Here is a 72,089-nt window from a genome sequence, read left to right on the forward strand (position 1 = left end):
TTGAAGCTGACTCAATACATATCTGAGGCCCTATCACCTTCCACTCTATATTTATCATAGATGAATCAAGATTAAGATTTATCACACCAAAATATATGAGATAAAACAAGATACCATGGTCACATTAATTAACAAGATGCTAGGATGTGAGAAAGATCTCATTCAAATGATGTAATCAGGAAAGAACGGAGGAAGGAAACTTCATTTATTATTGATCCAAAGAGATGGTAGTTTTTAGTGGAAAGAGAGAGGTGCTGATTCTTGGAGAACTTCCTCCAGCATAATAAACAGAAGCAGAGACTCAAGGAAAGCAAGATTGCTTCACTAGGTTAAGATTATTTGGGGATACTTCTAAAGGACCAAAAACGATGAATTTTAGTGCAATCTATTTTTTAAATAATTTTCCATAAGTCACAGAAGATCTTTTCTGATCACACTATAACACATATAGGCATTAATGAGAATTTAAATAACTGGGTATTACTACTTTAAATATGACTTTAAAGAAAAAGAAGTCAAACATTGAAATTTAATGAAAGTGAGGGTGCGACTAATCCAAAATGATTATCTATGGCCAAAACTGGTCTATCAGGGAGTATCACATGTATGCGCTGTTCTCCTGAAAAATAAATAATAATAAAAAAAGACCTAACTATTTAAGTCAAGAAATTAGTATTAAAAACAACTAAACAACTAAGTAAATGAGACAACTATATAAAAGTAGAAAATAGTGAATTGAAATTTTTAAAAGCAAACAAACAAGCAAACAATATATATGTATGTGTCTATCAAAGAGAGACACTAAAATAGAAGAAAACAACACAATATGTAAAATTTGTGTTGTTAGGTATCTAATACCAGCTATTAGAAGAAAAAAAAATCACAAAAATCTCATGCATCCTTAGGTTACAAATTTTAACATCAAAGAAAATAATGTTTTTATAAAAATATAAAGTACCAGAATATGCTTAAGTAAAGTTAAAAAGTCTAAACAGACCAATAACCCTGGGAAAATGGTGGTAGGAATGTGGGTACAGTGGGAGGGTTAAAAGTTCATCTGGGATCATGGTGTTTTCCATTGGGTTACTGGAAATTTCAGGGAAATAAAATTCGCATGAGACAGTAGTTATATTCCATGAAATATGCAATGAATCTCAATTAAATTTAATCATGTAGAAGAAACAAAGATGAAAGAGATAGAAGACTTAAAAGACATGATTAAAAATTGAATTAAATGGGCATAGAGAGTACATTATACCCAGTAGTTCAAGAATACATTTCCTTTCATATACACTTGAACTATTTACAAAATTTGACTATGGGAATATGTTACAGAAGAAGCTTCAATGCACATTAATAGACGCCCAGTGCATGAAATTTGTGCATGAGGTATAGGGGTGTCCCTCAGCCCAGCCTCCACCCTCTCCAATCTGGGACACCTCAAGGGATATTAAACTGACCATTTAGACCTGATCCCGGTGGTCTAAACAGGCAGTCAGACATCCTTCTCACAATCCAGGAATGCTGATTCCCAACTGCTTGCCTGCCTGCCTTCCTGATTGCCCCTAACCGCTTACGCCTGCCAGCCTGATAACCCCCTAACTACTCCCATGCCAGTCTGATTGATGTCTAACTGCTCCCCTGCCAGTCTGTTTGCCCCCAACTTCCCTCCTCTGCCAGCCTGGCCACCCCTAACTGCCCTCCCCTGCAGGGTTATAAAAAATCATAATAAAATTATAAAGATAAGAAGTCTAAGAGAAAAATCTAATAAAAGATCTACAAAAAATTTTTTGAAAATGTATATGAACTTTTTTTAAAAAGACACTGGAGAAGACTAAGATAAGAGAGAAAATGAGTTGATGACTAAAAAAGCTCAATAGTAGAAATACATCACTTCTAGTTCATCTATATATTGAAAAAAAATGCATTAAGCATGTTTTTTTTAAGGAATTTTGCATTACATATAAGGAAATCTAATTATAACTTGGAAATTATACTTTCACATCTATTAACATAACCTATTATAATCATAGATGAACATGATATATTTACCTGTAAGTTCATCATTATATTATTCATACTAGTAAAAATCAGAAAACAGCTAAAAGTAAAAGTAAAAAAGTGGTCTACACCCATACCTTTCATTCTTTATCAAATCTTTAAGTTTTGTTGTCTTCACAGAACTTATCACTAGGTGAAATTTTTTATTTCACATGTATTTATTTTTCATTTATTTCTTCTCCTCTCCATAAATGAACACTTAAGAAATTACTCTGCCTAGAAAAATGCCTAGCACATAGTATAATTTTTGCTGAAATAATAAATGAAAGAATTTTATCTTTGTTTTGTAATAAATAAATAAATAAATAAATATAGAAATGGATACATGTTAAGACCTTACATTCCATTAAATCACACTCTTGAATATGTAATGACCTGTAAATATTTCTGATATGATTCAAATGAGAAAGTTAAATAAATAAGACACACACAATTGCAATTCTATAAAAATCAAGTTTATGTATATGCATAGGAAATATTTGAAGAAAATTATTAAAGTACTAGATGCCTGGTGCATGAAATTCATGCATGGAGGGAGGGTGGTTGTCCCTCAGCCCAGCCTGTACCCTCTTGTAATCTGGGACCCTTCTGAGGATGTTCACTGACAGTTGGACATGCCTCTGACAATCCAGGACCACTGGTTCCTACCTGCTCACTTGCTTGCCTGCCTGATTGCCACTCACCTGCCTGCCTGATCGCTTCTAACTACCTCTGCCTCAGCTCCTGCCACTGCAGCTTCTTCTGGAAGGACATCTGAAATGATGTCCGAAAGGTTGTTCGGCTATCTGGTCTAATTAACATATTTCGCTTTTATTATTATAGATGTTAAGAATTTGTCTCTAATGATTAAAATTAGTGTAGGAATAAAGTTTAACTTCTGTGTTTTCTAAATATGTTTATCCTGATAATATTTATTTTAAACAGATTCCTCACTCAAAAAAGAGTATTAGTTTTATTTATACTAATGTAAAAAAAAAAAAAAAAAAAAGACATCTTTAGGATGTCAACTTGCCTCAGTTTATATGTGAATCAGGATTTGCACTTATGTTTGTCTGACACGTCAGTATTTTCCTTACTATAGGCCAGCATCCTCTCCACCCACTCAACTCTGAGCCACACCAACTCAACCCTGGACTCCCTCCCCTCGTTAGCCTCAGCTTTCTTCTCAGTTGACGATGACATTGACAGTAAGATGGTTGTCATCATCTCTCCATTCACATTTATCCCCTCAGCTACCCCAGGGGAGAAGAATTCCCTTTTATTATCAGTTCCAACAGAAGTTCCAGAAAATAATTTCATTAATAAACAATGAAGAAATGTATGGTCAGTCGACAAAGACTACGAAGAAACTAGATGGGGAGGGTGGGTAGGTTTTGTATGTCACCAAGATCCATAATACCTGGATACCTAGAACGCTCCGGTATTAGACAGTCACAGCCTGGGCTCCTGGATTCTCTACTCAGGTCCTTAGCTTTCTCATCTGTAAATTGAAGGGGTTAAATTATGTTATGTGAGCACCCAAATCACCTTGAGTCTGTGATTCTGGTTCTTTCAGAAGCCTTTATTCCTGGTGGTTTTGTTTCTGGCTCATGTGCACTCCCCCAGCCAAAATCCTGAAAGCTGAAGCTCAAAGGTTGGAGGCTGTTCTCAGCTCCCTGGGAAACATGCAAGGAAAGCCAAAACTATATTGTTTTTATTTTTTTATTTTTATTTTCAGTTGGATAAACTCTTAACCTTTAAGAGTAGGGTATTGATTTTCCTGGCCTGGCTGCTGAACTCTGGTAACACTAGACTCCCTGTCCCTGGGGAACCGCATTGCACAGCATGTCTAAAATGTGGCTTGGAGCTGCGGAAACCTAAACAGGGTCTTCCATGTTCAGCACAGACCAGGAAATGTCTGATGTTCTCCTCTATTCCTCTGCTCAGTACCAATCCCTATACCCACTCCCTTCACCCCTCACCACCACCACCACCAAAGACCACGCAAATGACACATGTAAATGGCCTGGGTCTGGTTGCCAACACTCCAAATGCTTCAGAGGAAATGTGACCACTCTGGGTACCTAACTTTGCTTTGAAAGGTCATAGGCAAATGTGGGCTATAAATGTCCTGGCATTAGAACTGGTCTGTTACCCCTGCCCAGAATACCCAGTGCTCAGACAGATTTACTAAATTTGCATTGGTTTAACTTCCCCGGCTTTACAGTTTAAGCCTTGGGGTGTAAGAGGGGAAGGAAAGGGGTGGTTGGAAGTTATATGTAAGATAAACACATACTATGCTGTCAGGGGCAGTCATGCTTTTGTGCCCATTTTTCCTGATGCAATTATCAATAGAACCAATTTTTATTCTCAGATGTGTTCTGGTTTGAAAGATAAAGTATCTGGTCACCCTAGACATAAAGGGCTTGCCCAGTGTAGCGCAGCCAATCAAGTTCAAATTGAAAATTCAGATCACCCAATTGTAGTACAGTATTGTTTTCCCTGAGCCATAGGCCTCTCTCTCGATAAAGCACTACCTTTGTCCCTCAAACCACACCTTATAGGCTTAAAGGTCCCATCTTTGCTTTACAAATGTTTGGAACACAGCCTTATTTTTTCCTGTTTCTAGCTGGGTAGGCAAGGGCTTGCTCAAGGTTATATCATTTGCACCTTGGAGCCATTAGTCCTGCTGAAATGCAAACATACAAATTTTAGCACATGCTAACAATTTCCCTACTGTAATTGAACCTGATCTTTATCTTTCCCCAGGATCTGTTTTTGCTGTGATTGCTGTTTGACAAAGGAAGGTAACTTAATGCTTTTGTTGAGGATAAGGAGGAAAAAAAATCAGACCTTGATTTTAGGATATAACTTTTGTCAAAATGTAATCAGAATCCTGCACATATCCATGTGTGAACACACACACACATACTCCCACCTGTTTTATTTCGGTAGCTGTGTACATAGGAGTTGCCAGAGAGGAGTAATTCATTAATATCCCTTAAGAAAATTAGCCAATAAAGTCAAACTCATTTGCTAGATCTGGGTTGAGTCAAGAGGGCAATTCCTTGGATCTGGAGGAGGACGTGTAGAGGCAACGTAAGGAAGCCAGGCTTACAGATGGGAGACTCCGAATGAATCCATAAAATTGCCACACAGAACTCTTTTCAGAAATGCCACTGCTCCCTAAGTGAGCCAGAGTATCAGTTATCACCCTCTTTTGTGTTCTGAGATCATTTCCCACATGAGGGGTTGGAGGTTCCCCATACCAACAAGCAATTCTCTAGACACCCCTACAAGTCAACTCAATTCCAACACCATTTACCAGGAGATAGCATCAGATTCCACAGGTGAAGAGTTCAGTCCAACAAGACAGCTCCCCCATCTTCAGGTGTCAGTCACAAGCTCAGGTTATTGCCTTTGCCTCTGACCAGCTGGCTACAAATCATAGGGTCCCAGGAGTCCCTCCTCAGCTTGAATTAATTTGCAAGAGCAGCTCACAGAACTCAGAGAAACATTTTACTTACTAGAGCCCTGGTTTATTATAAAAAGATACAACTCAGGAGCAGCAAACAGAATTGATGCCTAGGGCAAGGTGAAAGTGGGGGAGGGCTGGGCTTCCCTCTCCAGGTGTGTCATCTCCTCCCTCCCCTTCTAAAGGAATCTCCATGCATACACCAATCCAGAAGCTCTCACAACCCTGTCCTTTGTTATGGATGTTTCATATATAGTTATGGCTAATTAATTCACTGGCCATTGGTGATTGATTCAACCTCCAACCCTATAAGGGCTTTCCAAACATCGCCTCGTTAACATAACGAAAGAAACTTTTAGTGCTCTTATCACAGAAAGTGTCAAGGGTTTCTTTGTGCCAGGAACAGGAATGGGTTGAAGACCAAATATATATTTCTTATCATAAATCACAATACTCAATATCATAACTCTAGAGGATGTTTGATTTGCAGGACACTATCAAATTTCTGATCCTGTCCTTGCCTTCTGCCATGAGGGCTCTGAGGAAGAGCAAAGAGCTGAAATGATTTCCTAACCATTCCCAGCTAGGAAAGAAGGAAGAAAATCAAGTTAAGGGACGGGCTTTGGAGTACTTAATGCATAGCATTTATTCTTATAAAATAAATAAGGTAACTAAGTTAAAGAAGACAAGCAACAACCCAATATCCCCTGAGTAGTTAGTATCAGAACCAGACAGCCCACCCTCATTGATAGGTCCTTCCTAGACTTTGTGGTGAGTCCAGCCTACTAGTGTATGGGGATGGATATCTTGATGTGGTGAAGAAGTGTAATGAAATGGTACTAAATTTAGAATCATCTCTTCTATACATTAATGGTATATAGCTTTGGGCAAGTCATGTCAGCACTTTGAGCCTCAGTTTCTTCATTTTTCAAATAGATAGAAATTACTCCTCCCTCATAAAGTCACTGTCAAGTTTAAATGAAATTATCGTGTTATCAAACCTTCCTGGTGCTTGACCATGTGCCAGGCATTGACACGTGTGTTTTATATGTGATCTTCACAATGTATCTACAAAGTAGCTACCAAACTATAAAGGAGGAAAGTAAGACATAGAGTACTAAGCAGGTATTTAGTAACAGAGAGGGGATTCCAGCCTAGATCATCAGATTCTGTACTCTTCTGCCTTTTTAGCATACTGGCATTCAAAAGGAATTAATAATGTTCCTTAGTCCACTGATTTTTTTTTCATTCAACATATAGAAACTCAGCACAGAAAATATGCAATATTGGACACTTAATATCTATTCCTAATTTGAGCCAGAGGTAAAGTAACTCATAAGCCATTCCGTTTCCTATCACTGATGTTAGCTGATTGGGCTGTCAGTCTTTCTCTGGGAAATAAAGCAAAGCTTTATTAGCAAAGCTTCTGTGAACCAAAGAAAATGAAAAATTATCAGGTCTCATTGAGTCCTTTTTGATGTATGTTTCAGACAATAAGAGACAGAAGCATGTGATAAGGCCTATCACAGGCTTGCAAACAATAGGTGCTCAAATCATATTTGTTTAGAAGAAATATAGTTTACATGGCCAACTCCAAGAGGATGTTGATTCAGGGATTATCTCCTAGATGCTCTCAGATTAGGGGATGGGGAAATATCTCCTATGGCAGAGTTCATGCTGCTATGACCCCATTTGCAAACATCACCATGAAAGTTTTGCAGATTGGTCCCAGCACTTACCAGTAATGACCAGAAGCAGTGAAAATGGCATGAACTCTTTCCCTTTTCTTTTTGTTCAGAGATGGGGGAGGGGTCTCTTTCCTCTGTTTTTCAATGTGCCACATGAGGTGATTTTTAGCCTCTCCTAGTAGACACATCAGTCTGCAAACTCAACCAATCTCCCAGTCAGACACAATCCACTTGCAACTTACTGCCAGCCATTCTGACTTTAAGCATAGCCCATCATGAGAATTTCCACCGTAAGGAGATAGATGTACTATATATATTATCTCATGAGATTCTCACAATGATCCTGTAATTTGGCCTGGATCATTATTTCCATTTTACAAAGGAAAAATTGAATTGCAGGAAGATTGAACAAACTGTTTAGGGGCCACAGTGTATTTTTGCAGCTGGGTTGTGAGTGTAGATCAAACCCAACCATGCCTTTTTCTTTCAATGAGCTATTTTCTTAAGTGAGGCACGGTCATTTCAATGCACTTTTTAAATATACATATATTTTTGTTGATTTCAGAGAGGAAGAGAGAGGGCTAGAGAAATAGAAACATCAGTGATAAGAGAGAATCACTGATTGGCTGCCCCCTGCACACCAACACTAGGGATTAAGCCTGAAACCTGGGCATATGCTCTAACCGGAATTGAACCATGACCTCCTGGTTCACAGGTCGATGCTCAACCACTGAGCCTCACCAACTGGGCTCAATACACTTTTATTTAAATGTGAAAGTCTTTGATGTAAGAAACAAATTGGGGGTCATTAACTTACCATATTTTCATCTCCCATGACATATTGGATTCAGAAGAACTTCAACAGGTGGAACTCCAACAGGTGGAAGGGATATAGGAATGGGAAAAGAGTTAAGAAACTTAGAATCATCACTGAATTTCTAATTCTGTCCCAACAGGCCCCAGTAAAGCCAATTCTCCTTGTTCAGGAATCAGGCACATGAAGGATATACGATCACTAAAGTGAAGGTGGAGATCCCAAGTGATTAGGTATGTCCTTACTAGTTAAGGTAACTACAAACCACATAGATTTTTGGCTTATTTTGTATTTGTTGTTCTGCATCCCATAAATGCAGACTACATATTTGTTTGAAGTGAAAATGGAACATTTACCAAAATGGACCAGATGCTAAGCCATAAAGAAAGTTTCCATAAATTTCAAAGAATTGAAGTCACATCAAGTATGTTCTTTGACTAGAGAAATTAAGCCAGAAATCAATTAAAGGAGATAAGAAATAAAAATATCCAAAATGCTTAGTGAGGAGGCATTTTAAAAATGTAGGTATAATTTACACACAATGAATTTTACCCATTTTACTGAGCATTTTGACAAATACATATAGACAGGGAACACCACCGGAATCTATATTATGGACTAGTTTCATCACTCAAAGTTCCCCCACCAAGTGCCTTTTCATAGATACCTCTCCTCCCCACCACCCTATCCCCGGGTAACCACTGACCTGATTTCTATCTCATTAATTTTATCCTTCAAATATGATTTCATTAAGTCTGGCCTAATGCATTTGAGTTTCATCCATGGTGTTCAAGGTATCAGTAGAATGTTCTTTTTAATAGCTGAATAGTATGTTAGTACATGGATGGGCCACAGTTTGTTTTATCCATTCACTAATTAAAGGGCATGTCCAGTATTTATTTCCAGTAGTTGGTAATTATGAATAAAGTCAAAATAAACATTTATATACAGAATTACTGGGACGTAGGGTAAGTGTATGTTTAATTTAATAAGAAGACGCCAGATTTTTCAGTGTTGCTGTGCTATTTTGCATTCCCATAGCAATGAATGAGAATTCCCTTTGCTCACATTCTCACCTGTATAGGCTATTATTTGTTTTTGTTTTTTTTAAGCCTTTCCAATAAGTATGTGGTTGTGTCTCACTGTGGCTTTAATGTGCATGTAACCAATTATTACTGACATGTTTGTGTTATTTTTTGGTCATCTTGTTACAGCTTTGGTGGAATGTTTGTTAAAATGTTTTAATTTGGGTAGTTTTTCTTATTTCTGAGTTTTGCGAGTCCTTTATACAGTCTGAATATCCTTTATTAAATATGTATTTTCTAATGTTTTCTTCCAGACTGTGGCTTATAACCTCATTTTGTTAACCAAACTGAGCAAAAGCTTTTAATTTTGATGAAGTCCACTCTATAAATTTTTTAAATTTTTATATTTTGTAATATCTGCGTCCTAAGAAATCATTGCCTACCATAAGGTTGCAAAGCATTTCTTTTACTTATCTATGTGATCTTATTAAATTACAAGTGCATGAATTCATGCATGAGTAGGGTCCAGCCCAGCCACCCCAACTGGGGTGGGGAGGGGCCAATTAGAGGTGGGGCTGGCCAGGAGGAGGGACCGCAGACAGTTGGCTGCCCAGCCCCGCCCACTGGTCAAACTCCCTATTGAATTCCTGGTCGAACTCCTGGTAGAGGGGACAATTTGCATATTAGCTTTTTATTATATAGGATTCTCCAAATTTCTTCTTTCCATCATATATCTTCTACAAATGACATAAGACACAATACACCACTACTCTTCTTTTTCTTTAGTCAATTATTCTTTTTTTTTGTGTGTAAATCCAAGTTTCTTATTAATGTTTCTTCTCCCTGAAGAGCTTTTTAGCATTTCTTTCAGTGCAGTTTTTCTGGCAATACAGTGGTAGTCAAAAGTAGATTTAGAGTTGTAATACAAATAAATAGTATAATAATTAACAAATAATACAGGAATAAACTGTGTTTTGCATACTAAAACTATAGCCTACTTTTGCTAACCCATGTAGATTCTCTTGATTTATTTTTTCTGAATGAGTATTTACCTTTCATTATTAAATCGGGGGGCAGGGCTGGGTGTAATAGTCTGAGTTGAGAGTGTTTTTTGCTTGCTTCTCTTTTGTTTCAACACTTTATGGGTGTCACTTGATTTTCCTTTTGCTTATGTAGTTTCTGACTTTAAGTTGCTTAATTCTTATAGCTGTTCTCTATATATAACAGATCCATTTTCTAGTGTTTTTCAAGATTTCTCTTTGTCCTTGAATTTCAACGTTTTGAATATAATGGTTTAAGTGTGTGTGTGTGTGTGTGTGTGTGTGTGTGTGTGTATGTGTGTGTGTGCATGAGTATGAATACTAAATATATGTTTCCTTATTTATCCTGCTTGGTGTTCTCCAAGCATCTTAAATTTCTGGATCAGTATCTTCTCCTTCTGTGATTCCAATTACATCAATATATATATATACACATACTAGACATTAAGGTGTTGTTTCACATGGATAATATTTTTATTTGGGGGGGGGGGTTTCTTGTTTTTCTTTGTGCTTTTATTTAGATAAACTGTTAAATAGCTGTTTCTTGCATCCATATTAATTTATATCCAATTTCATGCTTATAATTTATTCTGGCCTATATTTTAGTTCTTTGAATCTTTCATTGGCTATTCCAAGTGTATTAATGAACTGATTAAAGACATTCTTAATTTCTGCTCCATGTTTTGTTTTTTGTTTGTTTTGTTTTGTTTTTATTTCTGGCATAAAAGTGCCCTTCACTCTTGCTAAAATTCCTCACCTATTCAAGTACGGTTTCCATTTTTTGCACTAGAGACTTTACTCCATGACTAATGTTTATTTTATATTTCTAATTGTTCAGACATCTGAGTGACATTTGAATCTGGTTCTCCTGAGTGTACATTGAGAATACTGTAAGTCAAATATAAGAATTTCTAGATGCAGAAAAGAAACCTGACGAGTAGCTCAAAATCACACATCTGAGAACTGATACAGGTTTCATGTTCCACTCTCCTCTGTCCACTGTCATGTGCTGCTCCATCATATGGGCCCAACAAGCGCCTACTGAACAGATGATTAAATTACCTGGTGATCTCAAGCATGCACAATCTGTCCACAGTCTTCCGATAGAGATATCTCAGATGATGATAACTTTGGGACATAGCTGAGTGGAAGCCAATAGGATCATATGCCTAAGTTCTGATGGTGCTGAACCATTACATTTAGCAGAGGAGTGCCGCCTTGGCCAAGTGAGGAGTATGCCTGTGTCTTTATTCCCATGCCAGTCTTGCCCACCTGGTCTGAGCAGTATGGCATCAGGTGCAATCAGAGGACAGGACAACATTTGACATGTCATTTAGATCTCTATTTTACCCTGACTCTTTCCTGGGAAATGTTATTTGTTTTCTCACTTACAAAATAAGCCCTGTGATGTGTCCCTTTGCTTACTAAAACAAATAAAAATCGCAACCCCGTTCTTACTCACAGCTAGGGAATCGATGGCTATAAGTCAACATTGTGGCTCTGCAAATTCAGGCAGTAATGAGCTGGGATGGGACCTAGGGGTTTTCCCAGCTCCAAAGGCACAGCTGTCCAGATTCCTTGTGGATCAAATAGCTTAAGGAAGGGTCGATGTTCTTGCAGATACCTTCTTCCTATTTAAGCCAGTGGGAGGTACAACACACAACAAACCTTTCACACAAGGTTGCCAGGCCTGAATCATCCATTGAATCAGACACATTACCTGCAAGGCAGGTAGAATAGAGAAGGAAAGTGAGTCCGGCCAATGTTGCTCAGTGGTTAAGCATTGATCCATAGACCAGGAGGTCAGAGTTTGATTCCTAGTCAGGGCACATGCTTGGGTTTCAGATTTGATCTCCAGGATCGTTGATGTTTCTATCTCTTCCTCCCTCTCTAAAATCAATAAAAACACATTTTAAAAAAGAAAAAAGAGACATGAGCCTCACAGGTATCTGACATGATCTGCCTCTGCAGAATAGACACTGCAACTGTGTCTTTGTGACCTGAATTCCAACAAGAAACCATCATAGGCCTTGCACTTGCTTCTTCAATTTGGAAGACACTTCAAAGGGTTCTCATATAAGAGGTCTCAGGCAATCTAAAGAAAGGTTTTCTAGCCTTGGACCTAATAAATATTATCCCTGAGGAAATAATTCAAGAGAATAATATGCAAAGATGATACTTATAACAGTGTAAGTTTATAACATCCCAGCCCTGACATACCTATGTCCTTGACTGTCGTTTACCTGTTAATATAAATCTGCCCCATATTGAAAGTTCTAGAAAAAATGAAGCTAGGAGAGAAGTATCAAAATTATAATATATGAGAATTTCCCAGAGAAATAAAGGTTGTAAACATTCATATTGAAAGGATGGATATATTAAAAGTCTGATGTGATAGGAATGTCCAAACCTGGGCACATCACTGTAATCTTTTAAGCATTCAGAACAAAAAGGCCATCCAAAAACTTCCCAAGGTGTCCAACAGTCACTGGCAAAGTAATGGGTTAAGTTGACCTTAAACTCCTCATCAGCAATATTGGATGCTTACTGCTATTTATCTCTTCAACATTAGGACATAGTGTATATGGCCTATGAGTTTTTTAAGTTATATGATAATGTTTTATAGAAGCCAACTTTATTATAGAAATACTAGAGGCCCGGCGCATAAAATTCATGTGCGGGTAGTCCCTAGGCCTGGCCTATGATCAGGACCATCTTCCCCTGCTGCCCACAGCTGCCCACCTCCCACCTCCTGCTACCACCTACCCCCAGTTCCCTGTTCACCATCGAGTGATCAGTGTCTGAGGGCCTAGAGACGGGACCAAGAGGTAAGCTGTTCCCGCCCGCTGGCCGGCCCTGCCCCTGCTGCAGTTCACCCTTTGTGTGTGAGGCTACCGGCACTCCCCACCACCCACCCCAGGTTCCAGGTTCACTATCAGGTGATCAGAGCCTGCTGGCTGGGGAAAGGGACCAAGAAGTGGTCAGTGCATCTCATAGTGACTGGTCCAGCAGTCATTCTGGTTGTTCTGCCATTAAGGTTAATTTGCATATTACCTTTTTATTATATAGGATAGGATATCTATACATATAAAGTGCAAAAACATAAATTACTATATACGACATATATGTGTGATATAATATACATAGAAATATACCTATATATTGTATCTGCATGTATATGCTGAGACAGGGAAACTAAAAAATAAAAACAAAGATAAGATATTAAATACTTCCATATAAAATATAATATATGATGGTTTTTGTGTTGTTTCATATCATGAAAGGTGGGACTTTCAGCACTAAGATATCTAGTATCTACAAAAATTCTAAAAGTCTTGCAAATTCTTTAACTCTAGGCCTAATAACCTAACAATTATAAGATAATTCCCCTCCCATAGTATCTCCAGCCAAACTGTATATGATCATATGTAAGGACTTAATGAAGAAATTTTTACATGTGACAGAACTAAAATTTTTTAAGTTAATTTTCAGCTGCTATTGGGATTTGAAAGTAAAAATTAATTACACCTTTCACCTCTCACCAAGTTAGTATCCAATTAAGAAATAGACACTGGAAGCTAAGTGATATGTTTAAAAATTATCTTTATTGCTGATAGTACTGAACTGGATTTCTGTATGGCCACTGGGTCCTTTAATATACTCTAGTTGGATCTGAAATCTAGAGGTGAGGACCAATCACCTGAATGAAGGTTTGCTGAGTAGACAACCTTATTAGAATCCTTGTTGTGTTTCCTCTGAATATAGAAATGCCCCCCCATATATACTTTCAAAGTTGGGTTTGGTCGCTGACTCAGATGTGTGGAAGGGTCCAGAGTGCCAACAGCCAGTTTGGGCCAACTTGAAAGAGAAATCTTAGAAGGGGCTGAGCTACAGGTACTGATGAGTTCTTTTTGCATCATTCTCCATGAAGTCAGACCTTCTTCCCTGGCAACAAGGGAGTGAGTGAGAGAGAAGTGTTTCTCCCATTCAAATGCTTCATCTCCTAGTGCAGTGATGCTCCAACTTGGTCCTTGAACTAGTAGCATCAGCATCACCTGAGAATGTGGCGAAAATGCATATTCTCAGGCTTCAGCCCAGACTTAGCACGTCAGAAACTCCAAGGGCACACCCAGCCATCTGATTTTCCACAAGCCCTCCTATGAGGTTCTGATCACAATTACGTCTGTCTGAGAAGCACTGTCCTGAAGCATGTAATGGAAATTCAATGTGTGTGAATTTAACTGTAGTCAAAAACTTGTTTTTAATTTTTGAAAAGAAAAAAAAAAGTTAATAATAGGTATCATATAACCCGCTATTTGATTTCTAAATGTATACATACTATAAATGAAAACGATCGCCTGTAGCTGTTGTTTTCTGTAGTGGGGTGTGTGTGTGTGTGTGTGTGTGTGTGTGTGCGCATTCTAAGCACATTCCATTCCAAATTTCTGTTTGTGCCTTGAGAAACTGTGTCAAGATTACCGTCCAGCCACATACCCCATGAAGGTACTCTGAGAGTCATGAGACTGCCCTCATCATACCTGAGGCCATTCTCTCCATGTATTGTGGGAAGCTTAGCCTATTTTTGGAGCATCGGAGTGTCCACAGTGTGGTGGAGCCCATGGCCAAGAGGTCAAACACCTTCTTATTTCCTGTCCCTTATGAATTTTGATAGCTCTCTTCGAGGTTAAATTAGCAAAGCACCTTGCTGTCCATTCTTTTTTTTTTTTTAATATATTTTATTGATTTTTTTTTTTTTTACAGAGAAGAAGAGAGAGGGATAGAGAGTTAGAAACATCGATGAGAGAGAAACATCAATCAGCTGCCTCTTGCACACCCCCTACTGGGGATGTGCCCACAACCAAGGTAGATGCCTTTGACCAGAATCGAACCTGGGAACCTTCAGTCTGCAGGCCGACGCTCTATCCACTGAGCCAAACCGGTTTCGGCATTGCTGTCCATTCTTTAGCCATGCTGTATCCTGAAAAATTCTGAGTCCGGTAGACAGATGAGCTAAATGCTTACTGTTTTCCACAGAAAGTTCAGAAGGTATTTACGTTTGGCCCCCAGTCCTTTTGGCACCTGCAGTGACCGGTACTGGCTGGCATGTTTTTCCCTCGATCGTTTTTCCTGCGAGTGCTGCTGGAAGACTTTCCAGACCCTGCATGCAGATGGCTTTTGAAGGAAAAATGTCTCCCAGAGCACCTCCTCGTAGGAACCACATATATCAAAATCCAGCTCCCAGACCACCCCTCCAGCCAAACATTCATAAATGTCCAGGAGGGAAAGAAGTTATGCAGGAAGACTATATCTCTTAATAAAATCTTGAAAGAGTTTCCATTTCATTTCTCATAAATCCTCTGTAAGTGAGTGTCGTACAATACTTTCTTAAGAGGCAAAATCGCCTCCAAATCTTTTCCTGGACGGAGGCTACGGGCTCATTTGTACCTGTCCAACGCATCGTAATCCATCTCTGGCTTGACAGTAGAAGACACTATTTTTTATTTTATTTATCATAATGTTATTCAAGCTCATGTTTAATAAAAAGAACACAGCTTCTTTTTAATATGAAAGTCTAAGAAAGTTCAGCATCAATGTCACCACTGGTTCCTTAGTGAAACTTGCTCCAGAAGGCACGGTGCTCTATTTTTGCTTTCTAGAAAGTGGTAGAAATTTGGGGGAGTGGACAGAGCATTGTGAGTCAGAATCACAATGGAATTCAACTGGATGGGTCAGATTCAAATACCTCTATGTGATCTAGAGAAAGTAAATTTATTTTCCTGGGCATGATTTTTTTTCTTTAATTTTTATTGATTTTATTGGGGTAACACTGATTAATAAAGTTATAGGTTTCAGGTATATAATTCTATAAAACGTTGTCTGTATATTGTGTTGTGTATTCACCACTCCAAGTCAAGTCTACTTCCATCACCATTTATCCTCCCATAACCTTTTCTACCTACCTGTGACTTTCTTAGCCTCAGTACCCTTCCTCTTATCAGTACTAGAAAACTAGTGGCATTCTTATAACACCCTCAACAGAAAAATATGACTGAACTGGGGGTCACAAACATAGTTCTGCCTATTTTCCTTATGTGAGAAATTCTTCACTGTACCACAGTTGCATGTGATCGGTTTCAGGGAATTTAATTGAAATGGCATAGTATGTTGTCAGTTACAGGCCTCCTAAATGACAGTTATGAGGTCGTCCAAGGCACCTGCTGAGGAACTGACTTTGGGGTCCAAGAGTTCCAGCGCAGCCCTCAATTGAAGCCACTGCCACATCACAGCTATGACACATCTTAGAAAAACCTGAGCCTTAATTTTATTTTCTACTCATGCAGGGCCTCCAAACTTTTTCTGTAAACAGCCAGATAGTACATATATTTAGGGTTTGTGGACCAAGAAGCAATGTATTCAACTCTTCCAACAATTGGGCCACCAAAGGGCCACCACCCAGCCTAACACAACAGGCGATTTCTGAGGGTGTAGTTGGACAACCCTGTCCAGGGTGCAGCGGCTGAGCGCATGCATTCTGGAGCCAAACCTCCTGGATTTGTGTCTACATGTGTCACTTTTTAGCCAGGTGACCTTGGGAAAATGGTTGAAACTCCCTCTGCCTAGGTTTCCTGCTGTGTGTATAGGGAATAAAGATACTATGGGATGCTGGGTTGGATGAGTGAGCATGTGGCAGGCACTTATGCAGTGTGTCCCCTGCAATACAGGATGTTTGTCTTTATTGCTACCATGCCCCTCCAGCTCTCATTTCTCTGTTTTATAAAACACGCCCAGTACTAGCTAGGCCTCACTTTGTAGTGCTCTAGCTCTCCCTAGTCCTTGTGTCAGGGTTTCTCTCTGTGTGTTTTCATGATTCTCTTGTGTCTGAACCACCTGGGACACATCCAAACCACCTGTTACAAACACAGATTCCTGGGTCCTTCCCCAGACTTGCTGGATGGTGGCTTTTGGAGGTGGGCCCTGGGAGTGATCATTCCATATACTTACGTCACTGGTGGTTGCTCTGCACATGAAGTGTAGGGTCCATTGCCCGCAGAGGTCCCTATGCCATTCTTCTGATTAAATTCCAGGCTGGAAGATGAATAGAAAGGAAGAAGGCCAAGCACTGAATGAACATTAATTCCAATTCATCAGCAGCCTGGCTTGAGACTCAAAACCCAGTAGTTGAGTACACACTTCTCAATTTCCTCCAAGACGAGGAGGGAAAGTAGTAACTGACGATTGGGAAAACCAAGAACGGTCCCATCCAGGCTGTGTGGTTGAACCAAGGGAGCTAATGCCATGCAGAAATGAACTCAGCTGAACCCTGTGGATTTGGAACTCAGTGTGGAAAGGCTGACCTTACAGTGTCCCGGGCCTCCTTCCAGAACAGTGGGTTTGGGAGACACACAAGCACCTCCGGACTTCCCCAGCTTCCACGATGAGAAGCAAGCACCCCAGTGTGCAGCTGCAGGGAAAAGCCCCCGGGATTACTTTTTCTAAGTGCAGCCATCTTCATTTGTCTTCAATGTATGCAATAAGAGTGAATATGTGGGGGTAGATGACTAGTTGATTGTTATTTGTGTGTTTTTTAAGGTAAAAAAAACTTCAAAAAGTGCAAATAATGTAAAATTTAAAAGCTCTCTTCCACACTCAATCCTTCTCACCAAAGATAACTATAATTATTATTTTCTTCTGTGTCCTTCTAGAAATGCCTTAAGCATATGCATAGCCTTACACATATGCATAGAAACTGGCTGCACGTATTTACTAGAAACTCATTTTGTTTACAACTAAGAAAATCATATAATATTTACTCTATGCAACTAGCTCTTTTGAGTTCAATTATATCCTGGGCCAAAGTTCACTTTTAATTCTAAATGTCCACTTCTAACACTTTTATCCTTTCTAATACATCCACCTCCTTCTTCCTCCGTTCTGTAATGTCATTCTCTATATTACTTAGAAATTAGATGGATGGGTGTCTTATCATCCCAGTAAGGATGACCACCTATAGATGAGAGATATTTCTTAAAATGTAACAAATGCATAGACCAAGCTCTCTGCCACTCTGCAAATGAGCCTGATGTTTTCCTGTGCTCTCTCAACAAAATGCCAATATCACTTCCCACCCTTGTTTTCCTTTCACTCACAAAAGCTGGGGACAGCTTCCAGAATAGTTGATGAGGCTACCAAACAAAGAGGTGACAAGTGCTTGCTTAAAGATCTACATATCCAGGCACCCTGTCTCCTGGATGTCTCTCAGCTCACCTCTAGCAACTCACAGTGAGCTTCAAAAAGCTGTTAGGTAGGGTACAACATTAATTTGCTCAAAAAATCTACAGTGGCTCCATCCTAGCATGGCTCATTCAGGGAGTCAGTAAAATAAATATCTCTAGTGTAGAATATGAGAACTTCCAGAGCACTGAAGACAAGCAAGCACGTAGAGTCTATAAAAAAAAAAAAAAAAAAAAAAAAAAAAAAAAAAAAAGAGAGAGAGAGAGAGAGAGAGAGAAAATGCAGGTTCCCCAACCATAGACCAGCAGGCCTGATACAGCATATCAGAAAGAAAAAAAAAAAATTGGCAGTGGGCAAGGAAAATGGAGCCTTGTGGACACTTAGTAAAAGAGGAACCAGCATGAAGTCACCAAGACAATGCCATCCTTCAGTACCCATATAACCACATTCCCTTTGTTGGTGCAGTTAACAGACTGTCAGACCAGGAAAAACACCATAAACATAGGGGATCAAGAGCTCAGCAGAGGGTTTTACAAAATCCTCGATGAGGGTACGATGATATTTTATTTCGTTGAGCTTCTCAGAATGTCTGACTGGCCAGAGGTAATTAGTGGTGCACCTCAAGATTTGCTGTGATACTTCTGGGCCCCATGGATGACACAACCTCAGGGAAAGGACTACTGGGAATTCTGGAAGAATGCAGAGGTCCTAGGTAGGGTGCTTATTACAAGACTGTGTGCTTTGGAGCTGATACGAATGAACAAAAATAAGCCAGAGCCATACTCAATGATGGAAAGACACAAGGGATGCTGGGAAACTTAGGAAAAAGGATAAAAGATGACAGAGCCCTTCTCTGCCTGGCAGGTGTTGGGGCAGAGGCAATTTCCCTCAGGGTCTATGATCTCCCAGTATCATTAGTTTGGGGTAAACTTCATAGAGAAGAAAAGAAACCCTCGAGTCTAGATACTTAGGAGAAAACCCTTACATGCTCATTAGGAATAGAATATATTCAGTAAAAGAAAGCAAATAAAAAGAGAGTTCTCATCCATTTTCTAAAGTTCTTCACAAAGAGCAGGCTAGACAACCTGACCCCAGAGGGTCAAGTGGGACTTCGGCATTTCCTTGGAACTTGACTTCTTGCCTCTCCAGAAATAATGATCTCTGAGTGGATGAGCAAGGGAGTGAGAGTCATTCATTTAGTCTACTCTCACTAGATACTGTCTGCCTCAGACCTAGCCTTGTGACTGGTGCTGGGCAGATAGACATGTATAAGACACCCCTTGTCTTTAAGGATCTTGTAGCCAAGACTATATTTCCCAAGGAACTGTGCCTGGATTACCTAAATCAGAATGCTTGTGTTAAAAAATAATGTAGATTTTTTGAAACCCAGCCTACATTTGTCAAATATACCTTTTGAACAATTTCCTAGGTCATGGTATTGAACACTGCTCTGATAGAAGCATGCAAGAATCTAAGTAGAGAGTGGATGCATGTATACGGTCGTGGTGAAGATATGTGTATTCATACATCTGAGGACATGCTGTGAGAATCTATGGGTGAGCATATATGAATGCACATGGTGGAGGAGTGGTTGCCTGGGAAAAGACAAATATATGCATTGTGTTCAATTACCTAATCAGAAAAGAACAAAGGACCAGACCCTGAGTTTCTGAAACTAAAAGCAGCTCATGCTCCATTGAGAGCAAGTGATCCATGGAATAGAAAATAAGCAAATGCTTTTATACTGTCAGTGTGTTGTGGCAACAGCACTTCTAAGAGACACAGGGATCTGGACTTGTGTTTAGACTGTAACACTTACTATCTGTGTGACGATGCACAAAAATCATGATTGTGGAGCCTTGATGTTCCTTTCCAAAGAATGGGGTAGCAGCACCAGTTCTTCAAAGTGTTGTAATTCTGGCATTGTGATTCATTGTAATTCATTGTAATTCATGTCATGCAGCCCTGGTGACCAGATGCATGAGACCTGGAAGAGTGCAAAGTGGCATGGCTTGAGGAGTGAGATCCAGGAGGTGGAAGGTTTTCCCTCTAATACTGCTCTGGGGGTATTGGGCATCAACTCAGGAATTCACGATGAAGAAAGCTGCATTTGTCCTCTTTCATCTGATGAAAGCCTGGCTTTACCCTGTCCTTTACAACAAGAGCAAGCCATCAAGCCATGGACTTCCTTAGGAGATGCTGTGTTTCCTGTTAGCAGAAGTATTTGAGCACATACTGGACCATGAGATGCATGCCCCATCCACCAGCAGGACTTTGACTTTGAGCATCTGTCATGTCCCAGAATGAGGATCCCATAATACTGAGACCCTGGATTTCCCTAGCACCCCAGGATCTTATGCATTGTTTGACCTGATGACATGCTCAGATTCCACATTGGAGCGTTCTTCTTGTCCACTTGTACCCCTAAGAATAGCTCTGAGGAGGCCGTCGGAGGTGGTCCTCAGAAGGTCATACACACAAACACGGATTTACATTCAACTCCTCTCTCCAGTGAAGGTGCCACCCGGGCTGGAAAAGATGTGGCCCTCACCACAGGGCCTTTCCCAAAAGCACCCCAGAACAGGCTGGGGGCAGCGCTCTGCCCGACTTACTGTGTTTCAATGGCTTCCTACCTACTGGGTTGCCATATGTTCAAGATCATTCTATTGCCAGATGTATGTCAAAGTTTTCCTTTTTAAAATGTAATTTCCTCCAGAATTTATTGGCATCCTACAATGCTGCTTCTTGGCTGCAAAAGCAGCTTTTCTGCCATTTGGGCCCAAAATAGAAACCACACGCAATCTTGACAGTAATCATGACCAAAGAGAGAGAATGCACGTCTATTTATAAGGCTCCTGAAGGTGAGTTCTTCTTTTGTGCTACTGCTCTGAAGATAAGGTCAACCTAGCTGGGAATATCATCCTATTGACTATGCAACTTTACTTAAAAATTAATTCAATCACAAATATATAGTGATTACCGAAATATTAAAAATCATGGATAAAGTTTGTTACTATGAATTTTTAAAAATGTGAGATGTTCATGAATTTGAATTTTGTTTAGAAGTCATATATTTTGTTCTTTGCCTTATCATTTATTTCTTGCTCTCAATGTCACATGCATGGTGAGATCTTAACATCTCCTTACTTCATGGATGCTACAATACCCAGGCATGTGTTCATATGAATGAGTATGCTGCTTAAAGAGATGGTAGAAGAATGCTCAAGAATTTTACTGGTATTCAACAAAGCACCAACATGTGTGTTTGACATCCAGAATGCACTTCAAGGAATGGAAATCACATTCACGTTTAAACATTCTTACTCATTTTCATTTGAAGAGTTTGGACAAATAACCAACAGATTTGTTTTCCTTTTCATTTCCTGTCACTTGGGATGGCAGCCTTCATGGGCCCAATGGGAAATAGTCAACTCAGCTCTGAGAATAAGAGTGTCCGTATATCATCCCAGGATACTAATATTCACCCCCACCTCACTCCTTCTCAAAGCCGATCTCTTCTTTCCTATCAGCTACCCATCTAAGTTCGTTGCATTTCTGGGTTGTTCCTTTGTTACCTGGTTTATTTGTTCAAATAGTTTTGGATAGAAAACATGCTGCCTATTCAAATCTGCAAATTAAAAAAAAAAAATACTGCTGGGTCCTCCTAGGGTAGCCATTGGAAAATTCACTCCTCTGGAACTCTATCAATGCCAAAGTAGAGTGCATTTAAGGTGGATCATGTACACAGTGATATTCTGGGACTTAAGATACTATCGGTCCTATTCACACTTTCACTGCCTCTGCTGAGGATTTTGCTGGGGATTACTTCGGGGGCTCTAGGACAGAGTCTGGCTGCCAGCTGGTGTTGAAATGGAGTTTTCCCTGTGGAGTAATCAATTATCGTTTCCCAAGACGAGCTCATGGAATGCTGCCAGCACAGTGGGTTGAAGAATCCTGGAGCTGGAACTCTTTCCCAGATGTAGAGGTTGTCCCATGTGCATGTGGTGGTGATAAACCAGAGAGGCAGAGAGAAGAAACGGGGACTATTGAAAGCAGGTCTGATGAGAAGAAAAGTTGTAAAACAGGTAACAGTGATATAACACATATTACATACAAGTTGTTATCAGCTGAGGATGTTAAAGAAATCAGAGACAGATTTCCAGGGACCAGTGGAAGAAATGGATCTTAGATATAATCTGTTTCAATCCCCTAATTAGTAGGCAGTAGCTTTGATGGAGAAGCTATTATGTGAAAAACACTATCCCACTGCAAAAAAAAAAAAAAAACCACAAAGGGAACAACCCAAACTCTTTCTCCAAGGTCTGTACAGGAAAATAGCATATTAATAAATAATAATAAAACAAAGTATTACATATGATGATAATCACTTTTTTGAGCATTTATTAGGTGTATCAAATGCTTTGCTAACACTTTATGCACACAATTTCAATTAATTACTTTTAAAAAAAAAACTTCAATTACCTTGCAGAAATATTTTAAAAAATAAGGAAGGCCCTGTTACGATTCCCACTTTAAAGGTGGAGAAGCTGAGGTTCAGGGCAGTGTTGACACTAGTGAAGCAAGAGGCACTTGCCTTGGGTGTGAAATTAAAGGGGAACACATTTTTCAGGTATTAAGCGAAAACAAAAAACAATATATCACATAGACACAGACATGAGCGTGGTGTTAGCCAGAAGGAAAGCTGTTGGGGAATAGGTAGAGGTGAGCATAAGAGGGGATAGGAATGGGGACAGAAAGAGACTGTGTTTGGGGCAATGGGTGGATGCAGTGTGCAGATGATGTTTTATTGAGTTGTACACTTGAAACCCATATCGTTTTGTGAACCAATGTCACCTCAATAAGTTCAATAAAAAGGGTAACCTTTCAAAACAAACAAACAAACAAACAAAACACAGTAATTACAATTTGAAGCAATCAGGTGTAAAAACATTCACAATGGACAAAATATCAAAATTTTAAATCAAGACAGTATTAGTATAGCTGAGTTTTTCCTTTGCCTGACTCGGGCTCCAGTCTAGCGTGGTGCTGGCTCGGAGCATTGATTAGAAGACTTCCCAAACTCTATGGCATGTGGTGGTGATTACCAGAGAGGCAGAGGGAGGAAACACCCATGGGGCATATGGCCTAAGAGACTTGATTGTCCAGCTTGAACTTTCACCCACTGCTCTCTGAGTGTGAAGGTCCAGGGTCTTTCTTGTCTTGCTGATGTGGGTCCTGGGCAGGAGCTATCAGGGGAAGTCTATCTTGCCCAGATCTGCAAGTGAGTTAAGATCGAGCAGATGTGAAAAATCAAGAGAAAAGTGGCTGTGTGCCAAGTCCTGTCCACTGGAGAGGAAAAACCAGCTGGGTTTCAGGAAACTGATGGTGAAATACTGATATTTGAATACTGTTGTCAGGATCAGGGGGACAGCAGTTGAGTGTGCAAGTGGGAGTCAGGACTGGCTACATCCCTGAGTTAGGAAAGTGTTTTATGAACTCCAAGAAAAATGGTGCTCAGATGAGCAAGCACACCCATGAAAGGGCCCAGGGAGTCACTGAGCATCTTGGACCCAGGGCCACAGCTCAGATTCATTCTAGGTTGGCAATTGATAAAACCAGGCCTTGCCACTTAACAACCACCTCATGTCTCCAGAGAAAGGGTGATTCGCCTTATTCAGTTACACATTTCAAACCACACCCCTGCCCCCACAAATATTTGAGCCCTGGTCTGGGATAGGGTAGGTTGATAGCTCTTTGGGGACAGGGTGGATACCGGCTTTTGGACACAGAAAGATTCCTTTCTCCTAAACCTCTGAAAACTTGGTAAGAGCATTGTACTAGTTAGGGCTCCTTACCTACTTTTGCTTTTGATTTTCACAATCTTAATCATTTGTAGGTGTTCAGGCAATTGAGCTTGTCTTCAGAGTGGCGAATGTTGGTACTAAGATGTAAGGACAGATCTGGCAAGGGGTTCAGTTGTAGAATGAAGCAAGAGGCACTTTCTTTGGGAGAGTGTGAACTGGATGAATTTCTGATGGATGAAATACGGAATTTCACTTACAAACTAATGGAATGAGAAAGCTGTTGGAATTTCATAGCAGGGAGAACCCCTGAGAGCCCTTCCCTAGTGTCCTCACATTACGGTCTGTTACAGTAGTATCTAGTTTAATGCAAGAGATGTTTCTCCAACTCCAGGTAATCTAAAAAATATGTTATTCTGATTTCAGGGGGATTCACCTAACAGGCTTGGAGACAGGAGATCCTAATGTTCTGCTTTTCTCACCAGTACACTGACTTTCCCAAAGTAAGTGACTTCCATGAGGAATAGTTCCTTTTATTTTGTGTCACCACTTCACACAGCTCTCAAAACTACCCGAAGCACTGGGCCTCTCTCCCTCTGGGCCCACCTCCCACATGAAGTGCTTAGGCATGGAGCCAGCTAATGTGGGTTGGCTATTGGCACCTTGAAATGGACGTAAATCCCTAATCTTCTGATTTATTATTTCCTTTTCTTCAAAGAGGGGGGAAGGCAGAATGCTTGAAGTATTTAGGCAGTTAGTCTCTGTACAAATCCATCTCTTGTCTCACCCCCAATTCAGGGGAATAATATTTTTTCCCCGAGTTACATAAGGCATGATAGAAAGCATTTCAGAACTCTCTCTGCCCGGGGACCGATTTCTTGCAGTAAATCTCTAGAAAATCTTTCACAGTTTCTAAAATAAGTGCCCTGGCTTTGGAAATAGGTTTTACAATGTGAGCAAGCTTGAGTTCACTCATGTGTTAACCTTGCCATCACTTCCTCTCTTTTCATCATCTTTCTGTCTTCAGTTCCAGCGCAGTTTCATTCAAATCACAGGTGCAGCTGTCTGTGTTTGTGTAAGTAGAGCTATAGTTAAGACCTGGGGATTTTTGATATTAAAGCTGAATGTGAAGTAAAAAATAAAAATGCCACGGGAATGAGGTGAAATTTAACATGAACTGGACAATTTCACAATTAGCCAAAGAACTGAGATCATTACCAACTAAAATTTCCCAGACACACCCTGTGCTGGCTGAGCAAGGCATATGGTATGATATTAACCCCTTACAGTGTTGTTCATGTCTGTGTCAGTTATCAGTAGATGCTGTCACTAAATGAATAGAAGATGCACATAGGAACCAAAGAGCAGTTGGTTACATCTGTAACTTAGCCCTGCTTATGGTTGTAAAATGGAGACGGGGGCAATCATTAGATACGTTTTTTGTTCTTGAGCAAATTCCTGATAGCTCCTGGCTTTCATCAGGTTGGAACCATGGTCCATCTTCTCTAGTTTGGCCCTTAAGATCTGATCTCATGCTCAGCTTTAAATTCACCTATTTCCCAACAGCTCATCTCTTGACTTGCCTGTGTTCTCTGCATCTCAGAACCAAAGACTGTGCGCAATTTCTGGATAGTATTTCACAGATTAACTCATTTTCTATTTTCTGATCTTTTAACATGACCAACTTTCAAATGCCATTTTGGGTATCTGCTTCTGGCCTTCTCTTAAGATCTGCTTCTTGATTCTGGGAATGCCACTTCCTGTCACAAAAGATCCAGTTGTCCTTAATCTATTAGCCTGCATGCATTAATAAACATTAGAAAGTTTAGTGTACTCTCACTATATACATGCACATACACACTGACTCTTAATCATGAACAGAACATATATAGACAATACCTGACTGAGACATACTCAATTTCTTTATGTAAATAGAAGGGGCAGCCCCCATGTTTGTGAGTTAATGTATTTAATCCTGGCAGTGAGGCACTTTAATGCCCAATTCTAGGCATATGGTTCATTTTTTACTCCAAGTCTGGGACCAAATTCCAAAGCTATTGAGACCTCAGGTTACTATTTATACTTCATTATATTATACTTCAAGTACGTCTTGAACATCTCTCTCCTGCTCTGACTTTGAAATCAGCCACCTGAGAGATGGTGGTCACCTACTACCGACCTCTATCCCTGATGGACATTTTCAGATTCCAGAGATACACTGCTGTTATTTTTTCCTACCTTCCTTCATTTTTTCCATCCTTCCTTCCTCCCTTCCTCCCTATCTTCATTACTCCCTTTTTTCCTTTCTCTCTCCCTTCATCTCTCATTCCTTCTTTTTTTTTAAATAAAGATAACATGTTAATTATATACTTTGTAGAAACTTGCAAATATGATTAAAAATAACTTCTTCCACCCCCAGCTTTTGTGTAGAACACACACACAGAGTGAGGAAAAATATTTAAAAGGAATATAACATTAAGCACCAAAATGAATAATACAAACAGTCCTTGTCATTGAGAGAAAGGTAAAGAAAATAGAATCTGGATCAAACTTAGAATAAAATCAATAATATAAATAATTATCTATACATTTTTGAGTGTTTATATATCTGAATTAGACAAGGTGTTGCTCTATGGCAATCACTGCTCAGGTATAGCCAGTTCTCCAAATCGTGGCTGTCATGGTGTGTGTGTGTGTGAATGTGAGTGCCTAGTAGGGTATATTTTAAGATTTCTTTATTTATTGGGTGTTTTTTTTTTTTAGAGAAACATTTATTTTGTTGTTCCACTTATTTTTGCATTCATTGGTTGATTCTTGCATGTGCCCTGACTGGGGATCAAACCTGAACCTTTGGTGTATGGGGATGAAACTCTAATCAACTGAGCTATCCAAATAGTGCCTAAGATTTCTCTAAAACTCACATTTTCCTGAGGTAGGAATCATATTTAACTCATCAATGAGGAAACCAAGACTTAGAAGTATACTATTAATTAATTTTCAAGACTAGTAAGTGGCAGGGTTGAGTTTGACTAATCTGAGGAAGCAATGAGCATGAGGCTTAGATGCTGGGATGAAGAACCAAAGGTAGTAAGGAGCCCTCAATAGTGCTTGGTGGAGAAGTAACTCAGTGACTTCTATCTTTGAAAGGATAAATTCAGCCCAAAAAGCTAGATCCACCGGGGTAGAAAAAGAAACAAGAAAGTTAGCAACTGACAGATGACATCCATTCTAATATGATCTTCTCCCTTCATCATTCCAATTAATTAGAAACAGAGCACATGACTTTGGTAGCCTGCCAAGGAAAATTCTTCCATGTTTGCTTCTTCAGTTGTTTGCCTTTAAACCAATTCCTCAGAGTGGTTTTCTTTTCCCTCCAACGTTAACTACTAAAGTGTGTAATGATAATCCAGAAATAAAAAAAAATAATAAAAGGAGAATTTATCAAAGCAAAATAGTAGTTCTCTCTGATCTGACATCATTTCTGAGGAATAATTTTGGGGCTAGAGACCCTGTACTAACAGTGAAACATGCTAAAAATTTCACCAACAGAAGATGGAATTTTGCCAGGGGCTGATGATTATTTGTTATTGGATGGAGAGTGTTCTGGGGGGATATCCACAGGTGAGTCGGGGGAAGCCCCCTTCTGCTCAGGCTCTTTGTGAAGTCATAAGATGGGGTTTCAAAGGACAAAGAATGGGTTAGTCCCAATGGAAGTCAATCCTCTTCCCAGAAGTGTTAAACCCAGTGGTTTCTCTGGGGAAAGGAGAAAGAAAAGTTAGGGATGGATGAGTATGTGACTAATCAATATCATCAGTGCCCCAGGAGGGGGCAGAAGTTGAAACCATTTATTTATAATTAGAGATGCAATGGGTTGTGTGACTTGAGATTTCATAATTCAATGTTCTTAGTGAAGATGCCTAATAATAATTCAGAAAACAATCAAAAGCTTGGGCAAGAAATATTTGAGTTTGTACCAGGTATCCTCTTTTCAAGAAAGACCAACACAGATCTTCTGATAAATTACCATTTTGAAGACTAAACCATAATTTTCAAATTCCCCCTGCTGGATGGGTACTATTTAGGGCAAGAGGCTAGCTCCCAGTGAGAATGGGGCTCCTGGAGGTAGGTCTGAGTTCTCAGGGATCCCACCCAAAACTTCCCTTTGATAGGTACCCCTTGGAATTCCAGAGTCTGGAAATAAATATAACTAATTGATTTGCAGCAGCATGAATTAGAAACCAACTCAATGTCTACCATTAGAAAGAATTTTCAGACTTTGAGTCCAATGTTTTAATTGAAAATACAAAACATGGAAGCATACTTACAACATGATTTTTAGTGTGTGTGTGTGTGTGTGTGTGTGTGCGCACGCGTGCGGCGGAAGGACAGATGGAGGTGAGAATCAGAATGTGAGCCTTCTGATTTCAAATACAGATGGGAGGGGACAGGACAAGGATGACATTTGAAAATATGTAAATATTAATTTAGGTTTAAGACATTACATTGAATGCTGCTGTTTTGTTGGTTTTACATTTTTCAAGTAGAGCAGAGAACCATCCATTGTATAGAATTGAATTATCATCAAGATACTGGTTTTGAGGGAGCTGGGTATACTCTTCAACCATTTCTCATCATAAAAATTTGTCATGAAAAGTAAGTAAGTTAGCAATGTAGAGTGCTTAGCACAGTGTCTAGCACATGGTGGGCCATCTTGTCATGTTTTTGTTGTTGTTGTTGTTGTATTTTAATCATTTTTACTAGTATTTATTTCAAGAAGAGCGAAGGTAACTATGTCCCTTAAACTTCTCTACCTGATTTGGCTTCCCTGGTGGTGGTATTTTTCCCCTTTCATTACTAAAATTCCACTCAGGTTTTCATAAGCCTTCCTGAGTGAATTTTGACAAATCTGATCATTCTTGGTGCTGCACATGTGGTGTCACCCATAGAATGACATTGCAAATGTAAAGAAGTAAGAAATACAGGCTGAGAGAACATACATTTCATGAAATACCCACATTGCCACCACTACATATGTTAAAAATACCTAGAGGAATTTTCTGTTTGCTGAAATGTCTGATATTCTGGACATCAGAGTCCAGAGACTGTGAGAGTTTCAGATGTATCAGTCTTCCAACCTCCAAAGCAAGGGAACCTTTGCAGCCCTCATTTGATATCTCTTACAGGGGATTTTCCTGTCATAGAAAAGGCCTCGGCGGAAGCTCCAAATTCATCAGTACATATCTTCCCTACACTCCAGGGCCTTTCACTCTAAAGACCAGCTATTTAATAAAATGAAATATTTTGTTCTTTCTCACCCTCTCTAGAGGCCAAGCATTTCACTAAAGCTGCTGGCAGGCAGGAGTCAGAAGACAGCCTGTTATTAGAACAGTGTTTCTTGTTGCTGGGACTGTCTCAGATGGGACTGGGGTCCTTTCAAGAAGCACAGCCCAAGGCTATTTCTAAGCTTTCCCATCATCAAGGTGTGTGGGATGCTATAAATGCATTGGCATTGCCCTGATTCTGGTACCCTCTGGAGGAGGCTGCTGTGTGGACTTCAAAGTAGAAGCATTATCCACCTTTCATTCATAATTCTTTATGGGTCATTGCTGCATTTTACAGGTCCTAAGACACAATTGTTGTTGTGTTGGTTTGTTTCATATTTAAAAATTTTTGAATTCAGGAGTGTTTGGGAAAGTTAGGCAGTTGATGGACATATGTAATTACTGCCTGTGTATAACCATCAACCCTTTTTTTATGATCAACATTTTTGTAATGAGTATCAGTGACTTGGAGGAAAATCCCAAGGACAAGAGTTGGGCTCTTTATAATTTTTTTTTTGCCAATATGCTTTAGAAACCCAAAATACAATATTGTGTGGGGAAAGAAAACAATGAGTAACTTCAGAGATTCTGAGTCAGAAAGTGATTCACAAGACTCGGACTCAAGTATAAAACATGTTAAGAGCACCTTAACCAATTTATTATGCAATTATTTTCCTCTTCATGTGTGCACAGGCATGATATATAGCAGAGATCTATATCTAAATAAGTCTAAAAAGATATTTAAACTAAATATCAATGATGTCTTTAAAATAAGAATAACCTAGTTTAAAACAACAAAGTCTAGTTTTAGAATAAAGTTTATTCTATTATTCTCCTATGAAAAATAGTATGTGGTCAGGTTTAAGGACTATACAAGTCCATGGTATGAAAAAACGTGTACATTACACTTGGTTAATTATCTCGAATAAATCAGATTAGGCAATACAGTGGTCTTCCTATAGGTATCTTACACCTGAACAAGCAGGGCTGAAAATGATCCATGGTCTGATGAATCTTCTACCTGATTGAGCATCAACCTCTGAAATGAATTTGGAAGCAACACTCAAAATGCACTGATTCAAAAAAAAAACTGAAAGAAGAAAAAGATCACTTATATTGAACATGTGATAGACATTGTGCTAAGCATTTTGTATGCATTAGCTCATTCAATCTTAACAAGAAATTGGTGAGGCATATACCCATATCCACAAATTACAGATTTTAAAAAAAAATTGACCAGAAGCGTTTTCTATTTGCTCCAAGTTACACAATTGGTAAAGTGCAAATATGGGTTTGAACTCCAAATACGATGTTTTTTATTATATAATCTTAATACAAAGTATTGAATTATCCTGTAATCAATCTACGCCAAGAATCGTCCCACACACAAACACACAAACTAAATTGCTAAACCCACAAACTAAGAGCTAGTAATGAAATGTTTATATAAGTCAAAAGAAATATTGAGCCAAGTAATCACTTATTTCATCAGAGAATGCATTAAAACATAAAATGATTGATGATGATGTAAAAGAAAGTGATCAGTGGACCTTGGGATCTTGACATTGCGTGATACATGAGCCAAACTTGTTATGGAAAGTCCTGAAATTGTTTAACCTGTGTGAGTGAGGGGTGAGAGGTCATGCTTTTCAGGTTGGTGACAAATTTTTCTATTTAAGAGAAAAAAAACACTTTCATATATGCTGTACTCCCCTCTCGAACATAAGCTCAAGGGGGAAACAGTTTTTTAGTGTTCATTTAACTTCCATGAAGAATGCATTCTGATTGTAAGGTTTTAGAACTTAAAATAGGCTTTCTATAGAATGGCCCACATTTTAAACACCTGGTACAATCACTTCAAGAACTTAGCATTCAGACCTTTTCTAAGAAGTTATTTCTTTTTGCCATCTTCTTTATCACTACACTCATTTGTAGAAAAATATCATTTTCATGGGAAGCTCATCTCCATCACAATTTTGGGCCTAATAAGTAAGAGAAAAAGTTTTAACAGAGGACTCACTTAATAGGTGATGCTATTTAAAAAGGAAAATTAAAAATATTCATCCATGATAGCCTTCAACGAGGAAAATTTGAAACAGCAAACATAAAAAGATGAATGCACAACGCAGATAAGAATGCAGTGAAGCTTACATGCACAAGTTTATGTGAAGGAGAATGCACCATATTCTTCATAAATACTGTTGTTAGAATTGAAACCTAGAATTTCTAGGCCCATGTCATATCCTTCACAACACACTGCCTCTCTGCAGCATTGAAGAAAGGCAACGATCTATATCTAAATTAGTCAAAAAGGCTATTTAAAACAAATATTGTTTTCTTTCACGAATGGACATAGCCAATAGTTTACCGTGTTCAGTAAAAAGAGTATAACAAACTCAGGCTTGGTTACGACTGGTCTGAATCAAAGAGGGAAGGTGTAATCTATGAAAGAGGAAAAGCAACAGGTTCTAGGAAGATGCTGAAGTGAGCTGGGACACATGTCCATGCAGCCAGAGATTGATCCACGGCACCAGGACCTCATTCTGCGGCTTCAGATATAAACAAACCTGTGCAACTCTAGAAAGATGGTTGCAAAGAACCAGGAGGAGGGAGGCTCAGGGTTTGGCTAAGTGAGCGTGGCCTTAAGAAGCTCATAAGGGAAATGAAACGCTGACCAGAGAACATATTTGGAAGCCCAATTGCAGGGTTTGGCAAAAATAAATAAATAAATAATAATAATAATAAAAAATGGAATGTTGTAGAAAAAAGGCTCAGATAAGCCCACATACTGGCTTCCAGGCCAGCAGTGGCATGACTCACTCTCAGCCTCTGTGCGCCCTGGTGCAGATAAGCGGCCTGCTGATCTGAGGTTATCAGAGGGACTTCAGTTGCTCCAAGAAAGAAACACGTTGTGGGACTATTCTGAATTCAAGTATCTCAGACGTTATCTCTTTACTTTATGTGCCTTCTGGAATCGCACCCCTCTGCTCTTTTGTTCTTAGCTGACCTCTGGTGTTTTGGTGGGAGACCATATGATGCAAAAGCAGACTGAGGCCTTGGCCACGTGTTTTGAGGGAGGAAAGGGAGGCTTTTATTGCCTTCAAATTCCTACCACTGATATGCTAGTGTCTGGAATTTCATTATCCCTTTGGGTTATTGTTCGTTTCCAAAGATCTTCCTGACTATCTCTTTTTATCTATCGTCTGTTCTGTCTTCCTACTAAATATATCTTAACTTGCAATAACATCTGAGAGGATGATCCCTTTCGCGGACATGTGATTTTTACATGGGAAATAATGTATCACTTGAGAAGACATCTGGGTTTTTTTAAATAGAAGTGGAGAAAGGTTGAAAGCATAGAATCCACGATGAAAAAGAGGACTGCTGTGTTGTTTAGGTTATATGGAGGAGTTGTAGGAATAGCAAAAAAAAAAATAATAATAAATAAATAAAAATAGTGCAGTCCCTGTCTTTTAGGGCATGGCTCTGACATGCCAGACACGTGCCAATTGCTTTATACATAGCATTTCATGGACAACTCTTTTGTGTAGCTTTGGTTTTCTCCATTTTAAAGATGAAGAAATTAACTGATCATCTGAGAGCAGAAGACTAGTGACTCTGTTAGTGAGCAACCAAAATAAGGTTCCAACCCAAGCTCTGTTTTTGCTTCCCCAAAACTCTTTCTCTTTTCTCTATGGTGGCCTCTGTCCAAAGTAACTCCCGAGATGCACCTGACTTCTGGAAACATAAATGACAGCTCTAAAAGAAAATGTCGATCCCCATTTTACAAATGGGAGGCCAAGAAAATGGTGTGCCAAGTGTACTCTTCACTTCCACTCATGTCTTCTCCTTGGATCTCGAGGGAAGAGTAGAGACTGGAACTGAGGGAGACTCCCAAGCCCCACCCAGGATTTCATGCCATCCTCCTACTGTGGTATGCCCGGATTAGAGGGATGAGTTCAGGAACGTAGCACTCAGACCTTTTCTAGGAAGTTATTTCTTTTTGCCATCTTCTTTATCACTGCACTAATTTGTAGACTATCATTTTCATTTTTTTTTACTTTTGCCTGTATAAAATATTATATAAGTATTGACTCTACACAAAGCAAACAAACAGTGCCAACAAGGTCCAAAGAAACCATATGGCACATTTTGCTACTATTGTGTCCTTGCTTTTAAGTTTGTGTTCTCTCTAACCACCAGTATTATTCAACTTAAATAAAAAAAGGAGGGGTGTGGGTTTTTTTGCAACTTTAAAATTTTGCTCATGAATGCTTTGAATATGTTTACGGGGAGAGGGGTAAATAAAAATTATTGCTCAGATGTCATTCATATAAATCACTTCTGTGCAATGGAAATAATTGCAGCTGTGTGCCCTATACTTGGAGGAGTAAAGAAAAACAGCATTGATCGTTTAAACAGGAGTGTGAGAGTGCCCAGCATTTTTAAAGACCATTTCTGTCCATCCATTTCCCCAGAAACACCAGTGACTATTCCTCCAACAATGTTTCCAATTACACAGCAGCCGCATCCCTAGTAATCATCCCCTCCCATCATCACCATAAGCATACCCACACGATCTCACTCATACCCATTTACCAACTCTATTTTCATGCCAGACACCCATCCTGGCAGGAGGGTCAGGCTGAATCAACAGGGGTTGAAGTAGTGGCAAAACCAATCCAATGCCAGATCTGAACTGCAGCCAGGCATAAAGCGGGGCTGGCTTGCAATGACCACATGGAATTGGAAAGTTTGTTCCCAACAACTTCTTCCCACATAGATGTTGCCCATACAAACTTTGAGGTCCACAAGAAAAAATTAATGAAAAGTAAAATAAATAGCTAAGGGCAGATGAGTTTTCTAGAATTCTAATCGCAAGTCTCTGCCCCAGGTTGAGAAAGCTGACCTCTAGCCATTTAAAAGAATGAGTTCACCTGGCTGGCAAGGCTCAGTGGGTGAGCATCAATCTATGAACCAGGAGGTCACATTTGAATCCTGGTTGGGGCACATTCCTTGGTTGTGCGTTCGATCCCCAGTGTGTGTGTGTGGGGGGGTGGGGGGGGGTTGCAGGAAGCAGTCCATATGTGATTCTCATCATTGATGTTTCTCTCTCTCTCTCTCTCTCTCTCTCTCTCTCTGTCTCTCTCTCTCTCTCTCCCTCCATTCCTCTGTCTGAAGTCAATAAAAAATATTTTTAAAAGAATAATCTCAAAACTTGTGCTAATTTTGGGACCCTGTAACCTACTATAGCACACAGGGCTGTAAAAACTATCTTCTTGGAATACTAAGTCATTTTCTTGGTAAGCATTTTGCCCAACTACAAAAAAGAAGCTCCAATTTTTTTCTCTCTCTTCTCCATCTCCTCCCACAAACTTCAAAAGCACCATGAAGCTCAAAATCCCTGTTCTGTTTGCACTCTCTTCCTGCAAGTGGACAAGCATTTTGTGACATCTGAGTAGGAATTTGAGAGAGTTACTATTGGACTTGGCATTATCTTGCACTTTTGCATTCTACATTTGCTACAATATTTCAAACCTATTTTTCTCTAATAGGACCAAGTACCAGACAGCACATTTTCACATTTATAAATGCAATTTTCACAATCCCCGATTTTATGAATGAAACAGTTGCCTCAGAGAGCTTACTAAACTTATGTAAAGTCTTTTGTCATCTACTTCTTTGATATTTTCTATTGATGAGAAGGTGGCCCACCCAGATTCCTCTTCAAAGAAAGACTCGCTGTCCTGCTGCAGAGAATGCAGTTGGCAGAGAGCTTTTCGTCATCAGTAGCTTCTTCGGGGTCTGCCTCGCTTCAGCAAGCCACCTTGTCTAAGGTCTCCCCTTCCCAGGACAGCTGACCTCCAGCAACCGGGCAAGAACAGAGAATAAAGATGACCATTTTGGCTCAACGCATTACACACTGATGGGCAATATTACTCTCACACTCTCTTCTAAGTTGTCCAAGGCTTTGACAAGTCAACATGACCCTTTGACGTCTCCCTCTACTCAATCCTGCCTTCCTTCTTCTCTAATAAATGTCTCACATCCCAGCCTCTATCTCAATATCAGTTTCTGGATGACCAATTGCCGATACCTACACAAACCTTTATATCTCTCTCTCTCTCTCTCTCTCTCCAGATCCAGTCTAGACTCTCTGACTCAGCTTGGCTCTGACAAGGAACGCACAGACAGTACATAGGTGACTTATCACATCCAGCCTCAGCTGGTGCTCCTCAACCTCCAGTGTCCCTGGGCATGGGCTTCTATCCCTGAGGGTGAATGTCTGTTTTTCACCCAGATTTCCAGTGACTCTGCCCTACTGGTCCCCAGCTTCTAAACTCCAGTTTGCTCATAACTGACTCCCCAATATTTACTCTAACACATTGTTTATAATGCTCATTATCTTTTATCAGGGGCCGCAAACTCAAATGCCTGTTGAGAATTGTCCAATAAAACTACTACTTGAAGCTGGTCATGTACAAGACAATAGATACTAAGCTGTTTGTTTTGCAATTAAACATAACAACTTCCTGGTTGTGTTGCCTGACAAAATTCTGTGCATGTGAAACCAAACCCATCCCATGGACCATCATCGATTTACCCCTTGCTTTGATGTTTACCAAGTGGCTAGCTATTAAGACACAGTCTGAATCCTTAACTGGGTGGATCTTCACATTTTTCCTTTATCTTCTGGGTGAGCTGGTGTTCTAATGGCAGATGCCCTTTGACTATGCCCTAAGTGCCTACCTATTCTTGGAATACCTAGCCCAGGCCTTACTCTCCTTACAGAAATATCTAATCTGTAAGAGAAAATTCCTAGTAAATGGCTGGTGGTTGCTGAGTGGTCAAAAAGATATAGTCCAAGATATGAACATTGGTGAAAAATGGTTAAGATCATAAATCTTTGCTGCATATTTGATGATAGCCCAAACTCAGTTCTCTTTTCTTCTCAGCAATATGGTAATTCTTAAGCAATAAACACATTGTGTGTTGAGTCCTTGGTTGTTCTCTGTAACTTGATATTTTTTCACAGATGGAAAATAGGTGATGGTTGCTACATTCCATGAGCTCAGTCTCTGTTTTCAAGTCTATCAACTATTATGGAATGATTCTTTGATTTATTAATTTCATTTATTTGACATATAGTCACTCATAGCCAATTTATGTCCTCCAGTTTAGTTATCTTAACAAAGCTACCCACAATATGATTCCTATGCCAGCCCCTCCCAGAAAAATTCCACATCAGAGTCAACAGGTGTTTCACTTTGAAATGTTCTTCCCCCTGTCAGTTAGAAGGCCCACATTCTCTTAGATGCCCAAGCCAGACACTGGGTACTCAGACTTGATTGTTCCCTTTCCTTTGTTATCCATGTCTACCCATTTATCCATACCCAAATCTTTCAGTTATAACATTCAAATCTTTCCTGAACCTGTGTTCTTTTCTCCTCCGACTCTAGCCACCACTCTGGGCCAAGCCACGGCATCTCTCACTACTGCATTGAGATCAGTTCTGAAACCTTTGCTTCCTATCTGGTCCTCCTCAAATCCACCTTCCACTGAGTAAGCAGACAGAAGGATTAACTTAAAACCTCAATCCATTTATGTAACTTTTTGTTGAATTCAGTTTAATAGCATCTAGTAGCACTTAAAGCAAAAGCCAAATTCTGTGTCAGAGTCTACCTAGTCGTGAGGATCTAGACCTGCTTAACCTCTCTCGTCACTCATCAGCTTCATCCAGTCCTCTGCGGTTACATGACCTTATTTCTCAAACCAGCCAAGCACTTTCCAGCTTCGGTGCCTTTGTGTTTGCTGTTCCTTCTACCTGAAATGACCTTTCCCTGGATATTTCTTATTAGCAGGTAGTGACTTCATTGCCACCTACTCAGAGAGCTTTCTCCAACTGTAGTACCTAAAATAGGCCATGTGGCCCTAACTGGTTTGGCTCAGTGGATAGAGTGTCAGCCTGTGGACTGAATGGTCCTAGGTTCAATTCCAGGTAAGGGCACATGCCTGTGTTGCAGGCTTGATCCCCAGGAGGGGGCTTGCAGGAAGCAGCCAATCAATGATTCTCTCTCATCATTTATGTTTCTATCTCTCTCCTTCTCCCTTCCTCTCTGAAATCAATAAAGATATATTTAAAAGTAAATAAATAGGCCATGTGTCTACACACCCTGTTATCCTTTATTATAACACTTGTTACTTTATAGAATTTCTTCCAATTCGTGATTAATGAATTTATTTGGGTATTCAATCTCTGTCTCTTTTACTAAACTGAATTCCAGATGGTGACGTTTTTCTTATTCAACCTATATTCCTAGCACCTAGCATAGTGTCTTGCCCATAACTTTAGAATGAATGAACCTTCTTCCTTCTCAGACCCCCTTCTTAAGGCTCCATATTAAACTCCCTGGTGTCTCCACCATATTAGATCTTCTTTCCCAGTTCAGTGCAATCCCATTTTAACATTCCCACTATCATTCCCTTCTCTCCATCCCCTATGTCACTGCCTTAATCCAGACCCTTGTCATTCCACACTTAGACAATTACCATACTCTCCATGCAGGCCTCCCTTACTCCACTTTCTGCCTCTCTATCCTCCATACCCTGTCAGAGTGACCTTTCCAATATGCAAATCACTCCCAGGTTTAAAATCCTTCAATGGCTCCCTGTTGCCTACAGGATAAAGTTCAAACGTCTTAACCTGACATGCAAGGTACTCTGAGATCTCACCCTGACTTCCCCTTGGGTTGCTTATCTTCTCTGAAAACTCCCATCTTCACAGTCTCTGAACATTCTTTCCCTGCCTGCCACCATCCGGTCCATTCTACCTCCTAAATACCTTTCTAATTCATTCATTTCTCTGCACCTTCAGTTACCAATCTCACTTACTCTGGCCTGGATGACCACATCCTTCTCTTTAATTGCACATGGCCCTGAACAATCCATTTTTTAAACAGCAGCCAGTGAGCTTTTACACATCCAATTTAATCATGGAGAAACCTGCCTAGTCTCCTCCTTGTTTGAAATCCGTCCATGGCAGAGGTTGACAGCTTTTGCAGATGGTACCTGGGTATCTCTCTAACCTTTTCTCATACCCCCTTTCCATGCTGCCCTTACTCAGACCCACTGTCATTCTCCTTCCTGCTCTTCCTTTCCTTGTCTACCTCCATAGCAGGACACTCGATCCCTATGGCTACCTTTTTCATCTCATGGCTCACTGTTCTGCTTAGCCTAAACCAAGATGCTCTGACTGTCCTCTCACAGCTCACTGCATTATCTTCAAAGCTCTTATCCACCCACAAAGGTTTGAGAGAGAGAAAGAACATGTGCCCAAAAAAGATACAATGAATTTCAGACAACAAGTTTGGAGGCTGTGAGTGCTCTCTGTTCAGTGAAAGGTACTCCAGAGATTTTAAAAACATTGTTATACATTTTCCCCATAATTCCTGGGGGTTTGATGTAGCACATGCTGCAGCATGTGCTCAATTCAATGTCTGGAAAGAATTAAAATTTTGGCATTTTATTTGTTTAGGTTTTGTTTTTTGACATTTTCATTGTATCTTTTTTTAAAAAAAAACACCTTTATTGGGAGGTGGGTTATTAATCAAGTGGATTTTTCATCAACTTCCCAAACCTATTCATTCATTCATTCCTTTAGTCATGCACTAAGCAACCACTCAGGAGATGGCACATCCTTTCCTAGGGGCAAGGAGGAGAAAAATGGCCTTAGGACACTGTGACTAAGTAACAGGGAGAAAAGAAAAAGTGTATTTGCATCCTAAGCTTCAGAGAGATCAGAAAGCAGATAAAGGTCAAGTCCAGAGCAATAGATAAAAAATTCAATTGAAACTGATGGGGAGAATAGGGCAGGTTCAGAAAAAAAAACAGGAGTCCTGGGGCTGGATCCCTCAGCAAGAGAGAGCTCCCTGCAGTGATCTCAGCCAAGTCAGTGGCTGGAAAAGCATCTCTTTGAGGGTTTGGCAGGTTCCTATAAACAAATGAATAAGATCAAGGTCACTAGCCAGTGTCACTTGGCTCCAGGCATATATTGTATTCACTGCAGAATTAAAATCCCTCGCCAAGAATATTGGGGAGTGAGGCCCTTGCTGCAGCAGAATATGGACAAGTGCCCTGGAAGGAGTTGGGTCCCTCTAGAATTCTAGCTAGTGCAACAGACCAAAGGAACAGGCAGGCACACAGGCCAATTTCCAACCCTATGGACGCAACCAGCAGGACACTTACAGGTTTGTAGCAGGAATGCCTAAGACTCATCCAATGCTGGGTCTATTATTATCCCTTAATTCTTAGTACCAAATACAAATGAGTGAAAACTGGATTAGACACTCAGCTCTGAGCAAATCTGGCTCCAGCAGAGGCAAGGTGAGGCTGCAGGTGCCAGGCCAGGGGAATGAGGTGGACACTATGCACGTGCCACTGCCCCCTCGCTGTCCTGTCTTCCTGCAGAACCCCAGGGGGGGCATCCTCTCTGTGAATCAGGGCCCGCTGCCTCCATGTGTTCAGACCTGCCTGTGTCCTTTTTAAATATCACTGTTACTACCCCTCATGGCACTGTCTGGTCCTTTACCCTTTCATCCAGATATTCTTAAAAATGAGTGTCAAAATGGAATTCTCCAAAGACCTTGTAAAAGTCAGCTGTGAGGCCGTGCTCTACAAGAGCTCAGCCCTAACACCTTGGTGAGCCACATCTTATGCTGTGACTTTTGCATCCAACACTTTTCATTTCCACCCCCATGATGGAAAACCTGGAGGTAGCTCACATCCCACTCCGCACACTGCACACTTCCTGGGCTTTGAGCCATGATTAGAATGCCACTTTTTTTTTTTTTTTTTCAAATGTCTATCAGCTTAAAACATACTTACCTTTTATACACACTCTCCCTCTATTTTCAGTCCCAACTGCCCTTCACACACACATGCACACAGTAGTCTTTCTTTTTCTACAGATTTTTCTGGAACAGCAAGGGTATGCCTTGCCCTGGGACTCCAATGAGTGGCCCCTTTAAGACTCTCAAAGACATTTTGGTGCACAGAATAAGACATTTGGAAGGAACAGTTTTAATTCAGCAGTTTTGATGTGGAAACAAGTATATAAAATGGTGTCTATATCTACCATTAGGTAGGTAATGTGTTGTTGTGCCATGAATCCAATCCATAGTAGCCAGGCACAAAAGATAATTACTTTTTTCACAAATTAAATTAAATCAAACTTCAATATGGTTAAAAGAAAAATCAATTTCTGTTAGATTTAGTGACCTTTCCATCTCCCCAAGGTCAGGAAGTGGTCATTGTTGTTATTATTATTACATTATAATTAATTAAATACGGTAAGCATATAGCACTTGCTAAGTTTCAGTCACTCTGCTAAGTGTTTTATCATTACAAACTCACTTATCATCATAACCAGCTTATGAGGTAAGTACTATTGTGTTTATCCAATTATAGATATTGAGGCACTAAGATCTTCAGCCCAAGCCCACAGAATATACAGAGAAGCTGGCATTTGAACCCAGGAGGCTTGTTCTAGAATCCATGCTCCCAGCAATCGTGGAAAACTGAAATCCTAGCACTTAGAAATTATCTAGGAAAAAGGAGAAGATCTAATTCTTAATCCAAGGTGTCTGACATTGCTAGCCTTAGTCTCCTGCTCCATGGGGTGGCTACCTCACTTGAATTCTCTGTCATCTTTAGGACTCCAGTCCCTCAGGGGGTCCTCCCCTGACACAGAATCTTGATTAAAGACTGTAGATCTTACCCTACCCAGCTTGGCTCAGTGGATAGAGCATTGGCCTGCAGACTAAAGGGTCCCAGGTTCAATTCCAGTCAAGGGCACATGCCCCAGTTGCAGGCTCAATCTCCAGTGTGGGGGGTGGGGTACAAGAGGCAGCCAATGAATGATTCTCTCTCATCACTGATGTTTCTCTCTCTCTCCCTCTCCCTTACTCTCTAAAATAATTTAAAAAAAAAAAAAAAAAAGATTGTGGGTCTTGATGTCCAATTATCACTGTCTCCCATTGAGATCCTTAATCCAGGAGCCTTCAGGGCATGGGCCAATAGCTCTCATGAAAATCCCCATTTACCAACTTTTTCCTAATTCACATACCAACCTTTTAAACTGAAAGCACAGATCTCCCTTTCTCAACTCAAAGCATCAGCCTGTATCCTCTCTCCTTCGGAGACAATCCAGAACAACCTCCCCGAGGAAACCTGAAACACAAAGGGCATTTACATGCTTCCTTTCAGCTATGGATTTGGGAGTGGAGTGTGATGAGATCCTAGAGTGGGATGGAGAAAGTACTTGATTTATTCAACCATGGTGAATGTGCATAATTTTTTCCTAATCTTGAACTCTGATATACACTGAGTGGCCAGATTATTATGATCTCTGAATACATAATAATCTGTCCACTCAGTATATGAGTGGCCAGATTAGTGACCACTGGAGAGAGAGAGAGGGGGGGGGGTCTGGTGCATCAATTCGTGCATGGGTGGGGTCCAGCCAGCCTGACCAGGGGAAGGGACATGGGCAGTTGGCAGGCCTGCCTGCTGGACGAACTCCTGGTTGAGGAGACAATTTGCATATTAATCTTTTATTATATAGGATATATACTGAGTGGCCAGATTATTATGCATTCAGAGATCATAATAATCTGGCCACTCAGTGTATATTGAAGATATACTACAACCCTCACCCTATCACCAAACCTGATTCAACTTTATTCTACACACCTTCACTTTCACCTATTCCTTACCCTCACCTCCACCCCAGCACTGACATGCACCCCACACTTTAAGGAGATTTACAAAATTTGCACCTGCATTTTGAAAAATGGTAAATCAAGCATTCTTTATCCTGCTTGTTCTATATGAACTGTTTTTTGTATTTTTTGTTTTTTTCAGGTAACCAAATAGTCATGGGTAGAAAGTATCCATTTAGGTAAGTGTTACTGATAATACATGAAGGTAGGATGATAAAATATCGCCACTTTGCCCCACCAGTATGGCTCAATTGGTTGAATTGTTGTCCCATGAGCCAGGAGGTCATGGTTCCATTCACCCTAAGAGCACATCCCTGAGTTTCAGGCTCATTCCCCAATGTATGAGGCAGTCGGTCCATGTTTTTCTCTCATTGATGTTTCTTATTTTTTCCTCTTCCTTCCTCTCTTTGAAATCAATAAAAACATTTTTTAATCACCAATTTGCAAGCCCTAATGAATTAACAGATCTAAGCAATAATCATAATGGACTCTTGCACCACCAAAAAGAGGTAACCAGAAATGCACTACTTCCTGCCAAAACAAAACAAGTCTGTACCTGATCAAGTCTGTAAACCTGAGCTGTGCAATACAGGAGCCTCTGACCATGAGTGGCTATTGGGCACTTGAAATAAGGCTACTCCTAAATGAGGTGTGTTTTAAGTATGAAATGCACATCACATCTCTAAAAGTGAATCCAAATAAAGAATGTAAAATACCTCAATAATTGTATTGATTACAACAAAGTAATACCATTTTGGGTATATTGGTTTAAATAAATACATTATTAAAACAACAACAAAATGTTTTGCATCTGTAAACCTCATTCCATCCCTTCTGTCAGACCTAGGGCCTCATTCTGATGTTAGAAGCATGGATAAAGCTCAAAGTAAGAAGCAAAGGTTTGAATTGGAGTAAAACTTGGCAAGGTGAAGCTCAGAGTCAAATTTGATTTTTTTTTAAGTTGATTATCTATCAAGTTTTATCAAAATTCTCCTGCTTCAAAATGGAAATATACCAATACCATGTGCTCAGGGATAGTGTGATTTAAAAAAAAAAAAAAAAAAAAAAGAAAGAAAGAAAGAAAGAAAAGAAAAAGAATGTTCAAGAAAGGCCGCAAGGCAATAAGAAAAGGTTAAGGCCAGTAGGAATGGTCTAGAGTCTGTTCAGATTGGGCTGACCTCCTGATTTTCTGTTAGCTCCCACTGGCTTTGGCCTTGAATTCCTTGTTGGAGTTTCATCATCCCACTTCCCAGCTGAGTTCTGAGCCTCTGCCTCATCCCCACCTCTGCAGTAGAAATGTTTCTTGGCTATTTCTCTCAAGACAATTGCAAAATTCAGAGAAGTCAAAAAAGCAAGCAAACAAACAAAAAACAACAACAACCTTGTTTAGTGTGAATATCACTTGAGCAGCTAAGCTCTGTTGTGTTTTTTGTAGTATGGCATAGTGGGTGTGCTGCCCAAGCACCCAGCCTGCCTCTAGATTTCTGCTTCTTCGTTTACCGGATTTTCCAATTTTAAGCCTTAGCTTTCCTAGAGTTGAGCAGAGGGTGAGTTAAAATAATATCTATAGATAGAAAGCCTTCCACAATCCCTGGCTTAGAGGAGGCTTAATGGTAGTGCTCATGAAACTTAAGCTTCAGAACACTTAGCAAGTTTTATTAGTAATTTTGTATTGCATTTCAAAAATTAGTTTAATCTCAGGTCCCATGAAAACCTGAACCCCCTCCTGCTTTGGCCTATTTTATTTCTTAAGAAATGTGTCCATCGATCCCATCTTCCCTCCTATCTCCCCCATCTTTCCCTATTATTCTTCCTTGTTCTTCTGGAGTCAAATTATACCCGCGCTTCCAATTTTCATCCTTCCTCAGATCTGCTTATATATGTCATAAGCAGAATAATAGGTTCTCAAAAATGTGCAAGGGTTTTTGCAGATATGATTAAGGTCATGAACCTTAAAATGGGAGATTATCCTGGATTGTCTCTAAATGGACCCAATCTAATCACATAAATTCTTAAAAGCAGCAGATATTTCCTAGCTGCAGTCAGAGACCACTGTTGGCTTTGACAATGTGAGGATGTAGTCACAAGCCAAGACATGTGGGCAAGTCACTAGCAGCTGGATGGACAAGGAGACGAGTCTTCTTCCAAAGCCTCCAGTAGTAACCCAATCCAGTCCTAATGATACCTCAATATTAAACCTCTGACTTCCAAAGCTATGAAATGATAAATTTACATTTCAAGTAGCTAAGCCTGCACTGTGCTATGATGGCAGTGATTAGAAATGAAAGCAATGTAAATACCTGTTTTTCTCTTTGCTCTTTTAGTGCTTTTTCCTTGTGATTGACCTGAGATGTCTCTTATTTTTCGTATAATCATATGAATCCTTGGCTGAGATGGATTTGCTCAAGTTCCAATTTAACTGCATTTAGCATCCAGATATATTAAAAATCCATTGCCATGAGGCACCTATTGTTTAAGGGAATGCACCCTAAGGTCAATGAGAAGCTCAAGGCTTCAGTTTCAGGTTTTTTTTTTTTAATTTTCTGCCCATCTGACCTTTGGTAATATCACCAACCTTTCTGAGCCATATTTTCTCTCCCAGAACAGGAGACCCACAGAATATTCCTTTCTGTTCTCTAGCTTGTAAGTTCTAGGAAGATACCCCTCCACCCAGTAAAAACAGACATTTTCTAAGACCGTACGTTTAACATCTGTTTTATCTCATTTATATCTTGCTTTGTAACTATGTTTTATGCGTGTTTATAGGGCTCACACAGATGCTAATAGTGAGTGACAGGGTCGCTACTTATTCAGTAAAGTGTCTTTTCCTAGAAACTCTGAAAAGGATCTAATTAAAGTTTGACACCTCACAATGGTGGTGACCCGAGGGTTAGGTAATGATACCAGTGTCGCCAAGCTGTTGCCAAATGAAGTGGGTTAACTCATGGAAATTGTGGGGCGGGCACCTAGGAGGCTTCCTGTGATGGAATTCCAAGTGAAGGAGTAAGCATGTCACTTCTTCTGTCAGGCACGTGAGTGTATTTGAATACTTAATAAAATCACCCCCTTGGCCTTGGCATTCGCAAATAGAATTATCTGAATTCTCTTAGTGGATCCTCTAAGTGAGAGTCTATGCAAAAGTGCTTTGGGAAGGTAACCAATGCTAGATGTTACTGTAAATTCAATTTTCTGATTATGTTTTTACCTTTACAAATCTTCTTTTCCCAGAACAGAAGCATACTGTTAGTAGAGTGTGGTATTAAACAATATGACCTGTTGGGAAGAAAACCTAAGTTTTTATTTATTTTTTTTTTTTATCAGGTTCTCCCTCATGGCATCCAAAGTGTACTCCTGGGACAGCTGAAAGCTTGCTGAAAGTCAAACTGAACTTGCCTCCATTTTTATCTTTCTATATGAATAGGAGCTAAACAACAGTAAGTTCTGAGTTTTGTTTTGTTTTTTTCTTCCTTTTCTTTGAGGCCTAAGTCACTATTGAAGAAGTAATGGTGGGTAACTGGATTTGACATCAGGGCAGAACTGGGATCAAACTCCAGACCTTTATCTTGAAAGATAATGGAAACATTTACTAACCCCTTTAAAGCTCAATGTTTTTTTAGTATAAAATTGGAATGATAATCATAGATTTTGAAAGGATGTTGTGACAGTAATTTATGTGAGAGGTTACTATGGTGCCTGTACAGTGTTTCAGGGGTATTGTATTTTTCCTTTATTTGGACCTCTCTACCCAGATTATTCAATCTACTAATTTTTTGCTTAATCCCTTTGTCACTCCCACCCAAACCCTGTCCCCAGATAGCTGTCAGCCTGCTCTCTAGGAGTGTGTCTCTATTTTGCTTGTTGGTTCATTTTGTTCACTATATTCCACCTATGAGAAAAATCACATTATTTGTCTTTCTCTGATCGGCTTATTTCACTTAGATAATATTCTCTAGGCCCATCCATGTTGTTGCAAAGGGTAAGATTTTCTTCAATTTTACAGTATTCCATTGTGTAAAGGTACCACAGCTTTTTTATCCACTCATCTACTGAAAAGCACTAGGGCTGTTTCCAGATCTTGACTATTATAAATAGTACTGTAATGTACATAGGAGTGCATGTATTCTTTCGAATTAATGTTTTGGGTTTCTTCAGATATATTCCCAGAAGTGAAATCTCTGGGTCATAAAGCAGTTCCATTTTTAATTTTTTGATGTAACGCAATACTGCTTCCACAGTCTGCATTCCCACTGACAGTGCATGAGGGTTCCCTTTTCTCCACTTCTTGCCAGCACTTGTTTTTTGTTGATTTATTAATAGTAGCCATTCAGACAGTAGTGAGGTAATATCTCATTGTGATTTAATTTGCATTTGTCTGATGGTTAGTGTCATTGAACATTGTTTTCATATGTCTCTTGGCAGTCTGTATGTCCTCTTTGGGGGAGTCTCTTTTCAGGTCATGTGCCCATTATTTTACTTGGACCAGCTAATTATTTGTCAAGCATTGTGGACACAGAGGTGATGAGAGCACAGTTCTCCCAACCAGTGCCATGAGCAAACTCAATGTCTAGTGGGAGAAATAAATGAGTACACCGACAATTAAGATCTGGTTACATAAGTACTTGATGCTGTGATCAGAGAACTATCCAGCACCAAGGGAACCTGTAGGCAAAACATCTCAATCACATCTGAAGGCTCAGAAAAGGATCTCTACAGGAAATGAGATCTTAACCAAGACCTGAGTGATGTGTCTGAGTTACCTGGATAAGAGATGGAGCGGGTGAGGAATTATGGGTCCCAAACAGAGGGGTTGTAGGTGGATATAAAAACAAATAAACAAACAAAAAACATAACAGGGCATGGAAGGGAAGCTCTGAAAGGAAAAGAAACCCCTCCCCCCAATCATCCTGCAGTTAGAGGACCTGGTCTCAACCCTCAGCTAGTGCAAAATCAAACTCCTGGCTGGGTCTGAGACACCTCTGTTTCCTGGCTTGTGGAGAGAGGAGACTGATTACCCACACTGCCACTAAATTAAGGGAGCGGGGCAGGTTAGCCATTGATCAGGAAGAGCTTTCTAGAAAAGGAAATCTCAGAACAATCATCTGTCCATGATTGGCAGCACTGTACCTGCCCACTGACCTAGAGTGTCAGAGTTTCCTTAAGATCTTGGTGACTTGTTCGTGGCTGAAATAGATGATATTTTAGCTGGAGCAGGAAAGAATCTATAGAGGAAAATAACAACTAAAAATAATAGGTTAAAACCAGAAAAAAATAGACTAGTTCTCTACCAATTGCTATCTGATATTAGGGCATAACCCCCTGCCCTGCTGAGGGCTCCTGGCTCCTTCAGTGACCTGGGCAAAGCTGGGCCCTCCCTGGGGAGTCAGAGAGTGCAGAGACCAGAGGACAGAGAGGAGAGCAAAGGGCAAGGCAGACTGCTCCATGCTGAGCATCCAGAGGAACCTGGAAAAGTGTAAATCACAGATGCCACTTGGCTTTTGTAGGTAGAGTCTTTTGCTTTCATCCCAGGATTTCAAAGCCCCTCACAGCCATTAATTAGTTGTAAGCAATTCAGGCCTGTCAACTTTTCACACCTAATCAAGGGCTGATATATGCCACCCCAAGGAATCTAATCAATAATCCTCTGCACTCTCTCCCTCCCTTTACCCTTCTCCCAAGTCAGTTTTTATTTCAAGCCCATCCCCACCATTTTTTTTTTCTTACAGTATCTGAAGTCTTTGCTCTTATCTCACTCATCTTTTTTTCTCTCTCCTCTTCCAAGGATTCCTTTCCTTCTCAGTTTGATGGATGATGCTGTGGGGGAAACCAAGGGATTGGAGGCCAAGGTACAGAAGTCTATGAGTCCTAGGCTGTCTCAATGAAAGGCCCAAATGAAAATGAGTTCAAGGTCATGATTTTCCATTTCTCCAGGGGGCAGGGAGTTATGTCCCAGGGAGATGTTGGCCTGTGAGTAGTTAGTCTGTGGCTCTGCTGGTCAGCAGTCAGATCAACAATTTTTAGGGTGCAGGCCTCAGTGGAGCTGTTCCCCTTCTCTCTCTCTCTCTCTCTCTCTCTCTCTCTCTCTCTCTCTCTCTCTCTCTCTCTCTCTCCCCCCCCCCAAACAGGTCCCTGATTACAAAGAAAGGTAAAAATATAGCTCTGTGTCTTTAAAGTGGTTCAAATCCTCCTCATGTCCTCAAAGTCAAAGCTCTTTTCCATGGGAATAAATCATTTGGAACAGAAATGATAAATCTACTGTATAAGTTTTGTCACTCTGATCTCCATGCTCATGCAGACATCCATAATCAAGCATCATTCTCCCCCTGAAACCAACCTCAGACCCAGCATTTCTCTTAGAAGAAAATAGGAACCCTCTTTGTCTGACCAGGACCATCATGCCCTGCTGCTCAGCCTGCTCATAGTCCATTCCCTTTATTTTGTTTTTAAGTTTAAATCTTAGTAGTTTTATATATTTTACTATTATATGTGACACCTTTTAATATAATATTTAGTACAAAATATTAACGTTTTTATACATTATGAAGTATATTTATAGATTGACTACTTTTTAACTTACTAACAGAAAATAAGAACTAGAATATTACCAAAATTTGCACCCATGAAAGGGTTTCTCCCCATCTCACTCACTGATCACTGCCTCTACCCATGAATTAACAGCTACTATCCTGAATTAATTGTGTTGATCATACTATTATTTATTATTGATATACACACACAACAATATATGTTTTAGGTTTGCTTTGCTTCAAATTTTTCAAGAATAGTACACACTATTTTAGACATAGCAATGGTTCATATATTTTTATAGATGTAAAATATTCCACTATGTAAATGAACTCAATTTTTTTCAGACATTATTAGTATCATTAGGCTTTTCCAATTATAGGTCTTTGCCAATTGTTTCTGTCTCACAGATCACAAAACCCTTGGAATTACCTGAAGAGGCCAATAAAGTTGTCTTTTGTTATGTTAAGGAGATAACTTGGCAGGGGGGGCGGGGCATCTGGTTGCAGGAGAAGCAAGCAGGTGATTAGAGGGTTGAAATTTTCAGACCCAGGGTGCTGAACCCCACTCCCTCCCTGCCTAAACCTCCAGGGAGGGGAGAAGGGCTGGAACCTGAATCAGTTGTCAATGGTCAATGAATTAACCAATCATGTCTAAGTTATGAAGTCTTCATAAACACCCAAAAGACAGAGCTTCTGGGTTTGCAAACACATGGCAATTTTGGAAGGCTGTGCACCTGGCAAGAACATGGAAGTTCCTTGCTCCTTTCCACATACTTTACCCTATACAATTCTTTATTTAGCTCTTCCTGAGTTATTTATAAACCAATGATCTGGTCAGTAAAACGTTTCTCTGTATTCTTGAGCAGCTCTAGGAAATTAATCTAGCTCAGTGGGGGGGGGGGGGTAATGGAAATCTCTCATCTATAGCACAGGTGACAACCTGAGATTGTGACTGACATCTAAAGCAGGGGAAGGGGTGTAGGGCAGAGTTGTGGGATGAACCCTTAACCTATGGAACCTGATTCCACCTCAAATAGAAAATGTCAGAATTGAGTTGAATTCTAGGACACCTAGCTGGTGTCCTAAAAATCGCTTGGTGGGGTGGGAGAAATTCCTCGACACACATTGGAATTGGGTCCAAGAACCTAAAAGACCTGCTATGAAAATCCTCAAACATTTTTCATGTTTCAAACATGCAAGGTTGTTTTTAAGGTATATACTTCAGAGAATAATCCTTGGATTGTAGAATTTATGAAGTTTCAAATTTAGCAGATTTTTTTTTATTTCCTGTGTTTTTTCTTTGTTCCAAATTTTTCTATACTGGTTTAGAATTTATACATTTATTCCTAGGTTTTTAATGGTTACTCTTGGAATTTTAGCATATATTTAACTATATAAATATTAAAGGTAATCAATATGCTAGATTATTATAACTAATGAAAGGATTTTAGAACTTTTATAGTTCAGCCATTGCCTTCTCAAGTTAAATACTGCTCTTGCCCATTATCTAAACCTTGCCCTTTTACGCCCATGTACTAAACATTACTTCATTATTATTATGTGATGATAATGGTTTTTTATAATTACATGCATAGTTGTCATTTTATTTATTCACTATTAAATCTTCCTCAAAGATAGTCTTCTCAAATTTTTTTGCCCTAATGTACATTCTTTATCTAATTCCCTTTTTTTATAGCCTATCAGTGAAACTTGCTCAGTTGTCTGTGAATGTGTGTGTTCTACACACACAAAATCAAGGCAGAGGTTGATGTTTAAACAAGCGAATAAGGTACAATAAAAATAATTCAACTTAAAATAAGAAGACTGGTTAGGCTTAAGTTCTTTTTTGGCTTTAGATAAATTATTCAGTAATATTCAAGAATGTATGTGTGAAATAAACATATGGTGTATATCTGCTAATTGCTTGGTTCTGTCCTAGGTATTCATGATTCAAAACAGAAAGTATGGTTTCTGACAACAATGAGTTCAGCCTATAAGGAATAGAAATATGTATTTATAATTTCTACAAAATCATCCCTGGAGACAGTCCCCTGGGTTTGTTTTGCAGAGTGGCTGGTGACATTTGGTTTCCTGAAGGCCATGTGAGTAGGAGTGGGGAAAGTATTCCTGGAAGAGGAGAAAAAAAAGTGGAGAAAAAAAGAAAAAGAAAGAAAAGGCTCAGTAACAAAAATTAGAAAGACATGTATAGCTAATTAATAACATGAAAATGGAGCACACGTTTGAGGTAAGAAGCTGTTGGGGAGGAGGCTGGAGGCTTAAGCACGGACAGGTCAGAAAGGGTCATCGATGCTGTGCGAAGAGTTGGGACTTTGTCTCGTGGGTCGTGAAGGCTCATTACAGAGGTGAAATGGTAATGGCAGGGTCATATTTGTGTTTCAGATGGCTGACTGCAATGAGTGTGAAGAGGCCAGATTCGGGGAGCAAGACTGCTTTCCCATGTGGCTCTGAAACCATTGTATAATCTAGGCAAGAGCTGGGAACAACTTTAAATGAATCAGTAATATTATTGATGGATAAGAAGAGTACAGACTTAAGAAAATAAAATATCAACTGCAGGCTTTACTGCTAAAACCATATGAGCAGTGAATAAATGGGAAGAGAAGGATAATTTCAAATAATCCATTGATTTCTAGCTGTGACATTGAAAAGATGGTGTAGCCACTAACTCACCAACTAAGAAATTTTATAAAGAAATGCAGCTTAAAGCAAAGGAAGAGAGCTCAGTTTGGAGCGTCTTGGGTTTTAGATGCCAGTGGGCATTAGAGTTGAGAACCTTGCAATTCTGGTTTCTAAGACTTTAGTTTTCTGACACAGGGAACCATAGCATTAGCCAGTCCAAGAGCACAGGGAGCCATAGCATTAGCCAGTCCATGAATATAAGAGATTATTGATTTGTAAATTATTGGCAGAATATTCCCCATTAGAGGCTCTATGGTGGCAAAAGGCACCAACAGGGAAAGGAAGAGGCATTTTGTCAGCCAACACAGATGTAACATTTTTTCTCCCATAGTTTCTCATCTTGAGAATTGAATCTCATTGGGCTTAGATGGCCCAGATGGTCACTTCTATTGCATGCTCTGGAGTCTAAGGGAGTGCCTGATTTATCAAGCAGTTGGACAGGCAGAAATTTGACCTGCAGCTGCAATCATCGGGCTTCATGATGAGTCTTTACCCAGCTGCTTGGGAATCGTGTGTGGTTAATAAAACATGGAAAAGGAAATGTTTTAAATGCTTACTTTGATATTCCCTGCAAATGCCTATCATCAGTCCCTTATCATCAGAACAACTCCAGCCATTCTCTCTGAGACATAGAATCTATTCATTTAAAAATAAACCCAGCCCTGACCAGTTTGGCTCAGTGGGTAGAGTGTCGGCCTGCAGACTAGGAGGTTCCAGGTTCTATTCTGGTCAAGGGCATGTACCTTGGTTGCGGGCACATCCCAGTGGGAGGTGTGCAAGAAGCAGCTGATTGATGTTTCTAACTCTCTATTCCTCTCCCTTCCTCTTTTTTAAAAAAATCAATAAAATATATTTTAAAAATACATTCCCTGGCTCATGAGCACATAGGGAGTTACCTAGAATCTCGTTTAGTTGTATTATCAGACTTTACCTGAAATCCTTTCTTCATCCAAAATTTCTTCCCATTCAGTTATTCAAGGCAAGAAAAACGGGGCTCCTTCTCTACTCAGGAGCCAGAACCCAAGTTCATAGTTCTTAGATCTTTACTGTCATTTAGGCATCACTGCTGAGAAAATCTCTGTGACCAAAGCCACCCCTAGAAGTGTTGTTGTTATTTTCTGGAAGTACCAAATATGACTCTTATCCTTTACCTTGTGGGAAGTGCAATAGAAATTGAGAATTTTGATGCCCCAACCGATGTTTTATCTGACCAGCCTCCAAGCAAGAATTTGTTCACTTAAATATTGCGCTTTGATAAAAGTTCTGCTGTGAATCTGTGATTATTGGAGGTTTTTTTTTTTATAGAGTACTTCATAAGCCATTACATAAAACACTAATTACCCAATATTTCTACCAGCAGGGTCCTTTGCACTAATTAAATTAACACTGAAAACTGCTAACATCATTGATTAAAGAGTCCAAAGCACTGTATAATAGTAACAATTAGGACAACTTCATTTGGGGCAAAATTACATTTACTCCTCTTTTATCTCAGGGGATTAATCGTCATCTTTTCCTAATAGCCAAGGCTCTCACCTGGGAATAAAGGCTTTTGTAACTCATCCCCATTTTGGCTCCCATTGTGGAGCCTCATTTGATGATGGCAGTCTTCAATTTCAAACTTGCCTTTATATCTGGCTAAACATATTCAAGCCTCAGCCCTGCCACTGAGCAGGTGTATAATCCTGGACAAAGCATGGCTTCTCTAGGGCTCAGTTTCCTTTCCTGCAATGTATCGATAAAAGTAGTTTCCATCATAAGTGCTGGGACTGTCATTACATGAGGAAAGACCTATAAAAGCGTGTAAAAGAGTTAGTTCTGAGCCTGGCACCTGGAAAGAGCTGATTAAAGGGCGATTGTTTTCATTATCAGCTATATTTCTCATGATGTTATGTTAATGATCCAAGACAGTTCAAATATCTTTCTCGAACCTTGTAGTTGGAAGGGAGGATTAAAAGCACCACCTTCACTAATCTTTAACTTCTACAGAAAAGCAGAAGTGCTAACATTAATATGATACAGGAGAGATTCCCATAGTGAGTGGATCATTGTACCTGGCTACTTCCCTTTCTGTAAAAACTGTGTGGCCCTAGCTAATTTGGCTTAGTGGATAGAGTGTTGTGTTTCAGACTGAAGGGTCCTGAGTTCAATTCCAGTCACGGGCACAAGCCCGAGTTGGGGGCTTGGTTCCCAGTAGGGGGCATGCAGGAGGCAGCTGATCAATGATTCTCTCCCATCATTGATGTTTCTATCTCTCTCTCCCTCTCGCTTCCTCTCTGAAATCAATAAAAAATAAATAAATAAATAAATAAATAAAAAACCTGTGTGGAAAATGTGGAGAATCCAGGGTAAAATAGTCCCAGAGCCGCTATAGAAAAGAATAAAAAACATGGAGGTCATGTCCACCAAGTGGAAGGTCACTCTGTGGAAAGTCCTCATACTCCTGTAAGACTTTTGCTGAAAGATATGGAGAATCCTTTGAGGTATCTTGACGAAGTTGTTTTTGAAAATTACTCTTATAGCATGAGGGTTTGTTTTTTTTTTGTTTGTTTGTTTGTTTTTTAAGCTAAGTTTAAAAGATCATTTTCTTTGTTTCAGTCATTGTGCTAAGCATATCTGCATCACCACATTGTGTCTCCACATGAAGTATTATAATTATCGCCAAAGAAGGTATAATTATTCCCAGTCTACTCATCAGTAAACAGACTCAAAGAGGGTACGTGACTCCTCCAAGGTCATCCAGCTAGACCATGATCAAGATGGGATTTAAATCCATGTCTTCCTGATTTCAGAACCCATGTCCTTAACCACCATGTATATTACCTGCATGTTTCGAAGACCCTCCTCCTTTCCGTGAGCATCCCTGGAAAACCCCCATCAGTACCAGTTCCTTGGCCACCCTGATGCGCACAGTCTTTGAGAAAATTCAAAGACAAGTTTGGAACTTTTTCCAAAATCCCAGCTGCCCCGTTGCAAAACAATGAAAATAAACCATCATTGGAACTCTTTAACTTACCTCTGACCTTCACACCTCTTGCTTTTGAGAAGGCAGTCACTATACAGCACATGTTTGCAAGGGATGCGCCCTCTGCTGGCCCCCCTCCTTTCCCACAGAGACCCTCCCTTTCTATTCCCCATTATCGGCTTTCATCTGACACCTCCTTTCCAGTTCTCTTTCCACCAGAAGCTCCAAGAATTCCCTTCAAACCTCGCCTTTTCTAAACTGACTTATCCCCGCAAGCCCTAAGTCCTGCCCTTTCCTCCACTTCTGCTCCCAGCTCCTTCCCAGCCCACCTTTCTCAGATTCCCAGTCCCTACCCACATTCCAGGTTCTCATTCTAGGCTTCTTTCCCCCCACCCCCCCCCCACCCCCCCCCACCCCCACCCCCACACACACACACGCACAGGCCCTAGAACTTAAGCACTCCATCTAATGGACCTTCTTACTCAGCCTCAATATTTGCTTTCCGATACATTGGATTTATAGAGTGTTTGCCTGAATTAAAATGAGAAATTTTAGAGCAAACAGGCTTCTCAGCTGCTAAGCTCCATCATGTACTTTAAATAAAGGAAGGGGGGAGCGTGTGTGGAGAGAGGCCTGATGCATTCGCCAACCCCCCGGAATCGCATTTCATCCCGGGCTGCTCCCCTGCGAGCCCAGCTGGTGCCCACTGGGCCCCCGCTCGCCTCCCCGGGCTAAGTTAACAAAACAGTTACGGCTCATCCGCAGAGCGCCCGCTAATCGACTCTCAGTGAAATAATATTTGCTCTCCATGCCTACTTTGAATCCCACTCACTTTGTTAAGAGATTGCCTCTGGCTGTCTCCGCTGGCCTAATCTAATAGTTTCTAGTTTGTACAAGCAAAGTGTTTTCAACCACCTATATAAACAACTTAAGCAGAAGAGGACACCGGTGCGACCCCGCGCAGGGCGATAGGACATGACAGATCCCAAAATGACACCGAGGCTGAGCCGCTGGGAGGGCCCCCTCGCTGCTGGGAGCAATTACATATGTACTGGGCTGAAAGGACAGTCTGTCTTCCTGTGGAAAGGCTGATGGGCACAGACAGCCCTGTCTGGTTTCCCCAACTCAGGAGACCAGCCAGAGGGCCTCCCCATCCCCTGGGCCCCTCCATGCTGCCCACATCCGGGATAGCTGGGGATCCAGAGAAAAGGAGGATGAGGAGAGAGGAGCAATCTGTTATTCCCCCTAAAAAAGATTGAATGCAATCAACTTCACTTCTTTTTTTATTTTTTTCACATGTGGTAAAATACATATAACGTAAAATTTACCAATGTGGTCATTTTTGGTGTACAGTTCAGTAATGTTAATATGATTCACATTGTTGGGCAACCCATTTCCAGAGTGTTTTCATCCTGCAAAACTGAAACTCTATACCTATTAAACAACCACGTCTCATTCCTTTCTCTCCCCATCCTCTGTCACCCACCATTCTAGCTTGCTTCTGTGAATTTGACCACTCTGGGTACTTCAGATAAGTGGAATCAAATAGCACTGTCTTTTAGTGACTGACTTAGACAGCCTTGAGTTCCTGTTATGGGAGCCTTGACTTTTCCAAGCAATTTGGATGCTCAGTTTCTGCTCCCACTAAATTAGTTTAGTTTGCCTGCAGGGCGGGGCAAAGGTAGGTCTACAGTTGTCCATGTGGTAAATGATACAATAATTAATGAATAGCAATACAAGAATAAACTGTGTTTCATGTACTCACAACTGTAAACCTACTTTTGCCCCACCCTATATCATCCTACATCTACTTTGGATAGTGCCACTCCCTCAACTCTTTTTTTCTTCTTTATTGATTAAGGTATTACATACTAGTATGGTCCTTAACCCCCCAATATCTCCACAGCCCCCCCCCACACACACACACCCTCATGCCCTCACCCCCCTGGTGTCTGTGCCCATTGGTTAGGCTTATATGCATGCATACAAGCCCTTTGGTTGATCTCTCTCCCTTACTCCCACTCTTCCCTACCTACAGTGGTGCCTCACACAACGAACTTAATTCATTCCAGGAGCAAGCTTGTTATGCGAAAAGTTCGTTATGTGAAACGCGTTTTCCCATAACAATACATGTTAAAAAAAATAATTCGTTCTGTAGCATAAAATATGCTAAGATGACATAAAAAAAATATGCTAAGATGACATATTTTTATTGATACATCTAAAAACATAATTTTTTTAAAAAAAAAAAAACACATTTTTTTAATTTTAAGACAGACTAAGTAGAGTCTACCAAATCTTGCACATCTTCATCCATTTTCTGCTTTTTGGCCGATGGTTTCATGAAAAACCTGTCCAAAGTTCGCTGTGCGAGGCGTTCGTTATGCGAGGCACCACTGTACTTTCTTAGGTTTGATGGTCTGATCAATGCTTCTCTGTCTCTGGATCTGTTTTTGTTCATCAGCTTTTGTTGTTCATTATATTCTACAAATGACTGAGATCATGTGATATTTATCTTTTTCTGACTGGCTTACTTCGCTTAGCATAATGCTCTCCAGTTCCATCCATCCTGTTGCAAATGATAAGAATTCCTTCTTTTTTACTGCAGCATAGTATTCCATTGTGTAGATGCACCACAGTTTTTTAATCCACTCATCTGCTGATGGGCACTTGGGCTGTTTCCAAATCTCAGCTATGGTAGATTGTGCTGCAAATCAACAAATGACAAGTGCTGGTGAGGATGTAGAGAAAAAGGAACCCTTGTGCACTGCTGGTGGGAATGCAGGCTGGTGCAGCCACTGTGGAGAACAGTATGGAGTTTCCTCAGAAAAATAAAAATGGAACTCCCATTTGACCCAGTGATCCCACTTCTAGGATATATCGCAAGAAACTAGAAACAACAATCAGAAAGGATATATGCATCCCTCAACTCTTTCACTCCCCAAATGTGCCCAACACAAGGCTGGATAATAATGACAATACAATACTATTAACAATAATGACAATAACAGGAATGGTATATGCCAGCAGCTGTTCCAAGGATTTTACATATTAACTCACTTGAAGCAAACTCATGTTTGTTGTGTTTATCTAAATACCACCCAAAAAATCACTTAACATTGGGTATTAGACCATTTGGATTCATTTTTCAAGAGGAACTTCGCATGCTGCATGCCTGGTATTTCTCCTAGATCTTTTCTCTGCTCTTACATTTACCCTTCTCCTTTTCCCTGCCTCAGAGATTTCTCAATTCCTGTTACTTTCTCATCCAGAGGATCTTAACTCTTTTTGTATATCACAGTGGCCTCTCAAGGTCTTGCTTGGGGTTCTACTTTTCACATATGAACCAAGACCTTCCAATCTGCCCTCAGTCCCCCTTCAAAGGGAGACTTGGGGACCAGCTGGATACTGACCAGTGTTGCACTCTCCTTCTTACATAAGGGGAGGGAGGCTTTAGGAGGATACATTTTCCAGGGTGTGTGCTAGACATTAGACACTAAAAGCAGTGATTCCATGATTTCTGTTTCATCAACGAAAAAGCAAGTTGTAGACTACTGCCCAATGGAGAGAAGGGTCAGAGGGACTGATAAGAATCCAGTAGGTACTGACTACTCAGCATGTGCTGTACTTTGTATGACCATTCTGTCTTTGAGAAAACCCCATGGGTTCACTACTATTATTCAAGCAGTACAGGTAATAAACACAGGATCACAGGGGTTAAGAGATTTACCCATGTCACACATGTAGTTAGCAAAAGACTAGAGATTTCATTCTTTGCTCTTTCTATTGTATCATACTCCTTTATCTAGATACATAAGAAAGAAGTGGCTTAAAGGCTTAAAGAGCAAGCCTTAATTTGCTGTGGCTATCCCTTGTGACTTTTCAGTTGCCAACACCAACATCTCTTATTTTCCATGTCTTATGCACATGTTCTCTCACTCTCACATCACAGGAGTGAGTATATCAACCCTCCAATGGGACTTAATAGCAATAATTTGCAACATTTGTTTTTTCTAATTTCCCTTCTAAAAATCAATAAATGGTTAGTGATGCTCTTAATAGAGTGAAAGCAGATTTCTTCTTATGATGAGAATTGATATTTGTAGCATTTATCATACACACCACAAAAAAAAGGAAAGAAAAAGCCCACTGAGTTTGTGAAAGATTAAATACTTAGGTTTAAACACCTGCACACGAAAGAGAGGGCAATGCAGGTGATGCAGTTGAGTTCTTGCACAAGGGTCAGAGAGTCCTGAGGTCAAGTTCTAGCTGCACTTCTTCCCACTTCAGAAGATTGTTTTGAAGATTAGCTGACTTCGAACCTTAAAACTATGGTGCCTGCTTCTATTGATAGTAGATAGGCAATGCTGTACTAAGGGTAGTCACAAATGCAGGTGAACTGGTCCCCTTCTGTGACACCACACTTTTCTGGTGCCCAGACATCTCCCCCTTTCCATGCACTCCCATTTTGCTCCTGCCCTAAGTGGCGCCCCCTGCCGTCCCAGCCCAACCCCTGGGCTAGCAGCCATTTCCAGGCCTTGATCCTGCCTCCCCAGGCTGCCTGCTTCCAACTCAGTGCATGACTTCAGGAAAATCAGTTCTCTTCTCTCCACTTTCATTTCCCTCCCTTTTTATATTAGCTAATATTATTGACAGTTACAGCTCAAAAATGATTTCATAAATCCCCAAAGCTAACTTCTGATCTTCCTGAAACAACTCCTGACTCAGTATGAGAGGTTTCAATTCTAATCGTGACAAAGAAACACCTTTGGGCTGGAGGGGGGGTGGGGGGGCGCGGGGATTTTTACAACCTAGTCCTCAGGAAATGCATGGCTTCTAATGAGATATCAGAAATATCAAGTCCACGACCAATGTCAGATGATTTGGAAGAGCCAAGCCCTCCCTTACAATGGAGAACTTCTCGGCCTCCCCAGAGAAGGCTGCATGGTATCAACCAGCAGGATCCTTCCAGAATGCTCAGACCTAGGGGGAAACTGAGCAAGAAGAGCCAGGTGAGATCAGAGACCACAGCCTGTGGGACCTGGCAGCACCATGGAGAAGTAAGACACCCTGCTGGCCCCAGAGGAGAAAGCAGGAATGAGATAGCTTTTATGTTTCCTTTTTTCTCTGGTTAGAGTGAAATCTGACAAGCTTCCTCCAAAGTTTCCCTTCCCTTCCCCTGCAATTCATACAAGGAGCCCCAGGAAACCTGCTGTCCGGGGCAGGACTAGACACAGGCAGAGCTTCAGACACAGGCAGACCCAATCTCCTCTCCTCGCCTTGAGGGGAAGGCGCTTCTGAGTTAGCAGTTAGCAGTTCCAGTTTCTCCCAGCTGGAACAAAGTCAGGAGAAACCTGCCTCCTCCCCACTCAGAATCTCCTGTTACATCTGTGTGGGGGAGGAAGCTAGAAAAACATCACGCAAGGCTGCGGGGAGGGAGGCTGGATTTACTGAGCTCCAGGGATACAGCTGTGATGTTGTGATGAAGCGAGAAATACATATTTTGTCTTCATCCCTGGTTTTGGCACAGAGCTCCTAAAACTCTCGTAATTTCCTGAGCAGCCAGGGCGAAGGGGGCACTTTTTTTGCTCTAATATTTGGTTTTAGGCCCTGGTTCCTGCCATAGGAGCTTCTAAGACCCTTGGAGTCTCCAGAGTGATGAGTAGTTTTTGTATATTAATGAGATGACAGGTGGCTGGGGTCCCTTGACAGCTTCAGGATGGGAACTGTTCCCAGAAAGGCCAAGCCATGATTAAAGGGTTGACATTTTTTAGCCCCAACCCCTGAGCTCTGGGGAGTGAAGAGGAGCTGAGGATTGAGTTCATTACCAATGTCCAATGACTTATGTAATAATAAGTGTGTAATAGAACCTCTATAAACACACAAACAGTGGGATTTGAGAGCTTCTGTGTTGGTGGACACATCAAGGTTCTGGGAAGGTGATGCTCCCAGAGAGGTCCTCTAAGCTCCTGCCCCACCCTCAACGGCTTGCCCTATGCTTTGCTTCTATTTTACTGTTCCTGAGTTGTATCCTTTCACACTGGTCATACTAAGTAAAGTGTTTTTCCTGAGTTCTGTGAACTGTTCTAGCAAATAAATGAACTCCAAGTGAGGGGTGGGAGGAACCCTGTGCCCTTCTTTAGAGCAGGTCGATCAGGAGTTCAATGTGGCCAAGACTTGTGATTGGCATCTGAGGTGGGGACAGAGTGTGGTATTGAGTCCTTACCCTGTGGTGCCTGTGCTAACTCTGCATAGTGTCAGGATTGAATTAAATTGTAGGATACCCAGTTGATATCTGGAGAATTGGTTGGGGTGGAGAAAAACACCCATACATTCGGTGTCAGAAGTAGAATTGTGAAAACAAATAGTAATATTAATATAAAAGAAGGTAGATTCCCAGAAACCACCACACAGCATTATCTATCTCCTATCTCTCCAGGAGCGTCTGCCATAAATTCCCAGCATTGTAAGAGGATTTTCTTCCCATACATCTTAGTTTCTCGAGGTGAAATGATCATGTCACACAACCAGAAGTCTTTGGCAAGGGACGAGAGATAAAGAGATGGGCTCCTGAGGATGAGCATGGATAAGCTAAGCCTTGGGAGTGAGGAGTCAGCATGAGCTAATCTTGCAGTGCCTTGTAATACCAGGAAAAGAGTGTGGATGTTATCTCAGAACAGTAAGGGGCCATTGACAGTTTTAGCAGAAGAACATGGTCAAGACACTCCACCTATGACTGGAAGGGTACATGTCTGGAGGCCTGAAGGTCATTTAGGAGAGTGTTGACAGTTTCCAGGCCAAGTATGTTGTGAGCCAGGACCTAGGCGGTAACAGAGGTTGGAGAAGAGGGGATAGGCAACAAAAATGTGAGAAAGACTGAAAAGGCCTGGGTAAGTGATTACTTGATTTTGTAGCTGAAGATAAAGAGGAGTTGATAACTTGTGAGGCAAGAGGATGAGACATAGAAGGAACATGGGTGAAGGCAAATAGGGAAATCATCATTCCAGTGTTTCTCCTCCTGTTTCCTCTCTTCTTCCGCCTCTGCCTCCTTCCACACCACTCTCCTCTTCCTAAAGGGCTGCAGCCTGTGGAAAGGGCTTTGAACATTGGTGCTTGTATAACCAATGACACTGAGTGAGAGGCAGCTGCCAGCTGGGATGGCTCCAGCTGTGGCCGCAAAGAGTGATGGGATTGCCCAGAAGAAAGAAACTTCAATAAAAGGAGGAAATTCTGCATGGGGTCTGTGGGACTTTCAGAATTTTCTGGTCCAGAAGTCCCTCTGTCAGGCCTTGGCATGTGGTCAGTCAGCTGGAAGCACAAAAGTTCCAAGGCTTCCAGAAATCACAAGAAACAGCTGCAGAGAAGCCTGCTAGTTTGTCAGGGGGTTCTTCTCTGGTAATAGGACATGGTTCATTATAAGACACACACCCAGCAATGGGTTATGGGGGACAAGAATTAGGAGAGGAAAAAAAAATCCCTCAACATCTAGTCAACATAACAATCCTGATGATATGGACACAGTAAAGAATAACACTACCTACTATGGTTCCCCAAAGGTTCTCAGAATAACTGTGCTGACCATAATTTGTTATTGTCACCCTTGTCCCCAGACTAGAGAGAAATAAAGTCATATGGCACCTTGGAATAAGCAGGATATATTCTTTTGCCCCATTTCAGATGAGTTCTGTGGCCTTAAGCAATGCTTCTGCTCTGTAAAGTCTCAGTTTATTTTTTGTATCTGCAAAACGGGGTGAGGATAGTAATCTATATTTCACAGAGCAAAATGTAGGTGAAATGAAAATGCCTGGCAAAAAGTATGTGCTCAGTAACGAATAATTCAATTATTCATTCAACACATACTTATTAAATGCCTACTATGTATCAGACACTGGGATTCATGTTTGGGAACAAAACAGAGAAAGATTCCCATCTGTGTGGAGCTTATATTCCAGCGTGTGTATGCAGAAGAGAAGGTAAGGCAGATAATATTCAATAAAAATAGTAAATTGATTACCTAATTTGTTAGAAAGTGGTAAGTGCCAGAAAATGAAGAAAAAATAGAACACGGTAAGGGAGGTGATGGCAGGAGTGACCTTGAACAAGTAAGTTTATTTTTCTAAGGGTTTTGTTCCAACAATAAATCAGATACTATAATACCTACCTCACATGATATTGACAGCATAAATGAGTAAAAATCACTTAGAACTGTATCTAGATCTTGATAGTTGCTCAAGAGTAAAGGTTTATATCATCATCATTATCATCATCATCATCATCATCATGTTGCAGGATTAATAGATCCAGTCAAGATTTACTGAGAAGGGGATATTTGAACAAAAATGGGAAGGAGTTCAGAGAGTGATCCATGCAGTGTCTGGGAGAGGGCATCCTAGGCATGGAGACCATTGAATGAATGACAAGGCCCTAAAACAAGATCAAGAGTACCATGGAGGCTGTGCCATTGACAGTCTTTTACCTGACTCCATCAGGAAAATTGGGACTTAGTCAATCAGCCCTTCTAGAAGAAGTTGAGAAAGGGAAAGAAGCAGTTGGAGGTGGGCAACTCTGTGAGAAATGAGTGTTAGAGAACTTGGCTATTGCCACACCAACAAAAAGGGGGGAAAGCCGCTAACCACACCCCCCACCCTACTCCCCAACCAGCTGTTGTGAAATTAACTCTAGGACTTGTAGCTCAGCTGATTGTGATGCGTGTAGCCTGCCTGCATTCCTGTTGGGATCCTCAGGTTTCTGCTCCACTGTGAGTGAGTGAGTGTCTCTCGGGTACCTCTCTATGTATGAAGTTATACGAGTTTGTGAACATTGTGTTTACTCTATGTCAATGCATATCTTTGTGTACAGCTGTGCTATCTGCTTGCTAATATGTACAAGTAGTATCTATCTTTGGTTGTGTGTCTGTGTCTCTTGCATGTGTGTGTATTTTTAGAAGTTTGTGTTTATATATTTGAGGGGTTTGCATATAATGATTTGGAGCAGGACAATTCTCCTTGCTAAAGAGATGTGTGCAATGGAGAAGGAAGAGACAGAATCACCATACTACATTTCATATCCACATGTGACACTCAACAATGGCATTACTCCTTTAAGGACCTCATGTTCTATCCCCCCATCTTCTCAGAAATGCAATACTTGTCAAATGCCTAAATATATCCTAGTCTCAGAGTTTCAGAAATTTAAATAGTCATATTGCTTGGCCTTAATGGGATATTAAGCTAATAAAGTCACTCATTCATCCATTTATCAAATTGATAAGTATCTATAATGCTAGACCCCCATGTTAGGTGCTGGGAATGCCAAGAAAATGGGCCATTGATGGTTATAGGTTTTGGAGATTTGGGTTTCAGCTAATGCTCTTTACTGGCTACTTAAGAAAAATCATTTTATTTTTCTAAAGGTTTTGTTTTATATGCAAATCAGATACAACAATACCCCTACCTCACAGGCCTATTGTGAGAAATAAAGAATGAAAATATTCATAATAGTAGCTAGACCCCAATAGATATTCAAGAGTAATAGTCAATAACATAGACATTGGCATCATCATCATCACCATCATCATCATCATCATCTCCATTATTAATGACTGTGGTTTCTTCCCTCAAGTGTCACACTATGAGAGAAGCGACCTTTAAACTACCACAGCCCCTGACCTCCAATCTTTACATGACCTGTTTCCTAGCTTCACTATGGTCATTATTTCTATAACTGTCCTCAGAAGGGTTTCCCACCCACCAACCCAGCAACCTGCTTGATTTTTCTCCCTGCATTTACCATTATATTTGCTTGCTTGTTTATTTGCCTGTCTTCTCCAATGTAATCTCCATCAGTGAATGGCAAACTTATTTCACTCATTTGCTCCGGAATCAAGTGCAAACTGGACCTTCTGTGTCCAGGACAATACTCAGTGAGTACCTGTGGCATCAATATGTGAATTAATCAATTAATTAACATGATCTATGCCACTACAGAGACTAACTGCTGAAACTAAATCTCCAGTGGGGAAGGCTTCTTAGGTACATACTCTTCAATGAGGGACATTGATAGTGTTTTGCAGGTAAAGAGCATACCAGGCAAAAAAAAAAAAAAAGACATGAGCAAAAGCATGCAGTTGTGACTGTGTCAAGTGAAACAACCCAATATGATCAACCTTGCTCCTAACCACCCTGGAAGATGCTACTAAAACTACACTTGGCCTGGAGTCAGAGAAAAGAAGAAATGTCCCAAATGTATGGCTCTGTGTAATCCTCTTCAGTCTTCTAGACACATAAGACTCATTTGCATATAAATGGTCATAATTTTTTAATCATAGGTAAATGTCATTCTGTTTGCTTGTCCTTGTGCCTCCCTTGATGGGGAAATAAGAATGACTTATGATTCATATGTAACAGAAGTTAAAACACACATACACACAATACTTTCTTACTTCTTACATCTCTTAGTTCTCTTTTTCTCTCCTTCTCCTACCCCAGGCTGGCAAATGGCAAAGAGAATGTCAATGCTAAGATAGTGGTTATAAGGGCTCTGGATTCAAATGACTTGATTTCACATCCTAAGTTCTTCACTTACTTTCTATAAAGTTATGGACAAGTCGCTTCATTTCTCTGTCCAGCTTGATCAGATATATAAACACAATATAAAATTACAATTTGCAAGGATGAAAAGAAGTGGTTCATTTAAAATACTGATATAATGTAAGCCCTAAAAAAGAAATTACTATTTTATTACCATATTGCATGAAAGACTTAATTCCAAACAGCAAGAGAAATCAAAGGTATTACTCTCTTATCAGAAAAGAAGAGAGAGAGATGAAGCTACCATATTGGAATGTTGATACAGATTGGACTTCAATGATGCTTACATTGAGGAAGTCCATATTTCATCCCTGGAGCAATCTTTTTGGAAAACAGACTGGCCAGAACTCAAGAGAAGACCTGCTCCCTGGACCTTACTAAAACTTGACTCTGAGAACTAGATCAGCACTAGAGAAATCAATCATCCTGGTTGCCTGGTTTCTGTTTCAGTTCTTTACTCTTGTTCTGAGATAATCTGTGGGGGAGGAGAAGTGTGGGTGGGGTTGGAGGTGGAACTGACAATTACTGGGTCCTTCCTGCAGATGTTTTTTCTTGCTTTATCTCATCACAATCTCACACAACCCTATGAGACAAGAGTTATTATTCTAATTTGCAGACCAGGAATTTGAGGCTTAATAAGGTTAAGTAATTTGCTCATAGCTGATGAGGGAGAGCCCAGGTTTAAAGTCAGACTGCCAAAATACTTCCATCTGTAGCATGCTTCCTATTCTTCATGGAGGTAAAAAGTGTGGGAGTATTTTTGAGACTGTTGAAGGCCATCCTTTTTTCAGAAATTATCTCTTAAGAATCCAGAAGCATTTAACTACATGCCAGTCTCCTGATAATGTGAGGCCCACCAGCACCAAGAACACAACATGTTCAAAACTTAAACCCACATTTCCCCACTTCTCCATTCCTACCCACCTCTCACCATAGCTCTGCTCCGTTTGCATTTTTTATAAATTATTACCACAAGTCACCCTAGAATCCTCCTGTTGCTCACCTCTCAACATTCTATAAGTTACTAAGTCTTACCTACTCTCCCTTTGAAGGCCTGCCAAATTTGCTCCTGCTCCAGGTCCACCATCCAGTCTGTTACAACCTCTCATCTGAAACAGGTAGATACAGCTTTCTCCCTGGTGTCCTTGCCCTGTATATTTGCCCCTCTTGCTCATCCTTTTTGCTCTGCCAGGGTTGTTGTTAGAAAAACAAGTGTAATCATGATCATGCCACTCATCTGCATGCTAAAGATCAAACACTTTAGCAAGGCATCTACAATATAATTTAGCATTACACTCTCATCTCATGTCATCTCCCACGCACCTTCACAAAGATTTCTAATGATTTCTCAAAATGCAATGCCTTGCCCATCTGGTGTGGCTCAGCGGTTGAGCATCAACCCATGACCAAGAGGTCCCTATTTCAATTCCCAGTTAGGGCACATGCCTTAGTTGTGAGCTCAGTCCTCAACAGGGCATGTTCAAGAGGAGGCAGGTGATTGATCAATCAATGTTTCTCTCTCATTAATGTTTTTTATCTCTCTATCCATGTCCCTTCCTCTTACTCTAAAATTAATAAGAACGTACTTTTAAAAAATGCAATGCCTTTTCATCCTCCCATGTTTTTCCCCATTTAAGCAAATTCTGTCTTCAACATCTTGTCTTTTGCATCCTAGTTAATTTCCAGCCCATATTAAATGTTCTATCAGCCCTCTGCTCAGCATTTTTCATACACTACCATCATTGCCCTCACACCGTGATAATTCTTACACACACCTTCCTCCCTCAGGATAGCATGAGCCATAAGCTTATTAGAGATAAACATATTTCTTATTCTTCTTTATCTCGTTAGCACCTAGCCTGAGAATTTTTAGTCAGTGAGAATCATAATGCAGACACCACTTTGCATGTTCACATTAAACCTATCATAAACATATTTCCACGAAGCTATGCAGTCTTTCTAATTATCTTTTTAATTGCTGCATAATATTTCCTCCTGTTGATGTGCTATAATTACTTAACCATTCAATTCATGTCATTAAAGTCAACAAACATATGCCAAGTACCTAAAATGCATCAGGTATTATGCTACATGCTGAAGACACCAAGAGGAGAAAGATATGGCCTGTGCCCCCATAGACCTCATATTCTGGTGTAGATGGGTAATGGATGCTATCAGATAGGTATGTCACAAAAGGGTTCAGATTACCGGGTACAGGAGAACTTTGTGTTTTGTGCAGAGGTTGGGGAGAATAAAAGACATAGGTGAAATTTTGTCTGTGTTTTGTATTTGTAAATGTATTTTATTCATTTTTCAGAGAGAAAAGAAGAGGGAGAGAGAGAAAGAACATTAATGATGAGAAAGAATCATTGATCGGCTGCCCCCTGCACTCCCCACACTGAGGGTCAAGCCAACAACCCAAGCATGTGCTTCGACAGGGTATCAAATCGTGACCTAGTTCATAGGTCAATGCTCAACCACTGAGCCATGCCAGCCAAGCAAACAGATAATGTCTGTGTTCTAGAAGTTGAATAAAAATCTGAGAGAAGAGTAAAACAGTAAATTATTTTAGTCCTCACCACTTATCAGAGACAGAGCTAGGATTTCAACACAAATGGTCTGGTTCTAAGACCCCAATGTATCTCCTTCCTGTTGGTGAACTCCTTCTCCTCCAACAATGCTTGGCTTTAGCCAGCTGCACACTCTTTGTTCATCTCGGTTCTCTTTTTATTCAGCAATTATGCATTGCAGAGCTGGGTTGTGCAGATTTTCTCCAGCCCACAGTTTTCTTGTATCTGATAACTGTGGTTTTGCAAAGTCTGATTTTTTTTTTTAGTTAAAAAAACTGGGTTCAGTAATAGGATGCATGCTCATCCTTTGTTCCTGTTTTCTATAAGACTTGCAATGTTACCAAGAAAACAGGATTCTAGGGCAAGCCTGGTAAATTTTAGATTCTTTGAAGATTTTGAATGAATGAATTATTGACCAAAGGCAAAAAGCATGAGTTGGGTGGGTGGAAAGTAGAGAAGAATTAGTAGAAAGTGAAAAGCAGTGGCAGATTGTTATATTTGCACAAGTTAAAAAAAAAAAAAAAAAAAAAAAAGGTACCCAAATTAGTATCTGATGCCATGCCTGAGGCATTGCTGCTTATGGCATCAGCAGAACCTCGTTTATCAAGAGTTATGAATCAACCCTACCCTTTGAGTCACTCATTAATCTAAGAAATTCAGTTAAAAGGGAGGAAACAACAGATACTATTTGCACCATTTTCTATATTAGTAAAAGTCTGGAAACAATCTAAAATGTCCACAACAGGGAGTGGTTAAATAAATTATAATATGTGAACCGAAAGGAGTATTATGAAGTCATTAAAATGGTAATTAAAAAGATTATGTAGCCACATGGAAAAACATTTACTATATAATATTAAGTGGGGGGGAGGGGGACAGAATACAAAATTAAATCTAGGCCATCACTGCAATTATGCAAAAATGTGTATGCATGAATCAAGACACCAGGGGAAGAGGCATGCATGTGAATGGCTGTTTTAACTGGTGTATTTTTCTTTTGAAAATGTCCTTCCACTTAATGTCTTCTCTCACCCACCCTATGCTGTCTAACCTCTAGGGGGAGCTCAAGTCTTCCCCTACACAGCCTCCTCTATCCACCCTGGGAAGATAGAGAAGGTGGCAAACAAAAATCAGAGACACAATGAGGTGTCCAGGGTGGGGCTTCTGATAGTTGACTTAAAGGGATTATGAATAGAACTGAAAAGGAGCAAACCTTCCCTGGGTCTTTCTTCTCTTTGTCTTTTCTGTTCACAAATTTTGGTCCCTCTTTTGGAATGATTTGCTCTCTTGCCTCTTTTCTCTTCTGGGCATGTGAATGTTTCTCTTGCTTCTCTCCTTCAGCCACTGTATTAAGAGGGATCCAGGGTGTCTTTCATCTGGAAAGCAAGCACCATCTATAGCCCTGTAATAAAAAAGCAGGAACTATCTTCTGGGTATCTTTATATAGCAGACATCTGTACATCAGTGGTCCCATAATTTCTAACTTAAGAAGAAACTAAGTTTCCATAAATAGAATATTAGCTAAATAATTTGGGTGCATCTTTACAATTAAATACTAGGAAGTTATTTTAAAAATAAAGCATGCACATGGGTTCATAAAGTTCTCTGAAATGCAGTATTCATTAAGGAGAACGGAGCAAGACACAGAATAATGTACATCTTTGTCTCTGCCTGAATGTACATAAGTATTCTATGTGTTGGACTGAGTAAGCACTGAACATGTAAGAATTTGCAAGAAACTGATAATAGTAGTTACCTGGGGGAATAGAAATTAAAAGAGGAACAGAAATTTTTACTCCGCATTCTTTTATTCATTCGCTATGTGCACATATTCGTTTTTTTACTTATTTACCTTTTAAAGTGGGATTGGGGTAAACCTAAGGGTAAGGAGACTGAGATAGGTGATTTAGAATCAACATATGTGAATCCATCCTCTGCATCTGTACTTAGGAGCTCTCATACCTTCCAAATATATTCCAGCTCATTAGAAAGCAGGTAGGGATTTGCATCCAAAGCTAGAACACAGAAACCTACCATTCCTAGGATGGCTGATATCAATATCTATAATAATAAAAGCATGCTAATGGGACCTGACAGCCGAACAATCTTCCAGACATCCTTCCAGATGAAGCCACCGCAGAGGGGGCTGAGGCAGGGGCAGTTAGGGATGATCAGGCAGGCAGGAGATCAGTTAGGGGCAATCAGGCAGGCAGGCAGAGCAGTTAGGGGTGATCAGGCAGGCAGATGAGTGGTTAGGGACAATTAGACAGGCAGGCAGGTGAGTGTTTAGAAGTCAGTGGTTCCAGGTTGTAAGAGGAATGTCCATTTGCCAGTTTAGGCCCTACAGGATTGGGCTTAAACCAGCAAACAGACATCTCTTGAGGGGTCCCGGATTGTAAGAGGGTATAAGCTGGGCTAAGGGATTCCCCCAAATTTCATGTACCAGGCCTCTGATTTTTAATAATAATGATAATAAGTGCAACAATAATAAATAAGTGTATAAGAATAAAAATATTCAATAATAATGCAATGATAATAAGTGGATGTAAACCAAGAGATCCAAAATAAAAGTAAATATTTAACCAACAGTATCTAATGAAAACTGTATGAATTATTGTACTTTTATAAAATTAGGACAGGAGAAATTTTACAAACAATTCCATTTTAACTAAGTCACAAAGGAAATGGAAAGTCCATTTAAAATAGGACAGGGCTAGTCCCTGCTTGTGGTTTCAATTGGCTTCCTAATAAACTGTGACTAAATGAGTTTTAGCTGACTTTGAGCTTCAAAATGTGCCTTTCTCAAGTGTCCCTTTCTCCTTAGATTTTTGAGCCCCTCTTAGCGTCTGCCCTCCATGAGGCTTTAAAGTCTAGTGATTTTGCTGTTTTGAAATTTTTGCTTCTGGTAGGGAAGATGGAGCCTGAGGAGTGACTATGGAAGCTGGAGGCAGAGGGACAAGTGAGGATTCATTACTAGAGTCAAGGCCAGAGACCTGATGTGGCCTTGCCCCAAAGCGGAGCCTGGCCTAATCTCTTTTCCATATGTACCCTCATTAAAAACCAGTGGCTTCTCAGGCTTTTAGAAGGAGGTGGCACTCAGTCCGTGAGGGACCCAAATTCTCTCCCCCAGCAGAGTTCAAGTATTAGAAGAGAAGGGAAATGTGGAAAGCACCTAGCATGCCAACCTGGGATGCTTTATGTGAAGGCAGTCACAGCCAAAAGGAGTCCTGTTTTCACATCAGGCCCTCTCCTGGCACATGTGGCCCAGTGGTTGCTCCTCAATGTCACCTCCTGGGGAAGAACATGGCATGGAATCAAAGCTAATATAGAACTTTTGAATCCCTTCATTGCCTTTAGATTCCTTTCCTAAGCAAGCCTGGGACAGAGTCTATAGGAATTGATTATAAGGTGCTGGTCTCCATATTCACACACCATCACTGCCCAGTGTAGAGTGATTAATGCTTGATTTCCTTTACCATAGGGTTAGTACGGGTCTAACTGGTTAAAAATAAAAAACTAAAATAAAAAATGGTGCTAGTCACAAGGTCTTCATCTTTCAATGTCTCTTGTTTGGAATTTAGAGCAACTTTCCGCATATAAACACTATTACAAAGGGATGGTTGAAACTACAGTACAACCCTAGATATAGATATAGATAATATAGATATAGATATAGATATAGATATAGATATAGATATAGATATAGATATAGATATAGATATAGATATAGATACAGATAGAGAGAGATAGAGATAGAGATAGAGATAGAGATAGAGATAGAGATAGAGATAGAGATAGAGATAGAGATAGAGATAGAGATAGAGCCAGCAACCAAATGGCGGAATGACTAGAACCACCAGAACAACCAGTCACTATGATGATGTGCACTGACCACCAGGAGGCAGGTACTCAACACAGGAGTTACTCCTATCCCACAGGCCTCAGGCTAGCCAAGGAGGGTGCCAGCAAGGCCCCCCACTCCTCCCCACCCCAATCACCCCACTGATCACCCTGCAGAAGGAGGCAACCAGCAGCAGCAGGAGGAAGGGCTGGTGAGCAGGTGGTGCCAGACCAGCCAAGACGGGTGCCAGCAGGGACCCCCTTGATCACCCCACAAGTCACCCCACAGTTTGACCCTGATTGCCAACCAAACTTAGGGACTCTCCCCATGCATGATTTTCATGTACCGGGCCTCTAGTAGTATATAAATGCATAGCTACATGTAAACTGCAGGCCTGTGACCAAATAGCCAGCTTCCATGGTCTAATAATCAGTGTGATCTGGAACAAAATATTGAATTTGGATGTTTTTTTCTGCAAAAATGGAGTTGGTAACATTGACCTTTTGAGGCCACTGAGGAAATAAACAAGCTGATGTGCATGAAAGTGCCTGAGCCAGTATTTTGTGGATATTTCCAGGCTGTTTCCCCCACTGTTGCAGTTTGTAAGAATTCCTAAGGTACTGGAACTTCAGAAATAATCCTAACTCTAGCTAATTGGGAGCCTCTCAAATCATCAACAGAATGT

The sequence above is a fragment of the Pipistrellus hanaki genome, assembly GCF_964339955.1.
Source record: "Pipistrellus hanaki genome assembly, chromosome: 6".
NCBI lineage: Eukaryota > Metazoa > Chordata > Mammalia > Chiroptera > Vespertilionidae > Pipistrellus > Pipistrellus hanaki.